General features: G+C 36.9%; 3 protein-coding genes across 7 annotated transcripts; all 3 read left to right on the forward strand.

Annotated features, from left to right (window-relative positions):
- Positions 1–4,534: 4,534 nt before the first annotated feature.
- On the forward strand, positions 4,535–15,444 carry gng2 (guanine nucleotide binding protein (G protein), gamma 2). 4 transcript variants are annotated; one of them, XM_060872191.1, is made up of 4 exons: positions 4,535–4,742; positions 13,447–13,538; positions 14,360–14,483; positions 14,589–15,444. In XM_060872191.1, the coding sequence occupies exons 3-4, from the start codon at positions 14,397–14,399 to the stop codon at positions 14,715–14,717; spliced, it is 216 nt and encodes a 71-aa protein (XP_060728174.1). In that variant the 5' UTR covers positions 4,535–4,742; positions 13,447–13,538; positions 14,360–14,396; the 3' UTR covers positions 14,718–15,444. The 4 variants fall into 4 exon arrangements, with proteins under 4 accessions (XP_060728174.1, XP_060728175.1, XP_060728173.1 ...); XM_060872192.1 differs by having other exon boundaries at positions 14,363–14,483; XM_060872190.1 differs by lacking the exon at positions 4,535–4,742 and adding an exon at positions 4,870–5,052.
- Positions 15,445–28,101: 12,657 nt separating this feature from the next.
- On the forward strand, positions 28,102–39,444 carry gabra2a (gamma-aminobutyric acid type A receptor subunit alpha2a). The gene is made up of 10 exons (XM_060871353.1): positions 28,102–28,199; positions 28,486–28,578; positions 28,982–29,097; positions 31,171–31,238; positions 37,096–37,316; positions 37,396–37,478; positions 37,885–38,028; positions 38,210–38,362; positions 38,558–38,760; positions 39,117–39,444. The coding sequence occupies exons 2-10, from the start codon at positions 28,508–28,510 to the stop codon at positions 39,411–39,413; spliced, it is 1,356 nt and encodes a 451-aa protein (XP_060727336.1). The 5' UTR covers positions 28,102–28,199; positions 28,486–28,507; the 3' UTR covers positions 39,414–39,444.
- A 10,079-nt stretch (positions 39,445–49,523) lies between these two features.
- Positions 49,524–59,464, forward strand: gabrg1 (gamma-aminobutyric acid type A receptor subunit gamma1). 2 transcript variants are annotated; one of them, XM_060872193.1, is made up of 9 exons: positions 49,524–49,787; positions 51,556–51,720; positions 53,259–53,322; positions 53,430–53,650; positions 53,952–54,034; positions 54,475–54,612; positions 56,548–56,700; positions 56,897–57,096; positions 57,401–59,464. In XM_060872193.1, the coding sequence occupies exons 1-9, from the start codon at positions 49,576–49,578 to the stop codon at positions 57,680–57,682; spliced, it is 1,518 nt and encodes a 505-aa protein (XP_060728176.1). In that variant the 5' UTR covers positions 49,524–49,575; the 3' UTR covers positions 57,683–59,464. The 2 variants fall into 2 exon arrangements, with proteins under 2 accessions (XP_060728176.1, XP_060728177.1); XM_060872194.1 differs by having other exon boundaries at positions 51,556–51,716; positions 53,255–53,322.
- Positions 59,465–60,948: the final 1,484 nt, after the last annotated feature.

Genomic DNA, 60,948 nt, shown 5'->3' on the forward strand with positions numbered 1-60,948 from the left:
CACAGACCGTTCAGAGTGACCATGCTACGTCTACTGTCCACTGCTGAAAGTACCTACAGTGGGCACATGAACATCAGAACTAGACCATGATGCAGTGGAAGTAGGTGGGCTGGTCTGATGAATCACAATTTCTTTTACATCATGGGTGCTTGTAGGTTGCTTTCCTGGGGAGGAGTTGGGGCCAGTATGCACTACGGGAATAAAACAACCAGGCAGAGGCAGTGCAATGTTCTCTTGGGAAACCTTGGGTCCTGGCATTCATGTGGATGACTTTTACACATGCCACCTACTTTGTGTACACTACTTCATGGCAACAGTACTTCCTAATTACAATGGCATCTTTCGGTTTACAAACTTTGAAAAATCTGTGTTCAGGATACTAATTTCAGTGCTCAAACTGTTTTAGTGAAATTCAGTTTGAAAATGTAAACATGTTTAACATTTGTGCTACTCAGGAGTAGGCAAAGGCAATGAGGTGTGTTGTGCCAATTTTAGGTGTGTTGTGCCATCAAGTGTGATGCCCCCAGGTGGCTTCAGCATAGATGTCCTTGAATGGCACACCACTTAGTAGTTCCCAAAGGATGAAACATTCTAATGGAAAGGCATGTCATTTTGGGACTATTTTATGCTGTATATTTTATCCAATATGCATCCATGTACACAGCACCACCCACATCAAACTGTATAAATGCTGTGTTTGCACACTGTTTTTACTCTGCTTTTTTTCTGCACATGCAATATAGAACATACAGTATGTACACTGGTTGGCGCTGCTTTTGTGTATTGTCTTGTTTGCACTGTCTTTTGTCCTGCACTGTTTGCACCAGGTTGCACAAGTGTACTTTATATGGCTAGGACTAACTTACATATGTCCTTAGCACTGTCTTTGTTTTATGTAGCACCATAGTCCTGGAGAAACGTTGTCTCATTTCACTGTGTGCTGCAACAGCTATATATGGTTGAAATGACAATAAAAGCTCCTTGACTTGACTTGATTGATGACCTGTCCCTCTGTGTGCCAGGGTGAACCCTGTGTCTTTGTACCATCTACCATGACATATTAATAACTGACCCAATGAATGAAGATTTGCTGTGCTCCAAATAATAATGTAAAGCAAGTCTTGTACACTCTAAGAACAATTCTGTGAGATCAACTGCCTGGATCAGAAATTTGGGGCTCATACATAGGTCACACCTTCAAAACCTTCAAAAATCATGTCAGTAATATGTGTGTGTGTGTGTGTGTGTGTGTGCACTGATTTATTGATTGAAAAAGCAAATGCACACTGGATTTTTATGGCTTTTTTTGACAGAGTAGAGGGTGGATGAGTAACTCTGCATTTGCATTTTAATCTTAAAAGCCACTGTACTTGGCAATGCAATGAAAACTCGTTTCACAACTGAATTTGAATTATGCAAGCTCATAAAGACAAGCACAAATAGGCCTAAATGTTTGAATTACTGCTTTCTAATAAACGTTTGAAATGGAATAAAGTCTGAAGAGTTGTTACTGCAATGTTACTGTTGTAAGGTTTGTTCTGCATTCTTGCCTTTAAATATTGAACTATTTGAACACTGGCTTGCTGTCAGGCATTTTAAATAGCCTATGGAATTTTAATATCACTCATACATAAAATATATTCAATTGTAGAGTATATTTTGATTAAAAGATTTTACTTGTACCATAATAATCCTCTTTCAAACTGGACTCAAGTTAACAATAAACGCACATTGCTGTAAACAAAGTCATTTTCTCACAGAATTATAGAATTGTATAGAATATATAATTTTTTATAAAGAAGCTTAAATTTCGGCCTATTGTCACAAGGTGGCAGTGTTGGATATATTGTTGTAAGCTCATTAGTGAAAACTAGTGTATATAGTGAATATAGTGTATGTATATAGTGTAATGGACCTGACAGATAGCTGTCTCTTATTCTTATAGTTCCCAAAATGAAAAACCTTGTATTTAATCACACGGTTTAGTAGCTTGACTGTGGTGTTGTATATGTTACAATTAGTGGAGAAGGGACATGTTTTAGTCACCATTTCATCAAGTGATAGTATATATATTAGTACTTAGGGAATTTAGTACTTAATGCACAAAATCCAATCTTGTCGAGATTCAATGTTTGGATTAGTAGTTGAATTAGATGTTAGACATGGTAATTAGACATAGTATTGTTACCAGTTCAGATATGGCAGAGCAGCACAACAGGTCATACCCTGAACAAAATGCATCTGTACTCCTTCAAACATGTACAAATTCTCCCACACAACACTGTTGTTGCTTCTCCTCAGCTGGCTGTTTGTAAGTGTCCATATCAGATGTAATACACTGATGTTTGTATACAAACCTCCTCAAGATTCTTCTCTGAACTGGCACCAAGCTAATGGAATGAACTTGCTATCCAAACAACTGAGGTCACGGTAAATACTGGACACACCTTGTTATTACAATCATATACGATTGATATTAAATCTAGAAAATATTGCATTACTAAGTATAATACAAGGTCAGGTATTAGCATTATAACATTTTTAAAGTTTCTACTATTTGTGTTTTTTTTTTATATATACCATTAAAATATGTTTTGTTTTAAACACAAATACTTTTTTTGACATCCAAAAAATTTAGACCTGGAAAAAAAGCAAAAAAACCCAAAACATTTTCATATGCTAATAAGCCCTTGAAGAGGATCTGCCTGAAATACAACAACTTAATTCATGTGACTTGATATAAGTGGGTGTGGTCAACATCACAGTTGATTGAGAAAAACATATCATGTTTGGTATTTTGTGTTGTTAATCCTAGACAATATGGAAATCCAAAAATGTTCCAATGTGTCTGAATTTAGCTTAAGAAAAGTGTAAAATGCATGCAGAAATTGCAACGTTTGACAGAGAAATAAAGCAGCCCAGAGAAATACCATTTTAAAATCTCAGATTTATGTCTGGATCTGTTAAATGTGGCAAATGAGAGAGGATCTATTCTTTAAACAAAACCCCCCATAGAATTATTAAAGAGACAACACTAATAATTGAGGCTCTTGGATTGATGCTATACTTTGTGTATCTGACTTTCTTAGGGTTGGGCCTGATTCTTCATTTGTTGATATAAATAATTGGAGTTAAGCATGTGATGGGAAGAATTGTTAGATTAGATAATATTAATATGATCTTGTACCGTTAGATTTTGTTCTGACAGAGAATATGTTGTTCTTGTAATTCTATTGCTTACAGCTACCCAGCTGTACAGGAAATCGTTCATCTACCACTACTGTTGCCATGGTGACTACAGGGGAAATCCATTTCATCAGCTGTCTTCGTCATACTGCCCTCCTCCTGCTTTTCTCCTTCTCTTTCCCTCCCCCACCTTATTTTTCATTCTTCTAGCCCAATTTCTTTGCTTTCTTTCTCATGTACTTGTGTTTCATGCAGCATAGTGAAGAAGGCCACATGAATTACCACCTAAAACATAACTATTCCATCCAAAGTGTATAGCCATACTGTTGTGTTAAGTTTTCAGAGTGGAGATTGTCTTTGTTTACTGACTCATTGAATTTGTATGTGATTAAGATTAGCAAAAGATGTCTAAAATTGGAACAATGAAGATAAAGGCCTTAGTCGATGCAAAAACACATTCAAGATAAGCATCTGTACTGTATGTGTGCATGCTGTTGTGTCTATGGCTGACTGGAGGCTTTGTTCAGTGGGCATGTGTGAAGCTCTGGGTGACAGTGCCTACACTGATGACCTTGTAGTAATTCCACAGGGCAATGGTGCAGGACAGCAGCTGCCACTGATACCCCCCCAATAAAATAATAAAACACGCACACGCACAGACAAACACACAATATTTATATATGTGTGTGTGTGTGTGTGTGTGTGAATTATGTATACATATTTATGTAGCAGGGGATTTTTCAGTAATCAGAGCAGATATGCCTTATGTATGATTGAATTAACTGGTCTAAGAAATAACCAGATTAGTAATGAAATTATTACATCAACGAAATTCGAAATTTTTACATCAACTTTGATCAGTGTTGTTTAAAGATGTTTGGCTTAACATACCCTTAACTACTCTCAAATACATTCCCATTCTGACTCCTGTATCATTCCTTATAATTGTAATTATTATTCTACTCCATCCACCCATCCAACGTTCTATTCAACCCCAAACATATTGCTTGTTTAGTTTCTTTATGTGTATGTGTGTGTGTGTGTGTGTGTGTGTGTGTGTGTGTGTGTGTGTGTGTGCGCGTGCAGCCTTTGTCTGTAGGGTGCCACCTGGAATATTTTTAATCTTCTCTGGCTGTAATATTGTCAATTTGAAGATTAAAGGAGTTCGGACATTTGGATTATTACACACTGTGTATGTGAGTATGTATGTTTGCACATGCAGAAAATGCATAGAGAAAGAGAATGAGTTTAGAGTTTAAGAAAAAAGGATAAATCACCCCCCCCTCCCAGTCACGCTCTTTGGGGGAGGGGCAACTGGGCACATTTATCTATTCTTGCTGTCAACACTGTACCAGAGCCACAGCACAGGACTGGCTGCCCTGTGAATGCTGTGAACGATAGAGGTTGTGTATAGGAGCAACTGTACTGGGCAGAACTGCACCACATCACATGCATTACAATTAGAGCCTCAGGTGCTCAAGTTAAAAACGTGCCTGGCAGACCAAGATAAAGGGGTATGAAAGCAACCATCTGAACCATCTGTAGGAGGAAAGCAGGTAGGACCCTTTGTATTCCTTCGGAAAATATCTGGTTATGTGCAAGTGTGTGCTCCCAGAGAGAGGGGGAAGTGGGTTTGAGTTGGCTTCCAGAGTGATTACACTCTGTTGGGCGGAGCATGAGAAGAGCTGTCAGCCAGAGTGTAGCCGCCAGTTTGTGTGTGCGAGTGTGTTCATGGGTGTGTGTTGCAAAAGTGTGAGGAAGAGGGATAGTTGATGTATGATAGAATCTTTGGCTACTACTACTGCATCCTGTGCCATATTGGAGTCTCTGAGAAGAAAAAAACAGATACAAAACCTCTCTGAAAAGGTAAGCTGCTGACTTTCACATCAGCTCACTGTGAAAAGGAAGAAGCTGCAGATGTGTACTTGTGCATGTATGTGAGAGAGGGAGATCTATCTGTGAGATAGGTGGGCGTTACAGCAGAACCCAACAAAATCGAATGTGGCATCTCCTCATTCTCGTGTGTTTTTGGCTGAATGTACGTATCTGGGTTTGGTTGAATGTACATGTGTATTTGATTAATGTAGTTTTGTGAGTTTTGCCTTTGTATGTGATTGTGTGGATCTTTGTAGAAGGTTCCATCAGGGCGGTGTTGTGTGGAGACACCACTTATCCATAGCTATTGCATGTGTGTCGGTACACATCATCGTTAACATGGACAGAAGAGGGCTCCCAGAAGAGCTCGAAATAAAAAATATATATATTAAATAAAGAATAAGACATGAATTCACTCCCACAGTGTGCCTTGTGTAGAATAGAGCCTGGTAGAGAATGGCTTTTAGATCTGTTTGTACTTCCTCTGTGTATTTGTTAGAAAAGGGACTCATGAAAAAATGGGGGAGGGGATAAAGAAGATACTGGAGAAAGAACGATGGCTGAGGGAGGAAAAAAGTAGCATATTTGCAAGGAATCCCCAAGGAGTCCCTGGTGAATTCTCATAACGGTCAAACAGTTTTGCTTCCCTGTAAGAGGATTATTAAGAGATATTTAAAGTGTAAAGGGAGGCTGATGATTCATTGCTTTTTGTTACAGCAATGCAGCTCATCAGTCAATTCATTAAATGGGCCACATAACACACTATATACTGAAGCAACATAGATCACACCTTGCCTGAAATACATAACGTGAGCTTTTATCTGTCTCCCTGTTGCTTGCCATTTTGTTCTTCTGTGCTTACTACAGCGACGTGCCATGTTATGTAACAGTGAGCATCTTCTTACATTCAGGCATCGTGGTATATGTGCATAGATGTTTAACATTATATATATATATATATATATATATATATATATATATATATATATATATATATATATATATATATATATATATACACACACACACACACACACACACACACACACATTATATATATTATATATATATTATATATAATATATATAATATATATATTATATATATATATAAAGGAAAAATGTACAAGAAAGACAGCTATGAATGTGTGTATGTGTCATTTTAGGGGGCTATTTTTCAGTTGGTATTTATTTATTTGATGCTTGAAATGCATGTATGCTACCAACACCCAAACACAGCCACTTAAAAAGAAGCAGAAAACACAATCATGACCCCCCATGCTTTTCAGCCAATGCTAAGGGAAAAAACATGATTATGATTAAGCCTTGTCAAATGTCAAACCAGTCATCACAGAATTGGAATGAGTTAGCAGCTTTTGTCCACGCTGGGCCCCAGATAATTACTCTGCACACACACACACACACACACACACACACACACACACACACACACACACACACACACACACACACACACACACACACACACACACACACACACACACACACACACACACTGCAAACATCTCCATCTCACAGTAAAAGACTATTAGCCATGTGGGTCTAACTATGCTTTGAATTTAAAATGGTGTATAGTGTAACCTGTATTAATACTTTGATGATTCAGTATATGTTATATGTACACATTTTAAAAAGTACCTTAGAATGTTTATCATCACATTAAATCACATAAAATTGAGTCTGAATTAGGGCAGCATGACATGTCACAATTTTTTGTTCATTATATATATATGTGTTCAGTATATTAACCCCTTGAACCCCATGCTTTATTATTTAGTTATTAATCTTTAAGTAAATACTACAGTCTGTTATCTGGTATGAATTATTCAGTAACTGAAAAGAATATATTCAAAAAGTTAGATAGTTAAGAGAAAGAAATTCAAGGCTTGACTTTCTAATGTGTCCTGGAGGTTTAAACTTTGGATTTGGTTGGTTAAAAATTGACATTATTTTTTACTAAACTTATTAGAATTCACTGAATCATTTAGCGATTGATTTAGTGATATTGAATGTCGATGTCATATGCAACTTTTGATGTGGTTTTGGTTTTTTAAGCAATATATTTTGAGCATAGTCAATGCTTAACAGTCAACAAAGATAAAAGATGTAATGAACTCCTATCATAAATAAATATGTTTCTCAAGAATACGTTTGGAGAAAACATTAATAAAATGTGTTTTAGAAAAGCTGCAGTGGTTCGTTGATATAACGATCATATCAATTGAATAAAAACTAGTCACTACCTGAAATCAATATCCAGTAAATGCCACCGCTAACATTTTATGTTAAACTGATTGATATTTATGTCAGTACTAAAAATTCTACACATATTCTGCTGTAAAGTGTGCAGAGTGCATTGGTCTGAATGTTTGGAATGTTATTAACTTCTCAGGAGTCTTGGGAGTTCCTGGCATGTGGTCCATTTTGAAAGAAGCCATGTTTATACCAGTCCTTCGGCAACACACACACACACACACACACACACACACACACACACACACACACACACACACACACACACACACACACACACACACACACACACACACACACACACACACACACTCAGACACTTGCTCCTGTTTCCCTGGAAACAAAGTGTTCTCTGGAACTGGTATCATTAAAGCCTTTTCAAGCCCTAATTCAGGTGAAAGACCTGCAATTTGTCTCATCTAATTTTGTGCTGTAACCCATGTGCAAATTATGATTGTGGTCAACATGCACAAATGATGAGAAAAAAACATATAAGAACATAATACATATAATACCTCCCAGGGTACAATATAGCTTAGAATTCCAAATAATATTATGTTGCATATGCTTTTTCTAATCTGTTAATCAAATACATATGGCAGCATCCTTTTAAATAACAGCCTAAACAAGACTGCATTTGTTTTAATATTGAACATTTTTAATGCTGTCCAGATTGTTCTCTTAATCCTCAAGGATGGACTGGGTGTGAAACAGTGCTTGGACTTGTTGCTGTTTGCTCTTCATCTGCAGCTGTGAAGAGCTAAAACCAGGTCAGGAGGGGCTGCATGATTTAAAAGCTTTATACTCAGAGAATAAACATTTCACAGCCCATTTGAGCAGTGGAGTAATAACTTGGAGTTATGCTTCTTGCACATGCTGCTCAGAAATATAATAGTATATAATTAACACAAAGGTTTATGACTGATGTAGCTAAACAAGGACACTGCAAATTGAACTTTCTGAGATACTATAAATGCTTTTGTGACTCGAGCCAGATGTGGAGGCAACCACTGGGCGACTCATGGTGTAAAGCTAGTTCTTGAACTTCTCTCTTTGGATTGCAGTGCAGTTTATAGTTTGAATATACAAAGTGGACTTCTGTTATATATTATCAAGTTATAATTTTCAACAAGGGATGGGATGAAATGTATGCTGCACATTTCAGTCTATCAAATGGTGAAAATAAACTTGGATGCACAGATATGCACACAGGCACAGTGTTAATGAACTGAAGTGTGTGAAAATGTTTGCTATAATCAAACCTTTAGGGAACAAAGCACACTCTTTATCAGAGACCATGTTGATGAGAAACAAATGAGTAGTCTAACAGCTGAGTCACTCACTCCAGGAAATAACAGGCTTGTGTCCTAGGGTTGGGTTCACTAGAGTGTGTACATGATGAAGTTTCTGGAGGAAAGGTCTTTATTTTACACCTTTATCACAGCCCTGTTGAATATTGAAGAGGCTTTCTGACAGAGACATATATATATTTTAGCATTTTTGGAATGGGTCTCTAGTGTCATTATGTTTCCAACATGGAATTTTGTCTCCATTGTTTCTCATTGAGTCTGTTGAGGAACAGTCATTAATATCTACAATATTCTGTAAGTCAGTCCCCCTATTATTTTGCAATTTCGGAATTGCAGAAAAGCAAATTCAAGCAAACTCTCCAGTATTAGGAGGAGCTAGAAATGTTTCAAAATTACCACAAATGTTCAGCAGATTTGGGTCATCAAAACATAAAATTTGAGAACACCTATCATAGAATGTATTAGCGAGATGTTGTAGCCTAGTGTTGGATTACTACTTGGAAGGTCATGAGTTCGTATCCCAGGTCCACCAAACTGCCACTGCTGGGCTCCTGAGCAAGGTCCTTAACCCTCGGTTGTATAAATTGATATTTAAAAAAAAAGTAATTCACTCTGTATAAGGGGTCTGCTAAATGCTGTAAATGTATTCCCAACCATATAACCCACCCCCACACACAAAATAAACAAATAGCAGCTAGAAAATATGTCCTTTAATCAGAAAATAGTCTCTTTTTTTCCAAATTGCTGTCTTGTAGGGAAATAAATGCTTCAGGAAACTTTGTGGTGGTTACTCATTATACCACATCGCATTGCATTGTTGATATTTTTCCTAGAACAGCACAACCCCACTATTTTAATCCTTACACCAGTTGTTCCATGTGGATGGATTATACTTGTGTGTGATTTAACTCAGAAGTTCGTGTAAGAACATTGCTTCGAGTTGGCTTGACTTGGGTGTGTTTGTTTTTTTTTTTTTGATCCTTAAAGCTTTTTCAGTTGTTCCACTGGAACCTTTAAAGGATCCAAATAGAATTTTTTTTACTAGAGTGTGTAAAATGATGTTATAGCAATGACTCAGATGATCTAGTTTCAAACTTTTGTGGAAGGATTAAATATTGCTTGAAAGCAATTAATGAATGTGGAATTCCTTGGTGCTGCAATGCTCCTCTGGAAGAGATACTGGCCCATGTTTTAGATAGAGAGAGGCAGCAATAAATGCTTAAAATATTTATTAGAATAAAAAATTGCAAAATATAAATAACATTTAAAAATATATTCCTTCTTTCTCATTTTCTCTTACAGGATTATTTATCCTCTTCTAATTTTGGCTTTTCCCGTTAGGGTTCGCCACAGCAAATCATTTGTTTCCACCTAACTCTATCCTCAGCATCCTCTACTCTCGCACCATTTAACTTCATGTCCTCCTTTTACACCTCCATATTTCTCCTATTTGGCCTTCCTCTTCACCTCTTACCTGGCAGGTCCATCTCCAACATCCTTTTACCAATATAACCATCTCCCTCCTCTGTACATGTCCAAACCATTTCAATCTACCCTCTCTGATCTTGTCCCTAAAACAGACAACCTGAGCTGGCCCTCTGATGTGCTCGTTCCTAATCCTGTCCATCCTCGTCACTCATAAAGAGAACCTCAGCATCCTCATCTCTGATATACCTTCATCTCTGCCTCATGTCTTTTCCTCACTGCTACAGTCTCTAACCCATACGGCATAGCTGGGCTCACTACTGTCTTGTACACCTTTTCTTTGATTCTAGCTGACACTCTTCTGTCACACAACACTCTGGAATCTTTTCTCCACCCACTCCAACCCACCTGTACTCGCCTCTTCACCTCTTTTCCACACTCCCTTTCGCACTGGATGGTTGACACCAAATACTTAAACTTCTGCACCTTCTTGACCTCAGCCAACTGTAACCTCACTATTCTACTTCCCTCCCTCTCGTTCATACACATGTTTTTTGTCTTACTACGACTGACTTTCATTCCTCTTCTTTTCAAAGCAGACCTCCACCTTTCCAGGTGTTCCTCCACCGGCTCTCTACTCTCACACCAGATCACAATGTCATCCGCAAACATCATTGTCCCCGGTGATTCATGTCTGGAATTATTTTAGCACCACTTTGATAGGTATGATAATGATATCAATTAAATCCTATGGCCCTCACAGTTCAATAGATCAAAACCTATTTAAACACCTATTGAAGATTTTGGACGGACTGTCCTCTCCATTCACAAATTAATTTTTACATAAAAATAAGTCTTGTCTTTGTATGATTTTAGTAAATTTTGAGATTCATGCTGATGTAGAGAACGGCAGTAAATAAGCAAAAGCAATAGTTTCACACCACTGACAGACTGCAGAAATGGGGAAGAGAAAGACGGGGTTTAAGATGTGAGTGAAAGACAGAACAACATATGGAAAGAGGAAGAGAGTGTGCCATTTCTCCAAACATGCACGCAGACACAAAATCATACAGCAACAAAGAGACTGTAGGACTTATCGTCATAATAGCCACTTTTTATGTGAAAGTTCTCTTTGTGAGCTGCTTCACACCTTTTAAAGGTGCTTTACAGCTGCATTAAAGTAGCCAGAGATAAGTTATTAGTGGATGATTGTGTTTGTGAGTGTATGTGTGGGTGGATGGGTGTTTGTGAGCTTCTTTCAGATTTGACAATTTGGATGGTAAAACCAACAGCACCTATTAATTCACACCAGAGAAAGAGTTTCCAAAGTATTTTTTATCCCAGTTTCAAGTTTATGTTTTATAATGTTGAAGAGGGACTTAAAGACTATCCTTAGGGGACAGCTGAATAACGAGTGGGCAAATTCATAATTCATGAAAATCATCCACAAAGCTCACCTTCTGCCCTCTGAAACACATCCTCTGATATTGATCATTTGCTCAGGGAAACACTGAAAGAATACACATTCACTGCACGGATATGTACACCTTATGATCACTGAGATACACCAACCTCAGGAATGCTCCCACTTCCTGTACCTCTTTCACCTCACATACCACAGTAAGCACATTGTTGAGTCTGGCCAAACTCTTAGGTTAACATACCTAGTGCACTTCTCTCACATACCCACCTCTCTCTTTCTCTCTCTCTCTCTCTCTCTCTCTCTCTCTCTCTCTCTCTCTCTCTGTCTCTCTCTCTCTTTTCCTTGCTTGCTTGCTCACACATTGAGCCCCTATAAGGTAAAAACAGTGAGCAGTATGATGTGAGGACTAACAGGAACTGAGATCCAAAGGTTCACTGTTTAAAATGCATGCTGATGTTTTGAGTTTTTATAAGGCAGTATAGTTTTAACTTAGCAAGGCTGGTCTGGCTCTGATATCCTCTCTCAGCTATTTAAATGTGAGTTCCTGTATGCTTGGCCTGGCTCTGGCCTCAGTGTTGATTTCAGAGTGGAACATTTCACCTCTCCTGGATGCTTTGCCGTCTTGGTTGCCTAGCAACTGATGTTCATTGCAAAAGAGGGGTTGCTGGTTTCAGTGTAACATTTTTCCCCAAGTCTTAATGAAGGGCACTAATGAATAATTGTCCAAACCACTGACTTGTCATGTTTAACAGAGAATAAAGGTTTTGACAAGGTTTACTCCTCTTTTTTTCAGTAATCAGCTTCAGGATGAAAATGAGACCAGCAACAGCAGTTGGTCAATTTAGATCTGAGCTATTCTGGGGAGTACAAACACCGTTTTAGGCTGAATTCCCAGTGGGGCTCTGCTTCCTGCATGCAACAATAACGTTATTAAATGTGGCTTAGAACACGACTTCAGTGACTTCAGTGAAATAATGCAATAAGTCCAGGAAATGTGATTGGGATGTAATCTGGTAATAAAGAGAACATCATAAATAATGATATGGACAACAGGAGACTCACTTTATTAACGAGTTTTATTCATTCATTCATTCATTTTCCTCGGGTCACAGGGAGCCTGTGCCTATAAGAGTTTTATTAGTAAGACATAATATAATACAGTGAAACTATGTTCCCTGATGAATTTAAGTTGTGCCAGCACGTGTTTAACTAGAAACAGTGCAGATCACACACTTGTGATGAATCATCAAAGAACTGATGCAATATTGTAAAGAAAATAATAGTTCAGCACTGTCAAAGGCTGCTTGGGTACTTCCTCTCTCTCTCTCTGGATATATATAAGCCAGCAGGCTGAGCCAGACTCATTAGTGAGACCGGGGTCAGTGACAGCTGACACATTGGCGCCCCCTGCTGCTCTCTCTCATTAGTAGGCCTTTGTGGTTAACCTTTCTGCAGATGGGCCTACTGAGATTTAAAACTCTAATACACCACACACCCTTTGAGCTTACAGTCTTGACAGGTGTGTCACAGCATGCTATCAATATCCATGTAGGGGAACAAACAACACAAAGCCTAAATGCACACTCGCACACTCTTTCACACAGCATGTCGTTGTTATCCATGTGGCAATATTAAACAACAGTGACACACACACACACACACACACACACACACACACACACACACACACACAAACACTACCACATCACATTAATAACTGGGAAATATCATGCAGAGATCAGTCTGTGTTGTAGACACCCAGTAGAGCTAACTCAGTAGTCTGCACTACTGAGGGATTGTCTGTTGTTGCTCTTTAGATAAGCCCGTGTGTGTGTGTGTGTGTGTGTATGTGAAACATATGTGTAACAAAGTCTTTTGTGCCTCAGTTGCACACTATATATTTTTGTAGATATTTTCACAAGAATTTTTTTTTTTTTTTAAATCTTTCCTGTAGATCAGAGTCTGAACAGAGGGACACGAGACTAGACCTTGAGCAGTGACATTCAAGGCATAGAGTGAGCTGAAAAGACTAAAGAGTGATCTAAGGTACAGTATACACAACGATTAAATATCAGGTTATACACAACCTTCACACAAATTGTATGGTCCAAGTCATACCTCACATGTGGGATCTAGAACCATTTCAAATAACACTGGGTGCGAGAATGCACCCAAAATGGGATGCCCACTCTGTCCCAGGGCACACACAAATACCCATTTCTTCTTCTGTTATGATATAATGACACCCAGTTCTAGTATAGCATCTCACACACGGCTGCCATCAGACCTACAAACAACAGTTATACTAATTTTGGAAATGAAATATATTTTATGCATCAAAGAGGTCAAAAAAGCATGGCCAAACCCATGCAAGCAAATATGCCATGAATAACAACTGAATCTACACATTAACATTTTTAATGATTCACAGTCATCAAAACCTCAACCCTATTGATCTTTGGCATGATGTGGGCTGTTTGTAGCAAGTCTGTGCAGCTGTCCAATTTATAGCCACTGGGCAATGCAATAATTTGCACATGGTAAACAGTTGCAAAACAAATCCAGGATCTTGTAGGATCCATGTGCAAGCTTTTCTAAAAGAGAAGGAAAATGGAACACTACCAGATAGCAAAACCTATAGTACATTTCATATTAGTGTTAGTTGTTTCTTTCAGTATGTTTAAAGAAAACAATTCAGCACAAAGGGAGTCAAATCCGTGCTTCCTATCTCATGGTGTTGCTAGGCAGCATAAGAGGCAGTTTCACAATGACGCAGTAGTATTAAAAGGAAATGTTCAACCATGTGATTTTGTGGCACATGAATCAGTGTACAAACATAATTAATATTGCTGTGTGTCCTTGTGCAATAGTGTTCGTGTTTAAGCCTCCCTGTCCAGCAGACTCATGGCTAGCAACAACACTGCCAGCATCGCCCAGGCACGTAAACTGGTGGAACAGCTCAAAATGGAAGCTAACATCGACCGTATAAAGGTGAAGGGAAAAAAATGTGTTGAAAACCATGCTATCTAGTGCATTAATCAGAAATATGTGTTTGAACTTACCACCTACAACATTTTACACTTTTGTCACTGGCAGGTGTCTAAAGCGGCTGCAGACCTGATGTCGTACTGCGAAGCTCACGCTAAGGAGGACCCTCTGCTGTCACCTGTGCCTGCTTCTGAGAATCCCTTCAGGGAGAAGAAGTTCTTCTGTGCCATCCTGTAAGCAGTGATGGCTGGCCTTGGGCATGCCTGCTCCATCTGGGACCCACACACATTGATGTTAAGAACGTAAACCTTTTAGAGAGGGCTGAGGGGCAGGCGTGCGGTGACTCCTCAACCTCACCTGGTTCTCCATGCACCCCGTGCAAAACCCCAACATGGAGGGAGTGCCAGAGCTGTGCATGTTTACAAGGGAAAGCACAGCCAACATGAGCAACTGGCATTACAGCAGCTCAAGCTGGATATGATGTGTAAATTGCAGTATTAATGCGGTATTTTGTGGTCCCTATGAGGTATTCAAATGTTTTGTTTGATTCCATTAAGTTGATCGTGATTTTGAAGCTGATCACTGAGCAGAGAACCATGGTTCATCATGGAAATGTTCTGATTTATTCTTTGTTTGCTCTATTTCAATAATCATTGATTTCTCTTAAATGATTTTGGTATATATGACTTAGGTAGCTTTCTACGTATGTACTTTTTTTTTATTTAATAATAATAGATAGGTAAAAACATTTTTTATGAAAGATTTGCACACATACAAATATTCCTAACAGATACGTATCTTTATGAAACTGATTACAACATTTGACTATGTATAACAGGCAGTTTAATTTTTGTCTCCTTCAAAATATAGGTCTTTTTACTATTTGTAAAAAATCAACTGTGCTGTGCTGTATGGTTTGAATGTCTGTGGTGATTCCAATAATAACTGCATGAAAACTTATAAATTGGTCAAGTCTTTTTTTTCTTAATGATAGGAATTTCTAAATTCAGTTAATTAAAAAAGATAATAAAAATGTACAAAAGTTTTAGCATGTATAATTAAAAGACATAAATATACTTACAATTATAGATACTTTAAGATACTTATATTTTTAACCAAAATTCGTTCCAAAACTAGTTTTAGAAATACATGTAAGAATTTTAGAAGAATGACATGCCAATATATTTTATAGTGCATAGACTATTATACTAGACTATACTTGTTCTGAAAATAAATTGTTAGAAAAACCGCTTTTGCACATATAATGTCACATAACATCTATATACGATATAATTCTATGCTCTGTAAAATGGCATATCAAATGGCTACATAAAAATATTGTTAGAAATTTAGTAATCATCAAATTTTCCTTTAGGGGTGACATAAAGTTTTGTGCTCTTAATAAGAGTAAGGAATTCCAGCAACATAATATTATACAGATGTGTTCTCTGCTGAACTGCTGTCTCTCATTTATTGGATTTTCTTGCATATATAATGTAATATTTACAGTCTATAAGGATGGAATGTTGTCCATTACTTCAGTCAATACTTCAATAGAATTTCAAAGGCACCTCATATAAGATATTACTTAAACATAACTACTAAAAAAGACACTATAAACAGGACAAAATCACAGTTCTGTACACAGATGTTGGTTGGACTACTGATCGGAAGAATGTGAGTTCAGATCCCAGGACCACGAAGATGCCATTGCTGGGCCCTTGATCTTTAACCCTCAGCTACTCAGGTGTCACTCTGGATAAGAGAGGGTCTGCCAAATGCCATAAATGTAAATGTAAAATCTCACAATTCTTCTCAATAATAATAAACTAAACTCTGCTCTTTGAGTCTACATCTCTGCCAATGATTACACATCTGCACTATGTATCCATTAGACATTGCAGTTTCTATCTAGCAGTATGTATGTGGACCAGAAGGATACTGTTACAAACATATTAAAAAGACATTTGGTGATTTTCATACTGAAAGATGATGTGTTGCTCAACATAATTAACTCATCTGTAATCTGAACAGTTAGCAGCTAACCGTAGCCATGATAGGCAAATCGTCACTAAGAATGTGGACTGAAGTTAGCTTATATTATTTTCTGATTTGGATTTTAGGCAACCTACATTGGATTGCTAGAGCCACAAAACATATGGATGCTAGCTAACTAACAAGCCTCTTACATAGACTGAAAATAGTTACCATGCCAAATTCATTGATATCATACATAGAAAATCAGAGAGCTCCTTTATATTTATTTATTTATTTATTTAAATAATTTTCACTCTTATTTGCATGTAACCATATCCATCTTCTGTTGGCTTGGGAAAGTGTGAGATTCAATTGTATGCAATAAAACATGTGTTTAAGAACACTTTTCCAGTTCTGACACAATTCAGTACCACAAAGAAACATCTTAGAAAACAAATTCTGTCTTGCCATTAATAATAATTACAGTGGTTATACAAGGTTTATACACCCCTATTAAAAAGGGAAAAGAGCCTCAAGTAAATAACGAATATAAATTCAAGTGAAAAACAAAAATAAATGTTTTATGAAAAAAGAAAAGAAAGAAACTCAGAAATTTTTTTCATTTATTCTACACTCAGAATGTTCTTTCTAATCACATTTAAGCTCATGTTCAAAAGTGAAATTATACTGATGAACCATATTATTCTGAATAAAGATCAGCTGTTCCTGTAGGATGTTCTTCATCTTAATCTTGTGGTTAAGACTTTGTGTTGTTGATCAGAAGATTACGGTTCAAGCTCTTAACACTACCCCTCTGCTCCAGGGGCACTGTATCATGGCTGACCCTGTGCTCTGACCACAACCTCCAAAGCTAGGATATCCACAGAAAGAATTTACTGTGCTGTAATGTATATGTGACAAAAATAAAGTCAGACTCTGCTTCTTAGGATCCACAGGATTTTACTGTTGAAATATATCAATTTGGAGAAAGAAATTCTCTGTATGAGGGACGACTGTGAAGGCCATCATCAACATGTGGAACTACAGTGACATTACTATAAGCATGACATTCCTCCAAAATTGAAGAAAGACAAGATAAAAAGGAGGCTGCAAAGAGATCTACAGCAACATTAGATATGTTCAGATGGGATGAGATCAGGGCTCTGTGCAGCACATTATTGTTCGTCCACTCCAACTTTAGGAAACTATGCATTCCTGGCTTTGTGTACAGAGTTTGGACCTCTTATATCCATTGACGGGAAATTGTAATGCTACAGCTTATAAAGACATTCTATACAGTTCTTTTTCCAACTTTGATGCAATAGTTTATACTATTACTATTAGCTTATGCAATACTGACCCTCTCTTGGCTGATCCACTTTTTTACTCAAGGAATACTAATGGCCAATGTTTTGGATTGACCCAGTCTCAATTCAGAATGACCCAAATCTTTGTTGATTTGCAAATATGACCTGAAGAGGGCTAGGCACAGCAGATCCCTCAGCAATTTAATATATCTGGAGCATTTTTCCAAGGAAGAGTGGGTAAAAACTATACACAGTAAGATATGCTATGTTGGTAGACTCAAAAATACAGTGCTGTGATAAAAACAACAGCTGCTTTAACAATGTATTGCAGTTGTGCAACTGGGTTACTGTAGATACCCCTGAGTTGAATTTGTCTTCTATATTACATTAAAGCTGGAAAAAGATTCAATAAAATGCTTAATCATAGTTTCTGTTTTGTTACGTCACAAAGATCCGCAATTGTTACAGGGGCATGTAGACTTTTTAGATCCACTGTATGATCTCCCACTGACATACGTATATATCTGATTTACGTATAGCACTCAGAGATATATGTTTATTAGATTTTACACATTACCACAGCTTCCTAAGTGAATTAGCGTAGCAAGTAAACTAAGTTGGTCATTTAATTCAAATGACAGGACTAAACAAACAAATAACAAAATAAAACAAACAAACAAAACATAACATAACAAAACAAACAAACAAACCAACAACACAAACAAACAAACAAACAAACACATAGCCTCGATACTTAAGAGTTCTGTTTTGGGTGAATATATAATACAGGACACTGAAAGTACCAGCAGAGGACAGTGGAGGATCAGCAATGTGCTGATCTCACTACCAGTGATGCAGTTTTGGGGCCTTGAACAAAACCCATAACGACCTAGTGTTAATTTCGTCAGACGAGACGAGACGAAATATGTTCGTCAACAACCATTTTTTTTCATGACTAAGACGAGACGATGACAAGACTGCACCACTGTCCAAAAACGCTGACTAAGACTAAATTAACATGCATTATTGTTGACGAAAAAAGACGAGACGAAAATGTTTTGTATAAAATGAAAAATAAGATAAAATCTCTCTTCATTTTCGTCTGCAATTGTCTCTGCTTTTTCATCAGCTGTTACACCTTTAAAATATTCACAACGAGTTCGCGGCTTCGCGCTGTTGCTCAGGTTACAGGTCCGCGAAGCGGATCCCGCTTATTATATTGCTACCTACCAAATAAATCGATAATTTGACTCATTTGACAAATGATGATTTAAAAAGGAGTTTATTGATTTAAAAACAATTGTATTGTTTCCGCTAAAGAAAATAGTGCGCTCCGTCTCTACGGTTAGAATCCTGTGTGTCCATGGCAACGCTCTGTGTTTCATGGCAACGGTGTGTTATAGTTCGCAGCGGTCTGTTATCAAGAACTAAAATAGTGTGTGTGTAGAAAGAATTCGTCCACACGCCGCTCAAAAAAATAAATAATCAAAATAAATAAAAACTCATGAGCGCAAGTCCACCCCTGGTCTAGGCAGCTTTTTGTGTTAAATTATATTTCCTGTCGCTGCGCAGGCTATTTTATTGTACATGACAGCTTATGTCCCGATGACCGGTCTTTGCATTACGATTAAAAGCAGTATCAATAAAGTAAAAAATGTCATGTGCAGTCAAGTTCGAGTGTATGCACTGTTTAAACGAGTGTTCTCAACTTCTCACTGATACTTTTGTGATTCGCGGAGTTTTGACAAGTTTTATAGCCTTGATATTGTTTCTTAGCCTATTCAAAAGTGGTGACAGAAAAAACTCAGCACCCCGAAACCTCTTCCCACGCCCCTGTCACAATCACATTATAATCAAAATGAATAATTAGGCTTAAAAACAAATGTATATGTAAGGGAATCAAGTTTAACAATTACATGAAATATTGCTCCAAATATCATCAATAATGGTGTGTGCAATGCCATGTATAACTTGCATTAAGTTGGTAATTTATATATACACCTACAGTTTTGATCTTAGGCTTTTCATTAAGTTATTTATTTCCACTATAACACTTGTGTTCATGATATTATTGCATTTAATGAGGCCTCGTTGTATTTATTCTTACAATAGATTCCAGATGTGGTCAAGATACAATTTTTTGACTAAAACTAGACTAAAATTAAAAGACTTTTAGTCGACTAAAACTTGACTAAGATACCTTGAGTTTTCTTTTGACTAAAACTAGACTAAAATGACGAAAAAGACTAACAAAAAAGATATGTGAATGACTAAATATGACTAAAACTAACAAGGACATTTGGCACAAGACTAAGACTAAGACTAAATTAAAAATAGGTGACGAAATTAAGACTATAACGAACTTTATGCTTGCACAAGATTTTCAGGTACTGCTTTTTGTAATAATTTATCCTGCCGTTACCAATTATTTAATAAGTCTCTTAAATTCAGTCTTTTTGCATTTGTTCTTATTTGTTTGTTTGCTTTTTTTGAGCAATTCATTTGCCCCAGGGTAGAATGATAGAGTAGATTCATTAGCACCAACAAGGATTAATACTCCAGTAAGCACGTTATCCAACAGTTTAACGTCTCATCTAGCATAGAATGTAATACTTCAGTATGAAACATGATACTCATTTTGCAAAAAAATTTTTGTTTAAGTAGAGGGTTTTGCAAGTTTACATATGCTTCCAAACAAAATTTTTCCTAATCCAATAATAGTTTTTACACAGTTTTTCTTAAGGGTCTTACACAGAGTCACGGGGAACCTGGAGCCTCTGCCAGAAGACTTGAGGCACAAGAGCACAAGGCAGAGGACATCCTGGAAATGGTGCCAACTCACCACAGAGCACAATCATACACACTCACAGATACTGCAGGCAATTTAGAAATGCCATCTACAATGCATGTCTTTGGACTGGGGAAGAAACTGGATTACCAGGAGAAAATTCCTAAAGCACAGGAAGATGCAAACTCTACACACAGGTGGAAGCAGGAATCAAACCCCCTATCCTAGAGGTCACAGTAAATATTCTAATTTGCATTGTTTGCATTGTTATTATATTTTAGTTATTCCCTTTAGAAGGTGGTTATTTAGAGGACATTGGAGGACATTGCTAGTGCAGTTATAATGGTATTGAATTTTTTAATATAAAAAAAATATATATTAATATTTAATATTCAATACTCTCAAGTATAAGGGATGATGATCAAATTTTGCTGTTAGCTCCAATAAACAAAAGAACAAAGTCTTATTTTGTCACTCACCATTTTCCAGCAACACTCAGTTCCAGATTAACAAGAAATCCAATATTAAAATATTGGACTGCAAGATATGATGCAGTTGTGCTGACTTACACAAGAAATTAGTTAAAAATCTAGCTTTATGAGCTTGAATGTTTGCAACTTTCCTCTGGTTGAGCAGAGGCTACAGCTGAAAAGACTAAAGGAATAAAGTGCTCTTGTATCACTTTATTTAGGTTGAGTTGTGGTTATAACTCAATGGCTTCAGTATCAAATGGGAGTTGAATTGCATTGTACTGGAGGAAACTGGTAAGAAAAGCAAAAATGTTAATGTTAATGGAGATATTGTAGTATTACAGCACCAACATTAGAGGGCGATCTTTACCTTTCTGTGAGCATAGGACTCTGAAAAAGCTTTTTTTAATGCAGCTGTTTCATGCAGAATTACATTCAGCAAGCCATTTATTAGGAACACCTGAAAATCTGCTTATTCATTCAGTTATTCAGTCAGCAAATCAAATGGCACAGCAAATAATGCAGATAATAGGACAAAATTCTGATCTGATAGACTTTGACTGTGGCAGGGTTGTTACTGCCAGACAGATTGATTTGAGTATTTCAGAAACTGCTAATCTACTGCTGATGTAATTTTCACACACAACAGCCTCAAGAGTTTGCACAGGGTGGTGAGAAAAACAAAAAACATCCAGTGAGAAGCAGCAGTGAGTAACAGATTTACCTCTGACTGATAGAAAACACTGACACTGGATACTAGTATGCAATAAAAAAAAATCTTTACATAGTAAGCTTCACTATATCAGCACTTCACAATTTCAAATACTGTATAACCATTGTCTAAATTCATTTATGTGGAGTCTGTGTGAAAGACCAGTCAGTTTGTTTAGACAATGCTCTCAAAATTTAGCATACTGTCCCATTCCAGCTGGCAAAGAACCGTACAAAGACATACAATGAATTAAAAGCTAGATGCTAATCCCAAAGCCTATATTTTAGTGAAAAAACAGACTAATCATGACAGCCCTCGGCAGATTCCTTGCACATTGTGTAGCATGTTTCCATGGAGATCAGCATGTGTGAGTCACTGCAGCAGACTCTTTCTCTCTCTCTCTTTCTCACACTCTCACTCTCTGTCTATCTCTCTTGACATCCGCTCATGGTCATGCATCCACATATGCATTTATTTAACACATGCACTCAAGCTTTCATATAATCACACAAACCAGAGGCAATAAGCACACACTGAGAATTTGTGCTAAAATAAAAAATAATTGAGTCGGCTTTACTGACTCATTAGCCTGAGATGAGTCAGCCTATATTTACAATTCCACTGTGCTGGTAATTTAATTTAATAAAATTATATATTTATTTATTTATTTTAATTTCCCCCAGGGTCCAGTAATGAAACCCACACATTTTACATAGGCCAAATCAGGAATGGATTGATGGCAAACACTGACGTATACAATATATTCGTTCATTCATTCATTCATTCATTCATTCATTCATTCTTCTCCAGGAACCACTTCAATCATTTAGCATTCTCTACTGGTTTGGGTAGGAAACCAGAGAACCAGGATAAAACCCATACAAACACGTGGAGAAGATGAACAGAATTTCCATCTAGATAATAATTCAAGCTCAGGATCAAACTGCATGTAGAAGAACACAGATCCACAAAACAGGACATTGTTTTTGGTTGATTACTTCTACTGAGGAGCTGAGAAACATATATAGATAACGCAAAAGGCAAAAATGAGAAAATATTACTTGATTGGCTTTCATAGAATTCTTGTTGAATAGATTTATGTTAATGGTCAAATAAAAAATAATAACTTTTGTACCTTTGCATCCTGCCAAACACTTCTTCAGGAGGTTCTTCATGTTTGTCTCTGAACTTCAGTCAACCTGGAGGATTGTGCATCAAGGAACATTAAAGCAAATTAAAAATGATAATAAATAATTCAAATTGATGTAGCGGTCTGTACTCTGTTTAGGAATACATAATTTCCAGTTCCATATTGCTAAAATAATGCATTCCCAAAATCATTAGCACAAAACCATTTTAATATTTATACATTAATATACAGGAATATATGTATAGTATACACTATGGTGTAGGTGGTGTCTGTGCCTGAGTTAATTCAGGCATGAAAACAAATTAAATATCTTGTTTCAGCTGTTAAAGCTATTAGTAACCCATATCTCTGATCTTGAAAATATAAACCATTAGGATTTATTATACATAAAACCACAAAATGGTGGTATAACAAAATTGGCAACTAATATAATGTTTGTATAGTATAAAAGTGAAGGCAGTCAACATAGGCTATTAATTTTTCCTTTTAAGGAAACAGCACAAGCTTTTAACTTCTTTTTATTTTTTCTCTGAAAATGCAATCCTTCTAAACATTTATACGCATTCTTGCACCCAGTTTGTGTCTGGAATTGAAAGTGTTCCTCATGGTCATATACCAGAAATGTTAAATGTGAAGTGAGAAAATGTGAACACATGCCAGAAGGAAACTTACTATTAATATTTACTTTAACCAATATTAGTACCAGCTTCAGAAATACTGACACAACAAAATATAGTAACAAATATTTTTTGAACAAAGATCTTAATAAAAGAGGTGGATCTATTTATTGTCAGAAATTTAACTAATCACTAATAACAAATTTTTAACATCTTTTATATTATTTGCAGCTCATGCAATCTGTTGTGTCATTTATTATAAAAATCTAATTGTTTCCTGTTTCATTTTCCATTGTCCACTGTGCATGAGGCTGCAAACTGGAGACCTCAGTGTAACTAGAGGGGCTAGATGAAGAGGACTAGTACTCACCATGAGGGCTCTGTCCTATGCTCTTTGACGTAATGAGACTTGACGTGTGCTGTGCAGTGTGAACACTATATCTGAAGAGAATATGTGTGAGGCTCGGGACATGAGTGATGTGTTGCAGGTGCCAGGGTTTAACAACCATTTAAAAACAGTGATGCTAACTGACCTTATATAAAATATGAAATACATATTACATTTGTCATTATTATTAGCAGTAGAAACAATATTTATAAGAATAAATGCACAATTCCTTGTACATTTTAGTACCTTTATTTTACCTTGGTATTTTTTAATTATTGTAAAAGAATATTGATACAACAGTAATATATGGATTTCTGCATTTAAAAAGATTCAGTGCCCTCAGTGTATTGAGTTCATTAATATGGAATAAAATCTGTCATGTTTGTTAGGAAACATGTAAATAAAAAATAAAATCGCTTAACGTACATAATTGATTTCATTTTTTAATAACAACACCCTGCTGTTTTATAGTCACATTAAGCCTGGTTTATATTTAAAGCATTGTTCACATAATCAGCTGGGAAATGTATGTACTTCTGGAGGATTAAAAGTGTCATTCAGCCTCATTGTTTTTATGGCATGGATTCACACAAGATGGAAAAGTTCTTTTGAGATTCAGGTCCATCCCAAAAGTGCTCTATCGAAATTAGATCTGGTGACTGGTAAGGCTATGGTTCTTCTATGTTCTTCTAAGGAAGAACACTAAATTCATTGTCAAGTTTATGAAACCACTCTCACCCACAATCACATTTACATTTGCAGAGCTGCTGCTCACTGGTCATTTTTTTCTTTATTGCACCTTTCTGTGTAAACTCTAGAGACTGTTATAGTTATGACACCATCAATCATGCCATAATCAAAATCAGTTGAAATAATTTTTCCCCCTGATCTGATGGTAGATGTGAACATTAGCTGTTGCTGACCTGTATCTGCATGACATTATTCATTGTACTGCTCTCACAAGATTGTGGAGGAGACAGGACAGATACTTGAATTATAGGCTGTGTGTGTGTGTGTGTGTGTGTGTGTGTGTGTGTGTGTGTGTGTGTGTGTGTGTGTGTGTGTGTTCGTGCGTGTTTGTGTGTGTTGTAGATAAGTCAGTCTTGACAGAGTTGCTGCAAAAACACTCCCAAGCCTTTAATAAAGCACAAATTCTCAAATTACACAACAGGGATTTGATCCTTTCATCTTTTATTTATCCTGTATATTGTTTTTTGGATTATTGCTTTGCCATCCAAGCTAAATTTGATTGTACTTTCCAGTACAAGCAATTGAAGAAATGGCTCTTAAAGGTAAGTCACTAGTGGGGAAGCTTTTTTGAAGGATCTTTTTATGATGATATGGCCTACTTTTTATGTCTGACAAGTAAACAGTACAAGTTACTTATTATCATTTTTAGTCTGCTATATTTTGGCTTTCGACATTTTTTGGTTTAAACTTCTTTCAGCATGCAGGTCTATTTTAGTGTGGTTTTCAATTTTACCCACAAATCCGCTGATAGTGGTACCTGTGGGATCTGAACCTACTAAGACTGATGTAGCTGATGCTTTATCAATGTCCAGCTGTCTTATCTTCACATGTGTAACTCTGCTCAAACAGATCATTGTTCAAAGGGTAAATTTCCAAGCTAATACCAGCGTCAACACCATCATTCTTGTCATCAGGGGGACTGATTATAAAGTCTCTACTGTAACTCAGTGTAAATGTGTAATTTAACTAAAAAGCATTGTGGAACTTAGAATACTTCCTGTTCCCATTAGTTCTACATTAGATGTCTCATTAAAATGTCATTAAATGCTGCTAATGCTTGAAAATGGTGAGTAAAAATATGTTTAGGATCTCTTAATATTATTGCATGCTGTTAAATGCCATTGTACTGTAACTGCACTAGCAAGGGTGGCACACTAGCAAAAAAAAAAAAGTTGTTTTTTTTAAACTATCCCTTAGTACAGCAATACTATAGTATGTATAAAAAACAGTTTTGTATATATTGTAATTAAATTTTTGTAGTTTATCACTAACAGAAAAATGATGACCTATTGATGAAAGGTAGATACTCTTGTACAGTAGGGTTGAGAAAACAAGCTGTGAACTTATACATTTCTAAAAGGGTGGGGATTTATGAATTTTCCAACACCAGTTAATTAGACAAGCTAGCTTAGAACAGACAAGTCTAAACTTCAAAAAGGCTGTGTGTGTGTGTGTGTGTGTGTGTGTGTGTGTGTGTGTGTGTGTGTGTGTGTGTGTGTTTTTTACACTATTGTGCAAGCAAGCATAAAGAACATCTGATGCATTGTATATATAAAACAAATGAATTTGGATAAAAAAAAGTTTTTTGTGTAAAAAAAGGCTCTGCTTCAACTACTTCTGTTCAACACATGTATTTCAATGCCAAAACATTTTGAGGTAGTTTTGGCTAAATAGTTTATTATTATTTTGCTTTTTAAGTCAAGACATCAGTGCAACTAATTAAGAAAAGTGCAATTTTGCCTCTAGCAGGACTCATCAGTACAACTTTAATTTTTAATTACACTAAGAAATGCTATGCCCACCTATTGGATTTATTTTAACAGTGGAGACTAAATTAGTAGAAAATGGGGGAGAATAAAAAAGCCCTTTGGTTGTGAGTTGAGATCAGTGGAATCAGAGAATTTAGTGCAACATTCTCAAACACATCGGATTTAGTACAACTGAGACTGGCCTCTTTTTGCTCCCAAAGCAGCCTTATTGTTTTTATGGCATGGATTCCACAAGATGTTGGAATTTTTTTTTTTGAGATTCAGGTCCTTCCTGAAAGTGCTTTTACACAGGCTATACATATGACATTAGTGAAATATAAAAAGAAATTCCCCAATGGACAGAAAATACATGGACAATTTAGTTACTTATGTGTTTGTCTAAGACAAAAAAGCCCATGTTTATATGGAGTTTATGGCTTATTAAGTACCATAGCCACATTGCACTATGAAAAAAACAAACAAAAAAACATACCACAATATTAACCTCATGATTTCTTAGACCACTATGTATTTTATCTTACCCTCACCCATCATGTTGTCGCAATAATTAAAATGCAATTAGTTAATTATGTAAAATATAGTACATATACAGTTATGAAAATTGATTTTTAGTATTGCTACAACAGTCATTGTTGTCAAACAACTATTTTGCTTGCTCTATGGTAACTACAATGGGTGGTGGTAAGATAAAATATACAGTGGTCTGAGAAATCATATTTTTAATATTGTGACTTTTTTCACTTTTTAGTAATAGGGGTGTTATAGTATTAACAAAAGGCTTATAAGTGTGTTAGATAGATAGATAGATAGATAGATAGATAGATAGATAGATAGATAGATAGATAGATAGATAGTACAGGTATGTACATAGCAACAAAAGTGCAAATAGTAGAAAAGAAAATGTGCAAAGAAACAAGTGCAAATAAATATGTCTGTAGATTGAGTCCATAAGTTAGTCATTTTCACAAAGAATATGTTCTCCATATATTCAGTGGTTATTTGTACCAGTAGAATATGAAAAAAACCAGCTATTTTCCCTTTAAATATGTGAATAATTATATTATAATGATGTATTTCAAGTGAAAACAGTGTTTCAAGTGACTGTCCATAAATGACCATTTGAAATGAGACCTAAGACAGTGATTTATTTGCCAGATGCATGAGTAGGCAACATACTGTATACAATGAACACTTGTATTCAGCGACTACACGTTGTTTCATTATCCAGATATATTGTCTTCAACAGTCTTGACTTCAATAAGCAAAGGCGCCCTTAATATACAGTACAGCTTATGTGTACATAAATGTATGTTTAACATCGATTTATTAGACTAGAACAAGTATATATAATGGTTCAGTGGTTGATATGGAGCTGAAAAAAGTTTTGTTTTCACCACTAATTTGACGCCAAAGTAACTATGAGGTTTGGGTTAGGTTTAGGTTTAGCATACGTTTAATAGCATTTGTGTACAATATTACAGTAAACGCGAGCTTGTGTGTGTGTGTGTGTGTGTGTGTGTGTGTGTGTGTGTGTGTGTGAGAGAGAGAGAGAGAGAGAGAGAGAGAGAGAGAGAGAGAGATTTAGGACCCAGCGTTTCTCTCTATCTCTCGAACGTGACTCTCGAGCGCAGCGGATGTTTACAGGTGGTCTTTGTTGGAAAGCCTCAGAACGCACGAGCTGGTTTGTGAAAACAAGTTGGATGAAAGACTTTACGTCTGTGAAACAATAACTAACACCCGTGTGCATCTTCATTCATCGGATTCTGCTTGGCACGCCTCAAACCTCGGCAGGTAAAACTCAGCATTGTTAAAGTAGGCTCAGTATTGTAGACTGGTGACAATTAAGCACTGCACGAGCTCAACATGACTTATACCACCTTAGCTGTGAATTCTTTTTGGACTTTTTCTGTCAAGTGAAGGGAATAAAAGGCGTCTGATTAAATCCCCTAGATTGAGATTTTACCTGAAATTGGAAGATTATTTTTTTGCACCCCTGTGTTTTTTTTTATTTGTGTGTGTGTGCCTACTTCCTATGCATGACTCTTTAAACTCATTTTATTGTATTTTCTTTATACAGTAATTACAGGGCTTGGTCAGAGATGCATGGCCGATATGTTCACTCCTATGGCTTCTTGATCTACCTGATGTTGAATGGAGTCTGGCAGACAAGGTAAGTTCCTCTTGTGCCTTGGTAGTCTTGAGGGACTGGCATACTGACTATTTATTAAATGCATATATTATTAAATATGACTTGATATAAGATTAAGGATTAAGTATCCTTCTCTTCTATAATATAGTAGGCATTATGTCTTAGTATACTAACGGCGGTGACTCTGGCTATTGATGGGTCTACAGCAGTTGGGTCTATAGTCTGTTCAATCAGTTCATCTTTGCATCTTTGCCTCGCGTTTACATGATCTTAGGTGTAATGGAAAAACTGAGAGCAGATTGCCCATGCTAGTGCTTTTAACATATTTCTGGTCCTTTATTTCTGATATGAGATAGTCAGAGAGATAGTGCTTTTGAGAGTGTATGAATGTTTAATAGTGTGTTTTTCTTCGCAATATATGAAGGTCGAAATCAGATGTGTCTGGGTCAGAGGCTTTCAAAAACAACATCACACTTTTCACAAGGATCCTGGACAGACTGTTGGATGGGTATGATAACAGGCTGAGACCAGGTCTCGGAGGTGAGTGACATTGTACTAAAAGTGAATTTTACTAAATTCGTGGCTCACCCCATGTCTGTAGACTTAAGGTCAAACCATTATTATATTATATTTCTGTTAGTTTGTGTAAGTCATATGCCTTTAGAGATCCCTGATTAGTCTATATGACATACTATATATGACTGTTATTCTGTGTTTTATTTATTTTATATAACTGCACACTTTTAATGTTTGTACAAAGACTTGATATGAATCACCTTACAAATGTTGTAAGGTGTTGTAATGTTACAAATGAGGACAAGGTGGCATATTTGTGCATTTGTCTGAGATTGGACCCCAGTTTAAGATGGCAAGAGAAAAAGTGAATATGATTTCAGTCAACGTACATCTGCGTCTAAATCTATAGGAAGTGTCATCTGCATTTAAATCTATAAGAAAGAAATCAGAAAATATGGTTTGGTTAAAAGGAACATGCTGCTTGTGCACAGAAGAGCAAATGAGAAGAAATAAGTGAGACTTCAGGGACTTCTTGATCATATTGACAGCAGTAACTATACACAGAGAGAGGTAATATAGATTACAGTGCATAAGCCCCTCATTATTATGAATAGAAATGCATATCTGAGCATTCAGCGGTGCACAAAACACCAGACTCATACTTCACTGTCACTGACATACTGCACCGCGAGTGTTATAAATGTGTTAAACATATACATTATATATTTGTTATACAACAACAGAACAGCACAGGAATGAATGAGTGATGCTTACAATGAGGGGGATGTTATGCCTTACCCTCATTTTGTGTTCATGGTTTGGGTTCACTTGCTATCTTGTAAAGGAAAGGTCACTGAAAATCAATAGAAATAGAAATTATTCTAATGAATTTATCCTATTCTGAAACATTTCTATCTTGATGGGAGTGGTCAGGTCCAAGATGACAGTGCCACCACTGGCAGAACACGAAGGCTCAATGAATGGTTTGACAGGTATGGAAATGGTGCAAATTATATAATAGAATAGAATAGTCTCAAACCCATTTAACACCTATGGAGGATCATAACATCATAACAGATATCATTAGTATTAAAACACCAACAGAGGAAATAGGAGTTCATGCGTACATATATAGGGATTGAATACAGTTTAGTGCGTAGTACATTCTATATAAACTACAGTGTCATTCACTGAACTCAAGCGTAATCTTACAAATTTCTCTATCTAACAAGTCCGATCTGTGTGTGGTACCTAATGATTTTATTTTAATACCTATGTAAAGCTTTAATGTGCTAGTCCCATTATTTACAATGACTAGTGACTAATATTAATTAATACTAATATTAATATTAATATTAATGACTAATATTATATATTATATGTGATTAGATAGTCATAGGAATTTCTATGATGTTTGCTGTGACTACACATCAAAACATCAGCATTGATTGCAATCAGTGTAGCAGTCAAAAATAATTGGGTAAGTTTTTTTTATTACAAATGCAAACATTTGCATGCATAGTCGCATGTATGCATACACACAGACGAACACACACACACACACACACACACACACAATCAATGCAGAGAGATGAAAAAAAAAGTGGTTGCTCTGTTATGCTTTGAGAGGCATTTGATGGCCTGATACTGCAGTCAAAGCAACATGATTCTGACTGTTCATTTTTTCCTGTGATGAATTTTTTTCCATTTCTATCTAAATGAAAATAGTCTCTTCCAGAATGACAGTGAATCAATCATCAGGGCATGAGGGCTACCTGAATGATTAGCTGAGGATGGAAATGCTGAAAATCCTGTGCTTTTGAAGTCACCAGATCAAAACACCAACTGAGGGAATATTATTTTCAGAGTGATGTTCAATCCTTGTAGAATCAATGCCTAGTACTAAAACTGTTCTGGTGGCTTTAGGTGACCAGAACTAAGGCACCAAGACCCTTTATTTTTGTTTTTCTTTTAATTTCATGACTTAATCATTGCTGTGTGTACCAGGTTAATAATAATACAACATTGCTCTGTTTCCTAGTTTCACAGTTTCCCATTGTCAGCCCAATGATAAGTGTATTGCTCATTTCTTTGTAGATCAAGTGACTGAGGTAAAGACTGACATTTACGTGACCAGTTTTGGGCCAGTATCGGATGCAGACATGGTAAAAGATTATTTTTTTGTCAGCAATGTTATGTCTTAAATTAGTTGTAAGTCTTTCTGTATTATTCCAGTTTCTTATACTCTCTTTGTCTGTCTCACTATCCCACTCTCTATTGTCTATCTAAAACTTGTTACACACTCTCTCTGCTTTCAAATATTTTGAATTTGTAGAGCAGAATGTAGGTTACTATGAAAAAGAGCTAATGAAAAAATTATCCACTTGCTTTCTGTTTTATCAATAGTGGTAATCTTGACCTCTTTATACTTTGACATAAACTGAAGAGAAAGAGGGCACTTGACCTCTAAGAACTCATTTCTGTTCCTCTTTATTCCATGGTGTATTTGAGCTGTAGAGTGTTTGTGTCGTAGAATCTCCTCGTCGAATTGCTGAACAGAATTTAGTAATAATATTACTGAGAATTTTTTTTTTCAATATTGTGAGTTACAAAAATGATGAACACTTAATAGTATAACCCAGAATCATGTAATTGCACATTTAGTAGAACATTTCATGGTGCAAGGAGCCATGTTCCAGCACCAGTACATCACAGGCTGTCACCTTGTTATCTTTATACTCAGAGTGCAGCTAGCTTGGGGAAAATTGTACAATTCTAGACAGTTAATCCTGTTTAAGAGCACATCCACAGCTAGCCAAGAAAATCAAACCTTACTAAGTAAGAATAGATCATATTCCTCTCCAACATAGTGGAAAGGCAAGAAAAATACTATGAATTTGAATATGAGATGATAGATCAGAATTTTAGTTTTTATTTCCTGATATTTGCATCTATTTTTTTTTTTTAAAAAAGCTTAGAACATGGGACCTTTTTTGAGTTTATTATTCACAGCTTTCACAATATTTCTATTATCACCAGCTGATGTTTCCCCTTGTTTAAACACCACCGAGGGCACAGAGAAAGTACCAGTCCCAAATGCGAGACTACGTGAAACATAACATACATGACACAATGACTATCATAACGAACCTGGCAAACATAAACATGCAGCACACATGATATACTGTAGAAACAATGACATGCACTCACCTCGAGACCTGGAAAGACATACATAATACACTTAATCACAAGCTAAACACGTGCACAAGAGGACACCTTGACCAACTTGCTTGATGTGTGGTTAATACACCAATGTTTTTTAAGGCCATTCCATATCTGAAATCCACTCCCTAGCAATCACACCATTGCATTTGTCCTTTTTTTGTCTAGAGCTTTTCGGCAGTTGTTTAGTTGCAATTGTAGTTTAGATGGATGCAACATGACAGACGCATGTTATTTAAGTGACTGATTTAAGCCTGAATTAGATGAAAATGTGAAAACTTTGTAAAATATTTTTCATCTTTTTTCTTTCTTGTCACCAATTGTGTGTGTCTTGATATTGTGAATGTCTTTTTGTTTTATTTTCTGTATCTCTTGTCTCCTTCTCTCTCAGACTCTGTTGTTTATTCAAAGCACTGATTTCTGCTGCATGCCTAAAAGCTTTTCCATAAATCCATTTCACTCTGATTCACAGACTCTCTGCTTTTAAATATTTATAACAAATACTTTAAAAACAAGCATTTTTCTTTAAGCTTAGAAACAGGGATGCAGACCTACAAAGCATTTATTCATTAATGCTGCTTTATTCAGTAAAATTAAAGGAAATGTCTATTAAAGAAATTCAATTTTTGGGAAATGATTATATGCAACTGATGAATGCACTGATTTAAATAAACATGTAATTATTGTCTAATATAATGTGAACATATTAAGGCTGAATATCATGAAGAGGACACAGAAATGATCCTAGCCATGATAAGTACATGATCTTGCAATCACAGTCTTTAAAATGCATCACTAGTCTCTGGTAGACTTCATACAGTTTTATAAGGCTACTGGCTGGTCAGTTTTTTCTAAGCATCTTGGAAAACCTGCCACAGTTCTTCTGGAGACTCTGACTTTCATTCCTGATAGCCAGAATAAATTATTGTCCGAAAAATGCTATATTATGCATTATGTTAATTTGTTCACTGTAACACTTAATTTTTATTTGAAGACTTTTTCACAGTACTATACTTTCCCCATGATGCTATGCCATTGTGCATTTTAAAAATCCATTTAAGAACTTCAAAAATATGTTGTGTTTGTACGCCAGAATCATGATTACACATGTACAGGGGCCGGGCAATGAAAGTAAATCTGGGCTATTTAGGTTTGGAGGTTTCACACTGTTTCACACTCTACTGATTTTAAATTCCATATGTAAGAGCAGAGTGCGAAGGTTAGCACAGAGCAATAAAACAACCCTATTGAAAATAGTGCAATCCATACAACAGAATGTGAGACAGATTAAAAAAAGGGCATAAATTGTTGTTGTGCATCTCTTTGGGGCATCTGTGACCAGTCTGGAGGAGTATCGAGAGCCATGGTATCCAGGGTAATGTCGACATATCACCATGCAGGATGAACCCCATCCAACAGGAGTAAATGTTGCAGCAAGATGAAACTCTGTAAGGAAAAGATTGTATGGTTACTAACCTGGATTGTATCCAAAAAACGTAATCCACAGCTGCCCATCTTACTGCAGAATTAAATGCGCACCGTGACTCTCCTGTTTCTATCTGCTTTGGTCAAACCTTTGGTCACTCAACGTTGGTTTCAATGGTGCCAGCAGTGGAACCCTAGGCAGTGGACTATGTAAAACATGTATTGTTCTCTGAAGAGTACACCTTCATAGTCTTTCCTACATACAAGTGTGTTATGCTTTGGAGAAGCCCCAAAGAAGCTTGCCGAATCAGTGATAGCGATATTTTATGTAGTTGTTCTGTAGTTGTGGGCTGCACTATCATAGCATTCCCTATGCCCACTACTTGTGCATGATTGGCATGTAACTGCCAAGGACTACCATTCTGTAGTATAATGTGCACCCAGTGGTTTAAACATTGTACCCTGTTTTTACTAAGACAAATTGATTTATTGGGTGCAAAAGGAGGCCATACACCATACTTATAAATAATTATTGTGGTCTAAAACCAGTTTAAACAGTTAAACCTGTGCCACCAGAGGGAACCATCACCGGCCTTCTGGGTCACGTTGTCAACTCTCGCCATTACGGACATTTAATCCACGCTATGCTAAGTATTGTCAGTTTAGCTGTATGCCAACCTTTTTTTTTTAAGCATTTCTTGTGTTTGCTTTCTGTGTTTGACTGTATTTCTGTCTCTGGTTTTCTGATTTATTCATCTTTGTGATTTCGATTTGTTTCGCCTCGCTGATAGCTTTTTTTGTTAATTGGATTGATTGCCTGTTTAACCTGTTCTGCCTTTGCCTAATGTTTTGGATTTACTGCCTGTGTTGAATCTCCAGAAATGGATTCTGTCCCTGTTGATTCTGCCTCATTATTACAAGGTGTTTTATTTGCATTATCCAACCTCTGTATATCATGGCAAATTTACACGTATATTATGGACAGAAACTGAATACAACTCAATGTGGGCTTGCATCTCATAGTACGGAAACCCTATTTTAATGGAGAACCGTCTCCTCCATTTCATCTTTGCTTACTTGGGCCTGACTGGGCCAATACACCAGAAATGCAGCCAATAAGAATTAAACTCTCCCTGTTAGTGATATATAATCAAGAGGGTGTGTTTTTCAACAAAAAAGGTTTGGAAAATGGTCTAGAATCACACTACCACCCAATGGCATAAATCCAACTGTCAATATTGAAGAACAATTCAGCTGGAATGTTGAGAATGTATTATGTGCAGGGTGCTAGATTTTGCAAAGGAAGCCAGAGATCAACTCTTTTTCCCATTTAGGTGTGGTTGCAAGACAAATTCATGCAGTACCCAGAATCCCAGGCACATGAGTGGAGCCGAGAAAATAGCTGTCAGTTGTCATTTGCCAGGACAAACTAGGACCTGATGTAAGGATATCAGGAATGGTTCTCCAGGAGAGGACTTATCATGGAGCTGTAACTGGGATCAGATTAGTCAAGCAGATCTTTATTGCCAGCAGAGCCATATACAATGTGCAGTACACAATGAAATTAAATAACATTTCCTCTATATCTAAGATTCATGTACAGTGCTGACAGAACATAATTGTCTACATAAATGGGAAGCAGCCATGTGAATACATTACAGTGTCAAATATCTAATCACAAAACATTTAAAATTACAGGATGACAGAACAGAAACACAACAAGGATCATAGCTGTGACTTGATGTGAAATAAAGTTGAAAGTATCAGTAATGGTGGTGAACCTGAGATGGATGACATTTAAAATTAATGGTGCTGTACTGTAATTGTGAGTCTGTACAGGGTGTCAGTATGCTATAAACGGTATGACAGTGCATTACTACATGAAGAGTAAGTTACAGTCAAACAGACTGAACAAAAAAACATTAATGTGACTAGTGAGATTTTATTGATTTAAAGTGTCCAAACAGTGGATGCTAGTAGGATCCATGAAAAATGGTTGTGGTGGGAGCCAGCATAGTCTTCTGTGGTCTGACAGTCTGGGGTAGAAGAAGATGGGGTAGACCCTGTCTGGGGGTCCTTGACTGAGGGCTGCCTAACCTTCTACCAGATGGAACATATATTGTGGGAGGGGTGGGATTATTTAGGATTGTCCAAAGTGCTGTATCAGTAGAAAATGTCTTGACAAGTGGGAAGACTTAAACTCACTTGAGTCTCTCAGTGAGGAAGTACAGGATTCAGTTGAAAGGCAAGGTCCTGGGGTGCCATAGATAGCATCCTGACCAGCTGCATCACTGTCTGGTTTGGGAATTGGAACATCTCCAATCTCAGCCTTATCAGTCACTTGCTGGGGGAAGTTCAGTGGCGCTTAGTGGGATTTTCACTAATAATTTGGTTAATTCAAATAAATGTTGTAACCTGATATTTAAATTGTTCTAGTCAAATGCTGATCAAGATTATACATATTTATATATTTGCATATTTAATTTCTTAATTTAAAACATCCACAAATGCTCTTTAATAGATTAAAATGGTTGCATGATTTTGAGGTTATTTGAAACATAATCTATTAATCATGCATTTGCCACTTGAAGAAATAGTCTAGGTAAATTGGCTCCACTCAAGACTCTCTCTGAAGTACAACCAAAAAACCGCAGTTTGCATTAGAGATGTGTTTTTATTTTTCTCTTTTGTTGTTTGATATAATTGCATTGATTATTGTACTATATCACCTTTCAAAAGGAAAACCATACAAGTATGTATTATTTTTATTGGGAAGACAATGAGGTCTGTCAGCAGTATTTAAGGATTCAAAGGACTCAGTTTGACAAGCTGTTGGAACTTGAAGTCACCAGGTTTAAGAGCAACATTACTGTAATCATTATTCTGTCTGCTCACTCTTTCACACCTTTCTAAGCTGTATTCATGTCACCATTAAATAGGAAAAACCTCCACAAAGTGAATAAGTAAGTAAGTAAGTAAGTAAGTAAGTAAGTAAGTAAGTAAGTAAGTAAGTAAGTAAATAAATAAATAAATAAATAAATAAATAAATAAATAGATTAAATAATCTATAGATAATCTAATAGATAAAAAGCTATTCAGGTGCTGGTCTATGGGCAGGTTTCAGTGTTAAGTGTATTAGCTGTAAGTGGTAACCATTCGGTAAAAGAATTCTCTGCTATACTGCTATATGCTGGAACAGGATTTTAACCCTAAGAATAAGCCAGTACATTTCTGTACCTTTGTATCCTCTGAACTGAATTCATGTGGAAGACACTTTTGTATAATGAATATACAAACAATTATTGGGTCTGTTTTCTGTTTACTACATTGTTCATTAATCCACTGTTGCACTACGTGTGTGTGCTCTACTGTCAGGAGTACACTGTGGATGTGTTCTTCCGCCAACGCTGGACAGATGAGCGGCTGAAGTTCCATGGGCCAATGAATATCCTACGTCTAAATAATCTGATGGCCAGTAAGATCTGGACCCCTGACACCTTCTTCCACAATGGCAAGAAGTCTGTGGCTCACAACATGACCATGCCAAACAAATTACTGCGGATCATGGAGAATGGGACACTGCTTTACACCATGAGGTATCCAGATTACACTTTGCACACATCATCCATTTTTTAAATCTGGTGTTCATTACCTCATTTAATGCATGTGGTCCAGGCTGACAGTGCAGGCAGAATGTCCAATGCATCTGGAGGACTTTCCTATGGACTCTCACTCATGTCCACTGAAGTTTGGCAGCTGTAAGCGCAAATACGTTTTTGTCTACTACTTGACTATGTATGATAGATGCTAAAAGATACAGAAAACTGTATATATTGCCTCCACCTTTACATGTATTTTGCTAATCTATATATATTTAATATCTTTACAAAAGACTGACTACCATCTGGGAGATATTGACCTAATTTAAAGATTAATTGAATTTGAATATGATAAAAAAAATATTTATGATTCTCCAGTTACATTTTTCCTTTTTGTTAACTTTAGATATTTTGTAAGAAGGTATTCTGTAAATATATCTGAGAAAGACAGATTTGGCCCAAACATGATGTAAAGTCATAAAGTTTCTTAATAGTACAATTCTCAAAAGATGAGATAATTACATACATTGTTTTGCTTTGCTGTATCTGCTGCTTCTGTACGTAGATGCATATACGTTGACAGAGGTGACTTATGTTTGGACACGAAATGCCAAGCTTTCAGTGGAGGTGGCTCCAGACGGATCAAGGTTGAACCAGTATGACTTGAGGGGCCAAACTGTTGACAAAGAAACTATTAAATCCAGCACTGGTGAGTTCACATTAGTTTAATTAGTTACTTTAATTATAAATTAGGATTTCTTACTTTTCTATTTTTATTCAATGGACAGTCATGACTCATCACTTTTTTTGAATATTGCAGTCTACAAATTATGTTATGCCTGAATATCTCCTCTCTCTCTCTCTCTCTCTCTCTCTCTCTCTCAATCTAGGGGAATATACAGTGATGACAGTTTATTTCCATCTAAAGAGGAAGATTGGGTACTTTGTGATCCAAACTTACTTGCCCTGCATTATGACTGTCATTCTGTCCCAGGTCTCCTTCTGGCTTAACCGTGAATCAGTACCTGCTCGAACGGTTTTTGGTGGGTAAATTTTTTGCCTGGTGATATTTGCAATTTTGCTAAATGTATTGTTCTGTTTTCATGGTGTAAGCTTTGTAGAATTTGTGATATTTTTTCCACAGCATTTTCCTGTAAACAAATTTTAAAATTTCCTTTGAATTTTAAACAGCTTTGTAGTTCATAAATGAATGTCTCTCCGGCTTTTTGTCTGTCCAGGTGTGACTACTGTGCTTACTATGACCACTCTGAGTATCAGTGCTCGTAACTCATTGCCCAAAGTGGCTTATGCCACTGCAATGGACTGGTTCATTGCTGTGTGCTATGCCTTTGTCTTCTCTGCCCTTATTGAATTTGCAACGGTCAACTACTTCACCAAACGGGGCTGGGCCTGGGATGGCAAGAGTATTCTAAATGACAAGGTAACCATGACTACACAGTTGAAAGAAGGTACTTCTGACAAATCTATCTAGCTTATATTTCAGGTATTACAGTCCCAAAAATCTTGGTTTGATGAACACTGGTTTCAGGCGTAGAGTTACATGTTACAGCATATGAATAAGTATTAAACTTTGTAAGGAATTACAACAAAGCAACAGCATAAAACATAATTTGATTCAAAATGTTAGAACTGTTTACATCTAGTTTCCTTATGACATTTCCTTATTATGGTATATCATTATATACAAGTATGATGTCCAACAAATTTCATTATTTACTTTTACAAGCTTGATTTTTTTTATTTGAGTTAAGTATTAATTTAGCAACTTATCCACAGAAAAAAGAGGGCTCTATTGTGAAGAAGAACAACGCTTATGCAGTCGCTGTGGCAAACTATGCTCCCCACATTGCAAAGGATTTAGCTTTGCCCACTGTTTCCAAGAGTGCTCCAGCAGAGACCACTAAAGCTCAGCCCGTGATTAAAGAGAGCAAGAAGACATTTAACAGTGTGAGCAAGATCGACCGAATGTCCCGCATCATCTTCCCTGTGCTTTTTGGAAGCTTCAACCTGGTCTACTGGGCTACATATCTCAACAGAGAGCCTGTCATTAAGAACATGGTTCCCTCTCACTGACTAGTCCATTAAATATGAATATGCACATTACACCCACATATACACACATACACAGACACACACATATTAAAATGTTGCTTAGCTTTTATACCTGCTTAGTATTATGTTAACGCTTAGCAACTTTGTCTTACAGTTATAGCATACTGTATATCTTACGAGTGGGAGTTTAAACCATGTTGTTCATCTTTGAAAAAGCTTTCATTGCCAGGTCAGTCTTAAGAATGATAACAAACCTTTTTATTTGTTTTAAAAATTATTTATATTTTATTAGATATAGACAGTGATAAAGCATATCCTCTTTCACCTGTTTCTTTCCAATGTAAGAGTATCCATATATAAGAAGAATATCTCAGCTCTTACACAGTTGTGCCAATTTGTAAAGACAAATATGTTGATTTTTTCCCAGTCTTTAAAATACATTTAGCACAGTATGAGATGGTAGGGTGAGAATACTGAAGTTCTCCTTCAATTGACTAAATGATATTAGGAGGAAGGAAGAAGACTGCCATCCTTTTCTGTCAGTAAAAGCACCGCCAATTATATCCTTAAGTGCTATGGATGGCAAATGGCACAGCTGGGACTTTAATATTAGATGTAGGCTATGTAGTCACTCCTAGAAAAATGTATCTTTGCCTACCTTTGAGGCATCTAACACAGATAATGTATTTCAAGTGTTTTTTTATACATTGGACATTCCTTGACAACAGCAGTGACTTGAACAAATAACCAAATATAAGATGAGTAGAATAAAAACACAAAAAAAGAACACCAGGACAAATCAAACACAATCTCATCCATAACCCTTTGATAAAATGTGAATATGTTCTCCTACCAGGCCACACACCCTCCAACATTTTTCTGCTTCTGGACTGTCAACAAATTTTAGTATCGCCAATGGTCTTCTGAAAAACCTAATTTTTGTTTTCCAGTCAAACTTTATACAGTTATTACTATGATGCCCCATGACATCCTAGCATATGTTTTTCCAAGTTTTATCCTCAATAATTATTTTTTTTCAAGCTCCCAATTTGTCTTTATATAGAGTATATTATCTGTTGAATCAAGCAGTAGTCTGCTGTGTATGTGTGACATACAGCTTTTATGTAATAGGTGTTGTTTCTATGTCTCAGTGAAGTATTGTTCCACATTAGCTGGGGCTTTCTTGATTATTTCCTTTCCTTTGTGATTTCTAATATAGTTTCTAATTTCTAAGTATAGAAAGGACCTTCTCAGTCCAACTTTTAAAAGTAGCTTTGCACCCGGAGGGTAGAAACTCAGGGTTATCTGCTATGGACATAGCTCTTGATAAATGGATTCATATATTTTTAAACAATCTAGGACAGCTGGTATTGAAGAAATTGGATTTTCAATAAATAATAGTATGTAATAGTATGTCCCCAATAGCTATTATTTGTATATGATGATTGCATCTTTTGCTCACGGCCAGCGTTTCAGTGCTTAAGCAAAACGGGATGTAGCATCTCTCTGTGTTGTTCCTCTCCCAGAATTAAAGAACTCTAAACAGTGGCCGTTCACTGTAACTCTTGATTTAGGATTATGATAAAATATTTGTATGCATCTTATAAATGTGTCATGAAAACCCTAATATGCTAGTGTTTGTTTTAAATATGCCCAATCCAGTCTATCAGTTGCCCTTTCTGAATCTAAACTAAGTAACTTTGAGCAAACCTTTCTCTTTCATATGTATGTATGTTTAGGGCTCTCCTAACATTGTCAGTACCATGGCCTCCACTAACCAATCCTGTCAGGTCTGGTTTAATTCTTATTCTAATATGTGTCTGAAACCTCCCTGCTAGGACTTTTGTTGAAACTTTTAGGTCCTAGAGAAGGCTTATGGGCCTATAACCTGTACACTGAGTGGGGTCTTTCCTAACTTTATGGATAACTGTTATTACTGCCTATGCCCATGAATTTGGAGGGTCTACAGTACATTCAATTCAGATCTGGGGTTTATTCATCTTTGAAAGTTTAATAGATTATTCTATAGTTATTCTGTCATAGCCTGTTTTGCAGATCATTGCACCTGACAGATAATTCCACCTAGAGTTGCAGCAGGTATCGAATCTCCCTCCTGTGTCGCATTACTGAGTCCTTACTGTTGCTCATGCGCTCCTCTATGATACACTTTTCCTACTTTGTTATCTGATATTTCAATTCTTCAAACAATGTTTCTTGTATTAATCTTTTATTCCAAAATGACCCTCCCTATTTTTCCTGTCGCATTTGTTTAGGTTTGCCAACCAGATCCACAGTAACTAACTCGGTAACACAATAACCCCGAGCTAGCCTGTGTTTGGATAGGGCTTGGAGACTTTTTCTCTTCGATTATTGTGTTTTGTCCCAGATTTGTCATGTCTGGTAGATGAGCTCTTTAGAAAACAAAGGGTGTTTTATTTACTTGTGTAATTTCTTCTTTTAGTTGGTTTAGCAATAAATACGCAGAGACCACGTTTTCTGACGTCTATTTAGTCATGACGTCCATTTCAAATGGTTATAAATGAATTTCTTACACTTCCAATGCACGTTTTAAGATAAAATTCAAAAGATACAATTATGATCAGACACATGTCTGCATTTTTATAATGTAACAATAAGTTAGACAGAGCAAGTTATTCTTAACTATTTTAACACTTTAGCATAAGCTAAACTACCCCACTAGCATGTAGCATTTATTAAGAAAATATGGAACTTTCTATATTTTAAATCACTTTATGACACAGAAACACACTACTGACAAATATTTTAGCTGGGATGTTTTATTTTTATATTAAAACAATGATTTGTCAAATATTAAAACAATGATTTGTCAAATCAAATGATTCGTCAAAAAAAACAATGATTTGTTTTATTTTTATATTAAAACAATGATCTGTCCTGGTCAGAAAATGTTTACTGTATAATTTGTCTGAAAAGCATTAATATGGTGATCAGATTTCAATCTCTTTAAATCACCAACATCTCCCAGAATATTTGTATCTTGTATGTTACAAATGCTCATTGTGAATTGTGAACAGTATAGTGAAATTTGCAGTTTTCTTTGTAGCCACGTTCTACACGATACAGCTGGCAAATGTTTTTAAAGAATGTTACTGAAATGTGCTTAATTCTGTAATTCAGCCTGTTGAAGTTGTACCTAGCTGACTGTGGTATATGTAGCAAAAGATTTCATTGTTGTCTGAACATGAGAACATCTCTGTTTTCAGAGGTGACTTGTATAGATTTAAAAGTACATGAAAATATAAAACTGGTTGAAAATGCTATAAAACTGTATTTATGTATTTATTTTTGGTTTATATAGCAGTGAAAACAGAGTATCTACTGACAATGAAGAATAACTAGTAGAATAACTCTTAATAGAGACAGCAGGAGATTTGTAGGCTGGACACACCTGATAAGAACCCTGTAGACATTTCTAATGATTTTCTTTAGCTAGGCTTATGATGTGACATATTTGTTATTTTTGTAAGCTTTATTTAATTTGTTGTTCTGAGTAAAAGGTCTCTCTGTAGCAGTATAGGTGTAGAAATGTACTCCTCTAACCTCAATAACACCAACGGACAACAACATTTACATGGGAAACCTAATTCACTCCTCTGTTTGATTGGGCTGTTGAGGTGTGGAGTAGCGAAGATTGCTTTACTTTCAATTTGCCAGTAAGGTGTTTATTTGTCACATACACATACAGTACATACAGAGTACGACATGCAGTGAAATGCTTTTTACGTCTGTCTGGTATTCAAGCATAAAAAGGAATGGAATTAAGGATAAAAATAAAACCAAAAGGAGGTAGATAAATAAAAAGTATAAACTATATAAAAAATATATAAAATATGAAAATATATGTGGAAAAAAAAAAAAAAAAAAATATATATATATATATATATATATATATATATATATATATATATATATATATATATATATATATATATATATATAGTGTGGTATAAAGTGGCACTCTGCTGTGCAAGTCCAGAGTTAAAGTGTCATTGTGCAAAAAAAAAAAAGGTTGTGCAGAAAAAAAGTGAAGATGAAGGGAGAGGTCCAGTACTAGATCCTGGGTGTTTCCTGGTTTAAACTCTGAATGGCCTGTGGGAAGAAGCGTCTCCTCATTCTCTCTGTGCTTGCTTTCAAGGAGCGTAAGTGTTTCCCTGAACGCAACATAAAAAAGAGTCCATTGTTGGGATGGCTGAGATCCTTTACAATCATCCTGGCCCTGGTCTGGCACCGCGTGCTGTAGATGTCCTGCAGGTCAGGGAGCTCGGTGTGGATGGTACGTTCAGCTGACCGCACCATTCTCTGGAGGGCTCACCTGTCCTGCATGGTGCTGTTCCCGAACCAGGAAGTGATGCTACCCATCAGGACGCTCTCAATGGTGCAGGTATAGAAAGTCTTTAGCACCTGAGAGGGTAGTTTGAAGTCCCTTAAGCGTCTCAGATGGTACAGACGCTGTCGGGCCTTCTTCACCATGTTGTTGATGTGACAGGACCAAGACAGGTCCTGTGTGATGTGAACACCTAGGTACCGGAAACTGTCCACTCTCTCCACTGGGGTCCCGTTGAGGTTTAGCAGTTGGTATGACCGCTCCTGCTTCGTGCTGAAGTCCACTATCAACTCCTTAGTCTTGCTGACATTTAGGAGAAGATTGTTCTCCTGGCACCATCTCTCCAGGTTTTTAGTCTTCTGTAGGTAGGCCATCTTGTTGTTGTTGGAGATCAGGCCCACCACAACAGTGTCGTCAGTAAACTTGATGATGGTGGATTTGGAAGTGGCCACACAGTCCACATATGTGTACAGTGAGTACAGCAGGGGGCTCAAAACACAACCCTGGGGAGCTCCAGTGCTGAGGGTGAGGGTGGATGAGGTGTGTTTGCCCACCCTTACGGCTTGTGGTCTGTCTGTCAGGAAGTTGGAGATCCATTGACACAGCGGCAGGCTGAGTCCCAGGACCTCCAACTTAGAGGTGAGCGTGGAGGGAATTATGGTGTTGATCGCTGGTGTTGAACGCTGTTCAAGAACGCTATTGTTAAACTGCATACAGGATACAGTAAGAGTAATTTTAGAATATTTGCGAAAATACTCCGCACATAACTCCATTACTCTGACATTCTCTCGTTCACATATATTTAGTCACAGACACAGCAGACCAAACAAACCCAGCCACTGAACACAGCAGGGGAGCTGGAATGGCACTGCCTTACGCTGCGGAACTGAAACACTGCTAATCAATACACAGCAGGAAGCTTGCTGAATACAGCAGCCTGCTGTGGACATTTTCTTTCACTCAGTCGGACATGCATGAACCAAGTCCCTTGATGTATTCCTCTCTTCTTTTTGACTATTTACACTGTTTCATATTACTTTCTTTCCTTCACCCGGGTGCTAAAGTAAATACCCTTTGAACAGCAGAATATGCAATTAGCAATAGTGAATGTAGAGCATTGAGTCAGTCACCACTTTCCATCTCTGCTTTATAGAACTTTTGGTTTACCATGTAACACATGCTTACAGAGTGCAACTTTTACAATTTAGAGAGCAGTTGTCTCCCTTGTGACTTTCATTACTGGAACTGGAACTGAAATTAACATGTAACAGTACTACTTAATTACACGGATACTTGTCTAAGTTTTTCTCACTGACATGCAATTTTTTAAAACTATCTATCCAAGTTATGGAAGGGCAATTCTACAGACCCATCTAGGCACTCCTAGTTGTTCAGAATAGGAGGTAGCCAGTGCACATTTCATGGCATTTAAAGGAAGAAGTAATATCTGTGCAATAACTTTCTTTACCCCACCACTCTTTAGTAAGTGGAGCACTTTAAGGCGCTCCCCAAAGAACTATTAGCTATTGTTGGTGAGAGTTAACAGTGAAACTGAACAATTCCCTATGGACAGTGTGTTCAGCAACTACAGATTTTGTGTTATGAATCTTCAGTGTTTAACTTTCTGTGGAGCAAGAAAAACAGCCTGCATAATTCTGTCCAAAGACGTTTATGATCTCTAGAAGCAAACATTGTATAAATAGTGTGATGGAACATCAGGGTACTTATAGGTAACATGCACCTACCGACTGAATGATGGTTTACAGGACACAATGTTCTAGTGCCTTCTTGGCCTTTGTACTAATAACAGCTGGTGCTGAATAATTTACCAACTTACTTTATCAACTGTGTTAACAGACCAGTAATCTATTACACTTTACTGTCTCCTATTGCTTACAGTGTTGTCTGTAGGATTTCCGTATACATTTAGTCCTGCAGCTATGGGTACTACCTTGTTAAGGTTCAAGAGCAATTGTGCCTCATGTCTTTAACAATCCACATTCAGCAGAGCTCAATATACCTTGTGAAACAGCGTGTCAGCTCTAATGTGTTTGTGCTGAGTTGTGTTTCATCAGCCTGCGTTACTTGCAAGGTCACTGGTACCTATATTAGTGAGCTTGATCTCAATCCTACTGCTCCTACATGAGCCACTGCAGCCGGTATCAATGCCACTTTATCGGGTTGCAACTTTAGTGTACTTTTAAATATACAAGTGAGCTTTTTAATAAAAGTGCTACATTTAAACTTTAAGGCCAGTCAATACTTTAGCAGATACACAGCTAAATGGCACAGGCAATTGATGTGTCAGCTGGAAGATCAAGCCTTAGCTCTGACTATTTGCAGCATATACTGTACAGTATGTAGCAGCTGCAAGGGATAGCTGCACTATCAGTACTCTTTGTCAGGATGGGCTCATTACTCAAATTCAGATAGACAGGTGTTTACACGGTTGTCTGGCAGTATATGTACGGTAGCTATACTAAGCACAATAGCAGCTTTCAAATTTAGTTCTTGCCACCATTTTTTTTTACTCTGTGTTCCTACTCAGCAGTGCTCACTCATAACCAAGCCTTCAGCCCATTTCTGCTTCTGCTGTATTAGAGGGATGAGCATATAACAAAATAAGCTTTTTAAAGAAGATTTAAAAAGAAGCTCCATAATTGAAAAAGATTTGACACACATTTAAACCTATTATGTTTTTGAAAAAGAAGAGGTAATGACAAATTAATAGATAGATGAAGAAACCAAGCAAAAAGATGAAAAGAAAAAAGATCAGGGAATTGGGATTCATCTACAGAATAAACCAGCCAACAGAGATTATGGGCGTTGGATGAGTTGCTTAGCAACTGCATGTACATACACAGAGGTTTAATGCATAATATGCCTGAGAGATCCTTACTGTTTATTGTGTTTGTGTGTGCATTTAACATGAATTATAATACATAAATTTATAAATATAAAAATATATTATTGGAACAATTATGCTGATTTATCAATCACAGAGCTCTATATGTCCACAGTGGCTCTGCTCTGAACAGCTGACATGATAACAAGCCAGCATGGCCTGTTTGAACAACAGTCCATATTTGCTCTGCAAGAAATCAGAGTGAATATTAATGCTGTAAAGCCAGGTTTATGTGCGAGCAAACAGATTTCAGTCACGTAATTCTCTTTGGATTTTTGAGTTCATATCATACGGTCTCTTAATATGAATGACTAATAGAACAGTGGTGATGTTTCATCTCTTCTCTATTGTTCTCTAATCAGAGGTCACCTGAATACAAATGGCCCATCATTTAACCTGGACTTAATTTGTTTCATGGAAAAAACTGCATATTCTTTTTATCTTGAAATAAAATTCTGATTTGTATCATTTCAAATACCAGTAGTGTGAAGCAGTAATTTGCACTTGGACATATGCCACATGGAAATTCATTTTTGCATTGTCTGAGGTACAATGTCCCCAGGGACATTTAAAAATGTTTAATTTATGACACACTAAATGAATATTAAAAAATCTTGGCCTATGATGTTTTAAGAAAATGCTCTACTTCCATACATTCTTTACTACCAATTTTTCTTCCAGAAACTGATGGATTTTTCCTATATGCCGTTTTTCTCGCAAAGTTTAATAGCAAATATATAATAGCAAAGAATAATAGCAAAATGGTTATATTGTGACAATAACATCTATGAAAATGCCACTACATCATATTCATCCTGTATTTGCAATGCTGAAGAGTGGAAGGTGATTTAGGATACTAAAAAAGCATAATTTTTTTCTGGCTCAGAGCACATTGCACATGGTGTGAAAAATAGGAATTTATCTATTTAGAAATCAGAAATTTTTCAAACAACTAATGGTTTAATCTTTGTTATCTCAGAATATGGTGTTGGTTTAGTGCTGCTGAGCCCCAGCAGGGCTAGATGATGGATATTACCAGTGCCCAGATATTTTCAGACTGGACCATCTTTGACAAACTCATATATAACATTGCACTAATTGCAGAATAATGGCAATTGTAAATTAGGAATCATATGGAAGGATTGCCACAGGCTATGGAAGAACTATGGGCCTTCCAAGCAAGACCCACTAGGCACAAAGAAATGAAGAACTGCAGCCAAATGAAAGTTCAGCTGCTCGGACCTTTCGAGAAGAGACCAAGTGCCATACCGCATTGGGATGAGTAGATTAGCTGGCATCAGGCATGTACAGCAGGCTCTTTTGTGATCTTGTCTCAGTGGCTACATCTCATTCTTCATGCTAGAGGCAAGTTTGGCTTCCTCAAATGCCATTGCAAGAGGCTGTTATAAATACCTGCCACTGGTGCTTGGACCAGCTTTTGGTGAAAAGGATCACTAGAGTCACTGATCAACCCCTCCCCTTGGTTGAAAAATATACCAGAATAGGGAACAGTGTGTTACAGATTTCAGAAAAAGTGAATTTTGAAAACTTAAACATTTAAAGTCAGGACGAAGACTAACTAAAAATAACCAAAGGACAATCCAGAATTTTCTTGGCTGTATGCTTTGAGTTGTCTTGATGAAAAGGACATCTGAGTAATCATCCTTTCCTCAATTCGGATCATTTTTATGCCGCTGAGTTGGTCAAACAATATAATACAATAGTGCAATAGTATGACCCAGACACCACCTTGCATTACAGCAGCCATGGTATTAATCATTTGATAAGCAGTACATGTTTTTTTAGCACTATCAGTAGAGCAGAAGAGCAGTAACATAGTAGGGGTCTTTCAAAAGCTGCAAATCATGGTCACAGATATGATATTTTATGGGGACAGACAGGAAAACTAGAAGTCCTCCTCTCCACAGTCATAGAATCAGGCACAACCTTCTGTTAGAATGGATGTGCCCTCTCTGTAGTTCTGGTCAGATGGTGAGGACATTGTGGGAATTTTTGAAACATTTTCAAGTAAAGTTATAAGCATATTTTTTACTTTAGACAACATGACATAGGCTACACTACCATGCCAGCATCCTGTGTGATGAACCTCTGACGGTTCATCTGATTTTTTTTCTGTGTAAAGCTTCTGGTTTGCCTTTTAAAATACTGGCTGGTTTTAATATGTGGATGAGATGTTGCATGGTGATTCTGTATTGTGGCAGTCTGTAGCACCAAGCTCAGTATACACTGAATGGACTCTGATGTTTCATGAATATGGCAAAATTGTTTTATGAATCTTGTAAAGCAGGGCTCTTCATCTTCATCTTATGCACAAAGGGCCTGTGTGGCTGCAGGCTTTCATTCCAACCTGAGCAGGAGTCACACCTGCTTCCACAGTTTATAATCAGGTCATCTCTCCAATCATCTGTAAGTGTGCCCCCCTGTTCAGCTGGGATGAAACCCTGCAGCCACACCTGTCGTTTGTGGATGAGATTGAAGATCCTTGTAAACAATTTGACACCTACTCACAAATATGCTATGGCAAGCTTAATGACTTTATTATGCGGACTTTGTGAACTTTATCAGTATCAGAAAAAAAAGCACAAACTTAATGTAATGGTTTAATTATTTTCAGGGAGGGAGCAATCAGTTGTTTTTGTATAGGCAGTTTCCTCTGATAATTTCCGGCGCAGTGAGTGCGCTTTAGTCAGCAGAAGGCCAGAAGACGCGATGCCGCAGCAATCAGCGGAATCCACGCTCCCCCCCTCCCCCACTCACTCACACACACACACACACACACACACACACACACACACACACACACACACACGCTTTGCCTCTCTTACTCAGCGTGTGAACGCATATTTTCTTCCCGATCGCTACATTGGATCACAGCGCAATAGGCTGAACGTATGCAGTGCGCACCATCTGTTCCAGTTCAACACAAACCTCTGCTGGCTCAGACGCACGTGTTTGGATCCTTCCTTCTCGGTTTTGCTAGAGTTTCGCAGGCCGTTTCGTCCAGTCTGAGTGAGAGCTGTTATTTTGGGATCATGGTTAGGACGCATCCCCGCCGGAGGAGAGATGCGCTGGTGTGGCTGCTGCCTGGGCTGCTTGGAGTCTGGTAAGTCTACACATCAGAAAGGCAAATGTAATCAGTAGTAAAACCTAAACCATAGCCTGCGCTTCTGCCATGGTGCCATAGTTCTGTTTAATCCACCTGAGTGCAGCAATCCCGTTTGAGATGCTGTTCAGGAACGTATACTATGAGAAACTGACATATTTGTGCTTTTGTATGGAGCTGAAAACGAGTGGAATTTATTATTCGTTTGGTAGAAGATGAAACTGAAGCTGCTATGCTGCTTAAACCGGTTGCTATGTTCGCCTGCACTTAAGTGCACCGTCATTTAATGAATCAACCTTGAGGAGATTTTACTGTGCAATCTTTCAGTAAAAAATGCTAATTTTCTTTATAATATAGAAAAGGAGAAAACCCGAACATGACAGTCATCATTTTTGTCTTAGGATGGATTTCATAAGATCCACTAAAGACATCAAATCTTTAAACTCAGCTATGGGTTGACTGATAGCTCCATGTAGAAGAATATAGGGTTTGGCACACATTAACTTTCATAAAGCAAATGAAACACAATTTGAATATTTGAATATTAGTATTTGAATATCAGGCTTTGGAGCAAGCATAATGCAGGTTTATCTAAAGGAGGTGGGGATTCTCCAAGCAGAAATTGATGAAGTATATAATCTGTGTGTTGTTGATTGTTATTTGTATATTTTTCCATTTGTTTGTCTATAGCAGATTGAAGTAGGAGTATAAACGTAAAAAAAAGTAGATGGTTCAAGGATTCTTTGGATAAACAGGCTTTTTCTATCTACCTAATAATGCTGTTTTTTGAATTCTCTTTTATTCAGTCTTTGGTTAATGATATTCAAAGCTGGCCTCATAGGCTCTCCTATAGCAGGTGCCATTTGTCAGGAGGTGTGGCTACAGCTAAGCTAAAAACAGCAATACAACAGAATGTCTATTATTAGCAATGACAATAACCGTTAAGTCGTTTTCTTTCTGATTCCTCACTGATGCACTGAAAAAATCAGACCCAGTCTAAACAACAAATTTGAAACTGTTAAAACAAAAATAAAACAAACACACATGCTTAGGATTTTTCAAAGAATTAAAAAACAATATTCCTACCCTATCCTTTATTTTTGTCATTGTCACGAACATATTTTCAAATGTCAGGATTCATGTCAGAGTTAAAATGCTTCCATTTGCTGCTTAGTGACTGGGTTTCTCTGGATTTGACACTGTGGGAATTTTGATGTTCCTGTCTGGTAAACTGAATAAAAGGTAGATTAATTAGAAAGCTATTCTGACACAGTAATATTTCATATGATGCTAGAACATTCACGGAGAGAAAGAGAGAAAAGAGAGATGTGGGGGATAATTTAAACCTCTAACTTTTAGTCATTTCAATCTTCAGTCAGAGCCAATAATTAATAATTGGAGTCCCTTTATTCATGTCTTCCATTATGCACTCATTTAATAGATATCACATTCTCACTATTTCAAAGATTTTACAGTAATAAATGATCTAATACTCTTACATTACTTACATTACTCAATTCGTTGGACAGTATTAGGTTAGGTTTAGAGTATTTGTTCTTTTTTCCGCTCATCACATCTGTCTAATGTATATGCCACAGCATCCTTGTTTGTTTGAATTTGTATAAAATATGTACCTGAGTTCTCTCCAAGTGGTACATTAAACCACTTTCCTTAGAGATTTTCTCTCTGTTTCTCTGTATTGCCATTTTTTACTATTTACCTAATTCTTCTTGTCTAATTAATTTTTTTCTATTTCTCGATGTTGCAGTATAGCTTTTGGACACAGTAAAGCTGAGGAGGAAGATTATGAGGATGTTCCTATAAATAAAACTTGGGTTTTATCCCCAAAGGTTTATGACAGTGATGTCACACTGATCCTGAATAAATTACTACAGGGCTATGACAACAAACTTCGACCAGACATTGGAGGCAAGTTATTACATCAACTTTGCACTGATTTCCATTCTGATCAACCTCATTTTTATTAGTGGATAACTATGTGCTACAGAGTAGTTAGAAAATTTACAAAAAAATGATGCATAGAGTAAAATAGAACATGAGGATAGGTTATATATGAAAAAAGGCATTGATCAGTAGCAGACCATAGTGCCACCTGTCAAGGAGTGGGATATATTAGTTAGCATGTAGGCAGTCAGTTATCAAAGTTGGTGTGTTGGAAGCAGGAAGAATTGGCAAGCATAAGGAAAGAGTGACTTTGACAAGGGTCAAAGAAAACTATAAAACTGTGTCAAATCTTCTTTAAAACAACAGGTTTTAGGGGATGTCCTGGAATGCAGTGCTTAGAACCAAAACTGGTCTAGGGAAGGACAACCCAACAACCAGTGATTGGGTCATGGGAGCCCAAGACTCAATGACGTGTGTTAGGAGCAAATGCTAGCCCTTCTGATCCAATTTGACAGAAGAGCTATTGTAGCACAGTTGCTATTATATAACAGTGTTGAAACACATGGTTCATTGCAGCTTGCTGCATATGGGGCTGTGTAACAGCAGACCAGTCAGAATGCCCATGCTGACCCCTGTACACCACTCAAAGCACCTACGATGGTTATCTGAGTCAGGACCATGTAGCAATGGAAGAAGGCAAGGTCAAATGGCGGTTTGATGCTCTAGGTAATGTTTTACCAGAAAAAACTTCCTGGCATTCATCTATGTACCACATACCTAAGATTGTTGACCAAGTACATCTTGTCATACCGCCAGTATTCCCTAATGACAGTGGCCACTTTCAGCGTTAAAGGTACCCTGTCACACTGCAAAAAATGTTCAGGAGTGGTTTGAGGAATATAACAAAATTTTCAAGGTGTTGACTTGGCCTCCAAAATTCCAAAGATCTCAAACAAATCTTATTTATAAAGTGCTTGCTGGAAGAATATGAGAAGAATATGAATGATATACTGTCCACAGCTCTGTTATTTTAAATGACTGATCACAGCTCTATCAGAGCACAGTAGAATTACATCAGTGTTGATCTTCCATCTTTTTCTGTGTCCTGAAGTACATATGAAAAATGGCCAAATATATAGAGAAGGAAAGAGAAACCAATAAGGAGCACAAGTAGGTGAGATGATAAGTGGAGTTCTCAGAGCCAACAGTGAGGGGGTGTGAGGTAGCCCTATGGGCTTTTTGTGTTTCATCATCCCTTTATAACTGCATTGTTTTGACTCTGTTAAAATAGTGTAGCGTCTACATCATATAATCATTCATTTACATATTAATATTTTTGTATTAGCCAGTTTTAGACATAAACTATTACATTTTGTCTAGTAATTTAATGGCTGGATTTCGATGGGTTGGCACCACTTCAAATGATTTTATCACCTTTAATTAATAACAATAAAACCAATCTGTTTGCGAGTGTACCATGACAAATCAATATTCTAATTTAAATGTTCGTATTAGAAAGCATTACACAGATGGTTTTCTAATCTGTTTTTTTTTTCTTTCAGTAAGACCCACCATCATTGAGACAGCCGTGTATGTGAACAGCATAGGCCCAGTGGATCCCATCAACATGGTGAGCCAAAACCATAGATCTCTAAACATATATGGAAGATGTAGTGCTTATTACTTATAAATATCTTAACCTTTACATTTGGATATTTTTTTTGCTCTGATTTTTAGGAGTATACCATAGACATCTTCTTCGCTCAGACATGGTATGACAGTCGGCTCAAGTTTAACAGCAGCATGAAGCTCCTGATGCTAAACAGCAACATGGTTGGAAAGATCTGGATCCCTGATACGTTTTTTCGCAACTCCCGTAAATCTGATGCCCACTGGATCACTACACCCAACCGGCTCCTTCGACTTTGGAGCAATGGACGTGTAATGTACACTCTGAGGTTTGTCATTGCGGCCACTTTGTTTATGCTTGCGTTGGTTGATTGTTGTTTGTGCAGCTGAGATGTGTGCTTTTGTTCTCCTGTCCTGTAGCATTTGCTTCTGTAAGAAAAATGTCCCCTGCTTTCTGTGGACACATACAGTTTAATTCATTAACTCATTTAAACCACATCTATTTGTTAGCTGAAACTGAATAATCGACTGTGGTGATAGTCATGAAACATAGTAGTTTGCACACCTCAGTGCATTTTATAAGACTCAACCTTATGTTTTGTTTTTCTGACACTATTCTGTTTTTGTCAGGTTGACTATTAATGCGGAATGCTACCTTAAGCTGCATAACTTTCCTATGGATGAACATTCGTGTCCTCTGGAGTTTTCAAGCTGTAGGTGTTAAAATTACTATCATCAGTCACTGTCACTCAGCCTCAGCCCCGTCCTGAGTGCTTCTGGCCAAACAATCCCACACATTGCCTTTGTCAACTGCCCAATTTTCATTGGCCTGCCCCAAATACCATTGTCCAATCCCTTAAAGAGAAAGGACAGTGTACCATCCTCCTGCAGAATACTCATCCCTCTTCAGCTGCCTTTACATTAGCTTGTATTTCAGTGTGTGTCATCCCTGCATCTGCTGTGTGCGTGCTATCCTTCAGCTTATCATATATGTTATCAGTCATCATGGGTAGAACATTGAGGAAAAGGCAAAATATGTCTTAAATGCCTCAGTGCCATTCTGCCATTCTTTTTTGTGTTTGCTAAACATTGTAACATTGTGTTTGGGTTGTTCACTGCATGAGCTATTTGGGAGATGTGTTTTATTTTGCAGACGGGTATCCAAAACATGAGATCCAGTATAGATGGCAGCGTCGTGCTGTCGAGGTAGCTGACCAACGCTACTGGAGACTTTACCAGTTTGCCTTTGTTGGCCTGCGCAATTCGTCTGATGTGGCACATACTCAGTCTGGTAAGTTGTACAATAAGGATAATGATTAGATAATGGAAAGTCAGTCGGTAACATTTGAGTGTCCAGCAGTGGAAAATTGGAATTTAAAGCAAATATTTTGCTCCATATTTTGCAATGATTGTGGGGTATAAAATTCGAAATGAAAGCTACCTTTTGTTTTGTATAGGGTCATGTACATGTACAGTTGAGGCCAAAATTATTAGCCCCCCAGGAATTTTGGAACATTTTCCTAAAGATCTTTCCAATGTTTGCAGCATTGATAAAACTTGATATAATCAAACATTCGCCAGTGCTATTTAGTAGCTTTTGGTACATTTTGGAATATAAAATACATTTTTAGGCTTGCTTTATAATCAAATATAGTGAAAATGGGGTGGTCAAAAATATTAGCCCCTTGTGAATATTTGCTTTCAAAACACACCCAATTAATCAATCAGCTTTCAAAACACACCTAATTAATCAATCAGCTTTCAAACCACACCTGTGCAGTCAATTGGCTTCCTAACAACACCTGGGCATTCAATCAGCATTAAAGGACTCCAAGGAACAGGGCACTTGAACACATTATTGGGAGAGACTACTTTTACTCACCATGCCAAAGACAAAGGAAATCAGTCTTGAGCTCAGAAAGAAGATAGTGGAGGCTCATGATAAGGGGGAAGGCTATACTGCCATTTCCAAGCTTTTCACAGTGTCTAGAACCGCCGTACGTTGCATCATTGCCAAGTACAAGGAGACAAATTCTGTAAGAAACAAACCTGGGCGTGGTCGTAAGCGCAAGATTTCAAGAACCCTGGAGAGGAAAATAGTCAGAGATATCAGCAAGATGCCCCAGACATCTGCCAAGATGATTGTTGCTGACCTGGCCTCTTCTGGAGTTGATGTTTCAAGGAACACAGTTGTGAGGGCTCTTCATCGTGGTGGGCTTCAGGGCCATCGTCCCAGAAGAACCCCTTTACTCAAACAGCGGCACATCACAGCTAGACTGAGGTTTGCCCGTGAACATTTGAAAGGTAAAGATGAGTTTTGGGAGTCTGTGCTTTGGTCTGATGAGACTAAACTGGAACTGTTTGGGCACATGGATGTTGCTTATGTTTGGCGAAGAAAGGGTGAGGCCTTCAACCCTAAGAACACAGTTCCCACAGTTAAACATGGTGGTGGGAGCATCATGCTGTGGGGCTGTTTTGCAGCTTCAGGCACAGGGAGCCTTGTTCGGGTGCATGGCATCATGAAAAAAGAAAATTATGTTGACATTTTGAGGGATAATATGCAGAAATCTGCTCGTAGTCTAGCCTTAGGTCGTCGCTGGGTCTTCCAACAAGACAATGACCCAAAGCATACATCGAAATTGGTCCAACAGTTCCTGAAGGATACCAAAACAAAGGTCCTGGAGTGGCCCGTACAGAGCCCAGACCTCAATCCTATTGAGAATCTGTGGCGAGTGCTCAAAGTGAATGTCCATGCTCGGAAACCACGTAATTTGGACCAGCTGGAGCAATTTGCAATGGAAGAATGGGCTAAAATCCCTCAGGAAACCTGTGCCAACCTAGTAAAGAACTACTCTAAGAGGTTGTTGTCAGTTGTGGCTCAGAAAGGGTTCACTATTGACTATTAATGACCGGGGGCTAATAATTTTGGACGTTTCATTTTTGCCCTTTCTTGTTTCAACTCACTATTTCAATTAAATATCCTAATCAAACTTAGTGGAGATTTTGTCTTTGTTATTTTGGAAACAAACACACTATAAAACACTTGTTGTTAATGGTCATTTCCATGGAGAAATCAAGAGTTTTGTCTAATTTCATAAGGGGGCTAATAATTTTGGCCTCAACTGTATGCTATTGAAAATCAGTTTCATGCAAGTTTAACAGCAACAGAAATATTCCACACTATATATTCCCTATATATTCTGTGTTCGATGATTGTTTTATTCAGGAGAGTATGTGATAATGACAATCTTCTTTGATCTGAGCCGAAGAATGGGCTACTTTACAATCCAGACCTACATCCCGTGCAGCATGATCGTAGTGCTGTCCTGGGTTTCTTTCTGGATCAACAAAGACGCTGTGCCTGCCCGAACATCTTTAGGTAAATTACAAGCTAATTTCAGAATAGATTCAAATAAAATGTAAGTTTACACAAAGCCTACTTATTTTAACAAAGGCCTTATTAAATAATGTATTGTTTATCTACTTCCACAAATTCATTTTTTACATCATTTTAGTTGTCTGTAGGGAATTATAGTTCTTTCCCATTCTGAGTGGTGTTTTATTTTCTGGCACAGGTATCACAACCGTCCTTACTATGACAACTCTAAGCACTATATCCAGGAAGTCATTGCCGAAGGTGTCTTATGTCACAGCCATGGATTTGTTTGTGTCTGTTTGCTTCATCTTCACCTTTGCTGCACTTATGGAGTATGGAACATTGCACTACTTCACTAGTAACCGTCAGAACAAGAAGACCAAGTCGAGCAGTGCACCGGTGAGTTTATAATACTCTGTACAGTGTGTGGCTTACCACTGCGGGGCTCCTGAGCAAGGCCCTTAACGCTCAATTGCTCAGATGGCGTCTGCCAAATGCCATAAATGTAACTGTAAAGCAATTAAGAAGCAATTTCTTCAGATGTTTTAGATTTTACGTTTTGCTGCTCATTTTGCTTTTTAAATATTGAATTAAAATTACAGTTTTAATCACAGTATTATTCATTCACACATTCATTGTTCTTTGCCTAAGGCCTAGCCAGCATTCTAATGCACTGGGTAATTTTTTATTCCTTTTGTGCCAGAAATCAAGCATGGAAAACATCAGACCAGGGACGTCTCTACTCCAGATGAACAACATAGCGCCTTATCACGACGACGATGATGATTTCACATACGAGTGTTTGGATGGGAAAGACTGCACAAGTTTTTTCTGCTGCTTTGATGATTGTCGCTCGGGGGCGTGGCGTGAAAACAGGATGCACGTTCATGTGTCCAAAATTGACTCCTACTCCCGAATATTCTTCCCAACTGCTTTTGGCCTCTTTAACCTTGTGTACTGGATTGGGTACCTCTATCTCATTTAAAGATATGGTATGAGTGAGGTTGGACTCATTTGAAATATTTAAAAATCATTTGTAAATTCCCCATCATCTTGATACTGTGTAAGGGTGGAAACAGATTTTACAAGTGGTGTCTTTATCCATTGATATTTCAAATGGTGAGAATGCATTAGTGAAAAAAGGAAAGAAGAGGTGCATGTGAGATGTTAGAGGTATTAAAGTATTACATTACTTTGAATATTACCAGCAGGAACGTTAAAAAAATCCGTGCCATTTCAAACACATTCATTAGAAATATCTGCCTTGCTATCTTAAGGTGCAGTGAAGAATATAATTCATATAACCTTGCTTTGTTACAGGTTTGGCACAAAAAAACATTTTGTGGACAAATAAAAATATTTTTCTCTTTCAGCGTACCCAGTAGTTTAAAAATATTAACAGCGTTTAACAGGAATTTAACCCGTAATAACAGGTTTATCTATTTACTAGTAGCTGAGTAGATGCTAAGCTGAGTAGTTTTTATTATAAAAAAGCATAACTATAATATAATTCTATGTATGTATATACACAAATAACCAGCTTCCTTGTGCCCTATCAAACCAAAGCGTAGGTAGATTAAGACTTTTGCTAAAAGTTTACCCTTAAGCCATTCTCTTGGAAATAGCCAGTAATTACAGCATAATCCTATCTCTGTAATAACCGATGAACTCTCATGTCACTGTACCCAATGTGTATGCATTTTTCAGTTATGTATATATAAATTTGTTTTACACAAAGACATTAAGCAAAAAATTTTGTTAGTTATGCACAATTACAGAATTGCTTCATTTCACAAGTTTACACGCTCTATAATCTGTAGTCCCACACATACCAATATTTACTGAGCAAATGAGCAAGCTACAGTAATGTGACTAAAGCCTCTGTTGTAGCGCACTATGGCCAAGAACTTAACAAATCCTCCAGCTCATCTGTGATTTTCCACCAAAAACTTTATTGTTGTTTGCTCTTCGTGAAAGTCACATTACTTTAATCTAGTGACACATCAGAGATCCCATGGATAAAACAACCAAATGTTCATTTCAAGTCTCTTCAGACTTACCCAAATGCACACAGACAAAACTATAAACTATTTCATTACAATCTTGTCAGCTTATGACGAAGCCATGGATGCCTTTTGCGTAGTTTAACACTTCGATAACTATTGTGGTAGACCATTCAGATGGAAACCATGGTGAAATGAGGATCATTCTAAGCTTAAAATGTTATTTTGTAGCTCTAGTTCTGTGTGTGTGATGGTAGCTTCAGACATTCACCCTATTTCCAGCTATGCCTTCTCGTTAATTTTCATTGTTTAGAAAAACTTGCCATATATGGACATATGAATGTATGTCCCTTCAGCAAGCTGCAATGCAGCCTTGTCCTGTTGTAACATATTTTCTAAAGTAGAATTATGTATAGATGTGCGCTGTGTCCAATAAATCTCGACAAATCTTCCAAGTCACAATCCATGCTCTTTCACTTAGTCACTGGTTAGCCCACCCTATGCAGAATGCTGTCTCTGATAGCAATGAACATTTATAAATTGAAATCTATTTATATTTTTGTATATAAATAGATAAACAAGGCATTAAAAGATGTCCATCATTATTGTTTCTTGTTATTAATAATAAATCAATGCATTTATGTGGTTTGTTGACAGCATGATTATGAGTGTGAGAGCTCCATGCTGTCTCTTGGTTTTAATATACTCTCCTGTCGGCCTTTTTTTGGCCATTTCTTCCTACGGATGTTGTTAGACTGACTCTGTTCTGCACTCTTCACCTGTTAATAAATTTATGTAGTGTGTAAAAAACAAACAAAAAAAAAAAAGCTCAACACTGTGAAAAAAAAATAAATTTGTGCCTGAAAAAAATGGAATAAATTCTTTGTGGTTATTGAATGTGTTGAATATTTTAGCAATTCATTGAAATGCAACAGTAGGAAGCAGGAAACTAGGGAAAAAATTGTTTTGAATATTATTCAGATGGCTGGTCTTGGAAAAAAGGTATTATCAACTAATTAATGCATTTAATCCTTTCTCATTCATTTTCAGGTTATGTGCTGAGTGCACAAGCCAAAATGTCTTGGTTGTGATGCCATTAAATGACAATTTTTATGAAATATATAATAAATGTATAATGATAATAAAAACATTAAATGTAATTAATTTTTTTAAATATATAGTATATAAAAATATAGTTTTCTGAGAAAACTATCTATCTAATGATATTCTTACGTGCACACGTGTTTATTAGATCTCTTCAGTGAGCTTTCACAGACCCTGATGATTACAATGGCTTAAAGAGAGACAGGGCTTCTAAGTACTAATAGCAGTGAATAACTTAAAAGCTTGTTGATTTGTCCCAGTGAAAAAAAATATCACATACAGTAATAATCCCTGTTGATGTGAGGCTCACATCATCCATGCAGTGTTCTGGTCATTATTATGGTAATGTTCTGATTTAATTCAGTAGGTAGGGTGCTAGACACCAGCTTCTGATCAGATTATGTATTCATGCTTGTGTGGATTTGTAGACCTTTGTTAATGAAAGACTGATGATGCTGAATATAATGTACTGTTATATTGCCTGAACATGCCACATCTACTCTATTGAGGAAGCTTTCGAATATTAGCCAGCCACCATAAGTAATCACTGTAAAGGTTATTTAAAGGTGTTTAAAACAACAACAACAACAATAATAATAATAAGTATATATTGTTTATTTGTATTATGTTGCAGACAATATTCTTTTAGCAAACGATGACTGTATTTAGCCAACTATGTTGTAATGATAAAATACATCTTCTATGTAAATAATATAATAAAATGAGTAGCTTCGTCATGTGTCAGGTTTTATACAATTCAGAAGAATTACAGGCCAAACTGCACAAGTCATTCTTGTCTTATATATAGTATTTATTACAATATACCAAATAGTGAATTCGATTTTTAAACCAATTTAATAACCTATTTTCTTTTCAGAAATCAGAGTTCATACACTTTTCTCCCTAATGATGAAAAACATCTGTTACAAACCCTTGTCATCTTGTCGTCTTTGTATTCAGGTTGTAAGAAGTTAAATCAGAAATTAGAAATCAGAAAGAGCTTTATTGCCAGGAATGTTTTCACATGCGAGGAATTTGTTATAGTGACAGAAGCTCCATAGTGTAGCAGAATGACATATACAATATAGACAAATTGTATGTACAAATGTACAGGTGTGAAATGAGCAATTGAAATATACAATAT

Source organism: Tachysurus vachellii, chromosome 6 (assembly GCF_030014155.1).
Source record: "Tachysurus vachellii isolate PV-2020 chromosome 6, HZAU_Pvac_v1, whole genome shotgun sequence".
Classification (NCBI taxonomy): Eukaryota; Metazoa; Chordata; class Actinopteri; order Siluriformes; family Bagridae; genus Tachysurus; species Tachysurus vachellii.

Excerpts from the sequence above, each read along its gene's own strand:
- gng2 (XM_060872191.1), top strand. The coding sequence starts at position 14,397 with ATGGCTAGCAACAACACTGCCAGCATCGCCCAGGCACGTAAACTGGTG. Across the intron at positions 14,484-14,588 it reads CTAACATCGACCGTATAAAG|GTGTCTAAAGCGGCTGCAGA; the intron begins GTGAAGGGAAAA and ends TGTCACTGGCAG.
- gabra2a (XM_060871353.1), top strand. The coding sequence starts at position 28,508 with ATGCATGGCCGATATGTTCACTCCTATGGCTTCTTGATCTACCTGATG. Across the intron at positions 28,579-28,981 it reads AATGGAGTCTGGCAGACAAG|GTCGAAATCAGATGTGTCTG; the intron begins GTAAGTTCCTCT and ends CAATATATGAAG. Across the intron at positions 38,029-38,209 it reads AACTATTAAATCCAGCACTG|GGGAATATACAGTGATGACA; the intron begins GTGAGTTCACAT and ends CTCTCAATCTAG.
- gabrg1 (XM_060872193.1), top strand. The coding sequence starts at position 49,576 with ATGCAGTGCGCACCATCTGTTCCAGTTCAACACAAACCTCTGCTGGCT. Across the intron at positions 56,701-56,896 it reads GCCTGCCCGAACATCTTTAG|GTATCACAACCGTCCTTACT; the intron begins GTAAATTACAAG and ends TTTCTGGCACAG. Across the intron at positions 57,097-57,400 it reads CCAAGTCGAGCAGTGCACCG|AAATCAAGCATGGAAAACAT; the intron begins GTGAGTTTATAA and ends CTTTTGTGCCAG.